The sequence below is a fragment of the Phaseolus vulgaris genome, chromosome 6 (genome assembly GCF_000499845.2).
Source record: "Phaseolus vulgaris cultivar G19833 chromosome 6, P. vulgaris v2.0, whole genome shotgun sequence".
NCBI classification, from domain to species: domain Eukaryota; kingdom Viridiplantae; phylum Streptophyta; class Magnoliopsida; order Fabales; family Fabaceae; genus Phaseolus; species Phaseolus vulgaris.
The window spans coordinates 12,698,528-12,770,616 of record NC_023754.2 but is presented as its reverse complement, the minus strand read 5'-3'; the positions used below and the strand labels follow the sequence as shown (position 1 = coordinate 12,770,616).

Sequence of the window (72,089 nt, the reverse complement as noted above, 5' to 3'; positions counted from 1 at the left end):
AAACTATTCCTACGTTGAATATTAAATAATAATAACTTTGAAAGAGAATAAATTATCTTATGATGAAAGTTAATGATAATGATATACGTTCCTCTTAAAAGTCAATTTTATTAGCCTTATAGTCTTTATTCTTTCAGATTAATTTCACTCACTGGTCCTGCCATGGCTATTCACTATACGGAGCTACACCATTAATAGAAATCCTGCACAAAACTAAATATTTAAATGGCATCTTTAAGGCATACAAGACTCAGTAATTAAGATGATCTCTACTTCAACTATGATTCTAATTCTTAATTTTTGTTCTCGTTATATTATATATTTTTTAAGATTTTAATATTAATTATTCTCTCTTGAAAATAATACCTCATAATGCATAATCATTAGAGAAAAGGGGAGAAAAGAAAAGAATATAATACATTAGGTATATGAATCCTAAATAATTCTAAAAATAAGTTATTTCTTCCTCTAACCACATAGAGATTAAATTAATCCTAAATAATTCTAAATAAGAAGCTATTCCTTCTTCTAACCACATTGATTTTTTCAAAAGCCTGATGCTTAAAATTGATTTTTCTTAGAACCATAAGATTCTTTTATGCGACTTTTTTTTTTTTTTTACAAAGAAAACATTACCTTTATTTTTTTTTTAATTCAAACAACTGTTTAAAAAAATTATAGTAGTAACTAGTATAGTTTTTAAAAGGAAAAAACAGTGTTTTCTTATGAATATGAAATAATATAACATGTAGAAAGCAGTGATTCATTTAAATTTAAACAAATGGGGCTTTGCATATTCGAAATTAATAAAGTTTATTCAACAAATACCATAAAGTTTGCATTAAATTTGGAAGAAGAAAGACAATATCCATCTAAAGACATATTAATAACACATGTGAGAGGCTTAAATGACAGAAACTAACATAAATATGAAATATAAATGTTTTTGAACTGAGTAAATTGACACACCAAACTAAACTTAGACTAAGAAATAATGAATCTCATGGTTTAGGCTTCATTCTTCCTTCATTGGCCATCTTGAAGAGCTGAGCTTGTGCTTGTGCAGCCTTGTTAGAGGAGAGTGAAGCCACAAATCTGTCTCTCACTTGGTTGGTTGTGTAAGGGAACTTGCTGTTCACCATGGAGTTGAGGAAGGAAGCTGTGCCTTCTCTGTAGAGTGCTCCTATACCATCACTTCTTGTGTTGGAAAGTGCTTGTGGCAAGCTCAGACCAGGACTGAACCCTGGAACACTGCTCACACCAAAGGCACTTCCTAGGGTTCCCCACCACCCAAGGATTCCCCATATGATTGCTGGGTGATTCCTCCAGTAGCTGAACATTAAAGGAAAACACCCATCAGGTTTATAACAGGAAACAAAATACATATTATCCACACAAAAATTGATTTTTTTAAGTTTGTACATCTTGAGAAGAAAGAATGAAATGATAAGAGAAAAGAAAAAATGGGTGTACAAAAAAATTCATTTAAAAAGTTTTACAATGTTCTTCTGAAAAATAAGAAGAGAGACAAGGGAGATAAATTGATGGTGTAAAGAGAAGTAGAAACAAGAGTATTATAAAAAATTACTGTAACAAGTTTAAATTAAAAGAACATGTAAAAGCTTATTATAAATTATATATTACATAAAAAAAAATCATTTTAGGTCACTTTTTTCCCTGTACTTCTCCTTGTACCCTTATCTCATAGGTATAAACTGCTAGGTGACATGAAAGGACAAAAAAAACAGAATAAAATCAACAGGTGTAAAAATTATGGAAGTAACTTGATATATTTTATACAACCTAGGTTTTTTTCATGTCACAGCTTTCTCTTCCTTTTTGGTCTAAGGATGTGTATATTATAGTGAAAAAACAAACATTTTCTGAAAAAAGAAATGTTTCATGTAAATGGTGATCTACATTATAAAGCTGTGAAAGTAACTTACTTGCATGTGCCAGTGAAGGGAGATGGGGAAGGAGTGTAAGGTGGTGAGGGGATAGAGGGGGTTCCAGGGTCTACTGGGGTGGTTGGTGGGCTCACAGTGATGGGTGTTGGGGGGGTACCTCCATAGTATCCACCTGAAGGAGGTGTGGATGGGGTTGATGGAGTTGATGGTGTTGGATCATGATGTGGGGGTGATGATCCACAGTTTCCACCGGAGGGTGTTGATGGAGTTGGAGTATAACTTCCTCCACCATGTGAGGGTGGAGAGCTTCCATGGCCATGAGATGGAGGACTCCTGTGTGAGCCTGAAATGAGTGAAGAAGAAGATATCAAGACAATGTACACCAATATCATCTAAACCTTCTATAAACTTCTAACTTGGTCCATTTTAAACTCCATGAATGTAAGAGCAACAAATTATAATTTATGAAAATACATCTTTGCTCATGAAGTTGTTAGAAACATATACTATTTGTGTTTTTTGTATGAATATTGAACTAATATTGTAAGTTAGAGGATTACACAGAGAATCGGAGAAACCTGAGGGGGGAGTTCCAGCATGAGGATCAGGGGTGTAGTAGTTCTTCTGATCTTCAACAGTGATGGACATTACAGGAATGACAAGGCTCTGAGAGAGCAATCCAACAAGCATTGCAAGCATGGTAAGAGAAGCATGGCTTCTTTTCCTCTCCATTGTTGCTTCTAGCTGCTTAGAACACAAGAGAGAGATATAGAATAGAGAGAAGGATTTTGAAGTGGTTTGAAGAAGGGAGAAAGCATGGAATATAAAATGGTTCAAAGAATAGTGAAGTAAATATTAGCAGGTGGGAAGAGTGTGTGGTTAGTTGATGTCTTGCAGGGTGCATTTACTCTTGATATTAATTCTCTTCTTCCAGTAATAAAGCCTCAAGTTCTCTGAAAAACCAATTCAGTTGGACATGTCTAAACATACAAATCCTCTCTCCACAAACCCTTTCTTTTTTATCAAAATCTTAAGGAATTAGGGTGCAAATGTGGTACTAATTGAAGGTCCACATCATTTTCTTTGCCATGCTTGCTCTGAAATGGTTTAGGAAACAGAAACCTTATTTTGCATTGCATCTTGTCCCCTTAATATAATTAGAAAAGTTCTGTTGAATATATAATAATCAATAACACAGTAGCACCTCATTTATTGGACAATGACAGAGACATACATGCCCTAGGTATAAACAATATCAACATATATAATATGTTACCCTCTGAAACAGTTGCAATTGGTTGATTTTAACCACCAATTGATGGTATGTAAGTATGCATATATATGGTTTCTGTATTCATAAATAGACATTGAGAAGGCAATTACATAAACATGGAAGCTTGAGTGCACCTGATAGAAAGCAAATAATCTGATTTACCAATTTTCAATTTCCAACCCACCTTGGTTCCTACAAGGAAGAAAACTTTAATGACAATGGCTTGGAAACAGCTAGCAAGTTCTATATATAGGTTGTCTTTGAGTAGAGTACTATAGGTTACTGTGGCCAATATACATACACTAAACTTCTTCTACCATTGTGTTTGTGTGTGGTTGGAGTCAACAATGCCATAGATTTTCAGTCTTACATTAAATGAGAGTGACCAACATTGTTTTGTCTGAAAGTATGGTAAACAGTTGTAGTATTGAATTTTTGCATTCCAGAACAGCAAAAATTTTAATACATATTTCCTAGGTTTTAAATCTTCTTCTACTACTACTGTTTCCATAAATCAATAAATAAAAATATACTCTTTGATGTTTTAGCATTTATAAAATCATACTCATTTACATTTTCACATTTTAATGAAGTGTTAAAACTTTTATTTCAATTTCGTGTGTTTTAGAATTTATAAAATCATACTGATCTGCATTTCAGATTTTAATTAAGTGTTAAAACTTTTATTTCAATTTCGTATTCACTTATAAAAAAACTATTAAATATAAATTAATTTTAGAGACAAAAAATAATTAATTTTCTATGGACTAATTAGTACTACTTTAGATACCAAAAATATTATTAATATTTAAATTAGTTTCTATTATTTCTAAATTAGTATCAAATTAGTTACTAAAATTTTAACTACCAAATTTAGCATCTAAATATAATTGGTAGCTAATTAGAAACTATTTATCAATAACATAAATAAATTTAAATATCTATAATTTTTTTAATCTCTAAAATAATATTTAATTTAATCAGTATACCAACTATTTTTTTTTCCTTCTCTAAGAATGATTTTCTAGTAGAACCTATTAATAAATGTTAAGATTGCGTTGATATATTGCATCAATCAATTTGTAATGAAAAAGTATAATAAAAATATATTAAGTTTCTATATTAAAATAATTTGTTTTATTGAATAATCAAAAAGTTTACATTTATCAATTGAATAACCATTAGATTTTTTTTTTAATTAGGGTGACTGGTGGTTAGTTTTAGATTGTAGTTTTACATGGCACTCACACAGACACTAATACGGACACTAACACGAAGATACGTATAATCTTTATGTAAGACACGAGGAAACGAATTTATATATTATATAATTATGAATTATATAAATTGACAATAAAGATTTATGTGCACAAGTATTTTTAAGTTTTTCTTTTAGTAGAAAGATATTTTTCATGGTTGGTTTAAAAAGATTTGTTTCTTATTTTTATAATCATACTAAAAATTTATACAATAAACTTGAGTTTTTAAAAAATTAATGAGTTTCTCTTTTTTAAAATTGTGTTAGAATCGTGTTATAATTGTCAAAAATCCAACAAATATTTGTTGAATTAGACATTTCACCAATACATGTTCTACAAGTGTCAGTGTCAGTGTCTGTGTCCGATACGTGTGTCCAAACACACCATTTAAGAATCGTGTTATAATTGTCAAAAATCCAACAAATATTTGTTGAATTAGACATTTCACCAATACATGTTCTACAAGTGTCAGTGTCAGTGTCTGTGTCCGATATGTGTGTCCAAACACACCATTTAAGAGGAATGTACAAGTCTCATGTAGTTAGTTGTTCGCATGAATATTTATTTTAAAAGAAAAATATTTTATTGAATATTTAAAAAAATTATACTTTTTAATTGACGATAAAAAGTAAAATTTTATAATTCTAATTATCTTTATAAAAAAAATAATCATCGTTTTGTTTTATAAATTAAATATTAAAATAAAAAATAAAGTCAAACAGTCGTATTACACCAACTCACGACAAATAGTCAATTAAAAATAATTAAATTTATAAAATATTTAAGGTTTAACTGAAACAATTTTTATTTTTTAATTATGTAGAGACAATTAAACAATAACGATGGAAAATAGTAACTACGTCATCTCGCGAAATCCAAGTATACATAAACTCAATGGAAAAATGTAAGCATTTTAGATACTTAATTAAAAAAAATTATTTGGAACTTAATTAAAAAAATTATATTTATTATAAACTTAAAATTTAATTAAACTTAAAATATATAATTTTAATAACTTTTTTATTGATAAAAATGAAAAAAATAAAGAATCACTCCTACCAATAATAAATTGGAATTCGAAACAACTATCTACTCTAAATATTATTCACATGTCGAAATTTTGAATAATTTGAAGTTCTTTAATTTTTAGTTTGGATTCGAGTGAATATGAAAGGCATTGATTTGCATAAGAATATTATGTTTGTTTCCAATAAATTGTATAGAATGAAAGCAACTAATTGCGGAAGAAGAAGAAAATGGCCACATGCAAAACGGGAAAAGAAAAAATTCTGAAAACACTTATGTAATATAATATAATAATAATAAAAACTAATATAATTATATAATAATATAAATTTATTTATAAAATAATAATCAAATAAAATAAATTAATAATATAAATATAAAAATTATAAAATAATAATAATATACGTAAAATTTAAAATAGTAATATATAAAAAGTAATAAAATTATAAATAGTAGTAGTAATTAAAATAAATTTAAAATAATAATAATAACAAATTATAAAAAAATAAAAACAAATATAAGTTAAAAATCTAATAATAATTAAAATAAATTTATTAAATAATAATATTAAAATTAATTTTTAACTTAATTTTTATTTTATAATTTTTTTAATGTATCTATAATAAAATAATATTAAATATTAAATAAATTTAAGCAATAAAAATATTTAATAATATTATTAATAAAAATAAATACTAGCAATTAATAATAATAAATTATTTATAATATATAAAAATAAGTATACAAAATTTTAATTAACTAAAATTTATAAACAAAATTATTTTATTTTTAAATATTAGGATAAATTTGTAAACTTACATTCTAATATTTTTTTAAAATTCAAAATTCTCTCATGAACATCACATCGTTCACAAACATTAATAAATTTTTCTCATAAATTTACTCTACATATTTTAATCAAAACAACCGAATTTTCTTCACACTTCCCTCTCAAATCACTCTAAATTCACTCTTTCAAATCTTTACATTTTTCTTCCCTAATCCAAACACACCTACTTTATGAATAATAATTTTTTATAACTAACATATATTGTTAGTTTGAACAAAAATAAATCTAAAATTCGCGTTTTGTGAATAAAAAGACACTTAACTAGGAGAAAAAATTTCATTAAATTATTTAAAATCTTCAAATAATCGTACTTAAAAAATATTATTATTAGTTTTGAATTATTAAGTGTTAAATCTTATTTCTCCTTAACTCAAATATAAGAGAGAGAGAGAGAGAGAGAGAAAGAGAATAGGGCATGTTTTGTAGACTTAAATACAAAAAAAGTTGCAATCCTATTTAGTGCTGCTATAACTAAAGGTAATTTAGTAAAGGTGTCTCTTTATTTGTATGAAAATAAGACCAAACTTATAATTATTCTTCACAAGTGTGAAACAGTTAATCTTTGTTTATATAAGTTTAAAGTTTTTTAGTATAATATATAATTTATTAGCTAAAACTACATAGTCATAATAATTGGACATTCAAAAGGATGGATAAGAAAAACATTTTATTATGATATTGAATATCTTAATTTATCCATAAAAACATATATATCAAAAAATTAAATGCAAACAAAATATATATTCCACTAAAAATATTAAATTAAATAAAATTGTAATTTCTAAATTTGTTTTAGACTTCTAGAATTCTTTTTGAAAAATAGGATATATAATTACAAGTAGAACTAATAAAAAAAGTATAACTATAAATTAAATATCAAAATTAAAATATCACATATATGTGGTGGAATTGGATTTAATTAGATTCAATCACACATCACACATAATACCCCAATTCAATATATCGAAAGTAAATTGTGTCGTATTAAAAAGTTAGCCGAATAAACATCATAAATACAAATGTGTTCTTGTGGTTAAAGTGTGATTCTTATTTGGTATGTTACGACTATGTTAGGATTCAGCTGCTTTGGTTTATTAAGAACATATTTATTGTAGAAGTATTGTTTTTAAAGTTTTTCACATATTTAGAGAAAGTAATTATTGTGTGGAAGTATTTTTTTTAATTTTTTTCATAAGGGTAGATGGTAGTTAGAATTTAGAGTATCAATCTAATTGAGATGTTAGGTTTTATTATAATGTCTAACCTAAAATCTTTTATAAAAAAATATTGTTTTTGTGATAAATATAAATGCATATGTACTAAACACTAATATAATATACTACTTGTGAATAAGAAAGAAATATATAATTTATAAAATAAAGAAAATTTAATATTAAATTAACTATAATACAATATTTTTTATTAATATTAAAAATAAATTAAATATTAAAAACGTGTTTTTAAAGCTATATATATATATATGTGTGTATATGTACAAAAGTAGTTAGATTTGGTTAATGGAAGATCGTTTTAATGATAATTTATAAATGTTTATCTAATAAATTATAAATGTTGATAGAAGACTACATGAAAATTATTAAATAACAATTAAATTTAGATAAAAAAAATAATAAGTCATTATATTAACTAAATTAGATACTATTTTAGAGATTAAATAATTATTGGTAACTAAAGTGGTTTCTATTGTTAATAAAAATTTGTAAACTAATTTTTAAATTGGTATCTAAATTAGCTACCAAAGTTTTAGCTACTAATATTTTAAATTATAAATTAGTCTCTAAAAGACTAATAGAGACTAATTTATATTATAAAATATTAAAAGTTAAAACCTTTATAGCTAATGATTAGATATCAATTTAGAAACTATTTTATAATATTTTATTAATAATAGAAACTACTCTAGATATTATTAGTTTTTTTAATTTATAAAAGAATATCTAATTTAGTTAATGTAGTAACTAATTAATTTGATGTTTAAAATTAGTTTTATATAATTTTTTTTAGTGGAAGAAACCTGAGTATTAATTATATAGGAAAAGTAAAAATTTGCTTTAATTGAATAACTATATAAAAATATTGAGTTAATGGTGTTTTTAGTACCTAAATGTTTTTAAATTTTGATTTTACCCTAAAATTATAAGTTTCATCCATAAACCTTTTGAAAATAGCTAAATTTTGCCCCTAAACTTAGCACTTTTTTTCAGAGATCGGATTTTTTATATTACCAAAGCTATAAATACTAAAACCAATGTTTTAAAAGTTAAAGAATAAGTATAAAATTGAATAGGTTTTAAACATCATTAACCCCTTCAATTTCATATGGAAGTTGAATAAAAAAAGGAATTACTTTTTTTATACTAAAATGTATAAAGACTAATAATAGTTTAATATTTTTGGGAAATAATTTAATATTGAATTCCACATAAATGTAAGATGTGGTCTTGCTATATCTAAGATGACTTGTTTAGGAGTATTTAACATACTCTAGTCTATTCAATATTTTAATTGTTTATAAAATATTAAATTAATGTCATATTTTTAGTTAGATTTCATTCAATATTATGATTTTAGGGACTTTTATAGACTGCATTTAACTTAACTTTTTTATAATTTTTCTTTAAATGAAAAACTAGGTCAAATGTAGTTCTGACAGATAATGAAACTATCTTTTCTTAAATGATAAAAGCTCCAAAATAGAAGTGTTAGATAAACTAATAAAAAAATATTAAAAAAAACAAAAACACTAAATCAGATACTTTAATAACTATATAGATTAAGTGTACTTAACATATATTTCATATTACAAAAAACAAATGTTCTTTTACAAGATTAGAGAAGAACACTACAAATTTGAGTATAAAACTTAAGTCACATATAATGTAAGTGCAATACCCCACAAAATAAGTTTTTATACAAAAATATCAATGATTTCTTGATATGATTTGAATGCATTTAAATGAATTTTTAGAAGAAAATGTTACTTATTAATTCTTTAACTAATACTCCTACTACATTTTTAAGACATTAAGTTAGTTACCAAGAACTTGGGTGTGTCTAAATGTTTTGCAGATAGTATTGTACGAAAAGGAAATATTTGGCATATATATAGGTGGAAAAGAGGCCCCCCAAATATTGAAATTAAGAGTAGGAGTTATTCCAAAATAAATAACACTGACAGAAAGTAGGTGAAGTTGAACAAAACTGTAGCAAGAGAATTCAATGTGGGTGGAAACCTTGCATTCACTCAAGCTTTTATTAGAGAAGGAGGGAGATATTGGTTTAGATTCATTTTTTATGGGGAAAAATACAAACTAGTGTATGTAGTAGGGTAATGTGGTTTAATTTTTTTTTATTTCATTTTAAAAATAATAATAGTTCTAATTCACACAATAATGAAGTTCACTTATGCTTTTAGTTTTCACTAAAATATTAATTATTTTATTTGTATTTGGTCTCTGAATAAATTATGTTAATGTTTATATAAAAATAATATTTTTTTTAGATTAGTTTAATAGGATTGTTTCAACAAGTGAGTTTTTATTTAAAGGGCCTTCAATTTGAGTATTTTGGGATGGAGACAGCACAACAATATTTTTTTATTTAAATACATTTTTTTTTAAGTTTTTACTACATTTCTATATAATTTCTGAGAGACAAACTCTTTTAATTTCATAACCAATTGTTTGAAATAGTAGTTATTGAAGTTGTTTTTGTGTAGGAAAAAAGCAGTGGGAAACAGTGAGGCAATGGCTGTTGCATATGTACAGGCAGGACATAACACGTTATGGATGAGAGTGCAGAATCTATTTATGAGAATGTAAAATAGTAGCAGAAATTGTAGGAATAATGTTAGAAGCTACTCTGTTATTGTAACTTTTTTGTTGAACATGTTTCCATGATTGTATTGTGTTTTTCTTTTATCTTTTCTTTCTCTTTTTTTTTCAACAATCAATTACTCAAATAAGAAGTAAGCTAACAAGAATTAATTACACCCCATTTATTTAAAAATCTATTCCCAAAAATATTACAAAGTTCCTTTATCTTTTAAGATAAGGATAAAAAAAACAGATAAATAAGAAAACTAGAGACTAAAATTTAATGAATTTCCCCATCAACAACATCAAATTTGATTGATATTAAGTCTATGTTGTTTTTTATCTCTTGGTTCGTTATGATTTTGGATTGTAAGCTAGATGGTAGGTATGTTTGGGTACTTGTATAAGAATTGGGACATTCTTGAAATGTCTTCTTTTATTTATTTTATTTTTTTGTTGATAAAAGAAATTGATTGATACGTTTTCAATCAAATAAAAGAATGTGCACTATCATAATTCAATGTGAAATCACAAAAGAATTAACTGATAAAGGTTTAGCCTTCCATATGGAGGAAAAACGAAAATAATTACAAAGAAAAAAAATAGAAGACTAAGGAAAACGACATCACTAGGTCAAAACGCCTTGAATGTGGAGTGTAAGAAGATGTTCTTCCTCCTTATGGCTTATATCCGTTTATATATTATTTTCGTTGTATATTTTGGATTCAAATTCTATTTAAGATATTATTTTCAATATTCTTCTTCTCAGATATTTTAGATTTTGTTTATGATATTTTGTAGATTTTATTCTCCAATTCTTTCTCTCAGATTTTGTTTCCAATTATCTTTCAGATATTTTGTTTCCAAATCTACTTTAAAGAAGTGAATTGGACTTTGAGTAATTAGAGTCACACACATCAATGTAGCATACTCTTCTCAAACTTTGCATCAGTGTAGCAGACGCTCTCACAAGATCGTTTGTTGCAATAAGAATTAAATTGTCTACTATATTACATTTTTGAGATTAAACAATAATTGCAGCTAAAGCCCAAGTAAACTCAATTAGGTAAATTCCAATTAAAATAGTGAATTTATCCATAGTTATCGTCCAAGAAGGCTAAGATTAAATGTTCTAAGTATGAATAAAAATGTGTTCATCAACATATGTTCAAGCTTACCTTTATCTACACAGTAGCAAGGAGGACAAAAAACACCTTCAACCTTGTGTAATCAATAGGCTTGCTTGGCCAAACCTGAGTTGGAATTTTAAACTCACTGGTTATAAATAATGAATCATTCTCCAACTAACAAGATGTGTTACAACCTTACCCCTAGTACTTTCTATCCAAACCAAAATGTGACAACATGCTTGTTGTTCTCTTCAACAAGGTTGTGTTCATCCTTTCAACAACATTTTTTTTGCTATGGAGTATAATGAACAATCAAGTGTCTTGCGATGCTTTTATCTGTATAAAAAATTTTAAACAACTTAGACCATAGCTTAAGATCAGTGTTTGTCCTTAGTCATTTGGTCCTCATTCTAATCTAGTTAAGCATTAAGAGTATCTAATACTTAAACTTCTCAAAAACTTCTGATTTTTGGTTGATAAAAAACACCTAAGTAAACCTTGAATAATCATCAATGATTAAGAGAAAATACTTAGCACCTCCCAACTATGAAACTTTTGATGGCCCACAACTATCAATATGAATGTAGTTCAACATGGCCTTTGTCTGGTGCAACTCTATTAGAAAATTCTACATGTGTTACTTCCTAAACACATGTTCATAAAATAGGAAAGCTTCCACCTTCTAGCTGCCTAGTAACCCCTTCTTTGGAACTCAACCACTTCTGATTAGATAATGAGCATTGCTTAAACACCCAATCATTCCTAACTAACAACCTAAACTATTGTTTGGAACAAATGCACTCCTTAGTTGCCTTTTCAGCGTTGTGTTTGCCTATGTTTTAGCAGAATAGGTCATGTTTTCTGGATGTTTGTGGACTGCATCAATGCCTAGGTAAAGGAAAACGGATGCTGACGCTGACGCTAGCGCAAAATTTTCTTAAGGGTGATGTAGGTTGGAGTCATGGTTTGGACGTCTTTGCAAAGGAAGACACTACAAAAAAAGTGTATATTGTGGCGGTTATTTTCGTATAAACTGGTGTTTATGATCGTCACAATATGCGCTTGTGGCGGTTTTCCAAACCGCCATAGAACTGGACATCACAAAGTTTAATGTGGCGGTTTTACACTACCCGCTGCAACACCCGCCACTTTAAACATAGTGTAAGTAGTGGCGGTTGTCATATGTAAGTAGTGTAAGTTATAACTGTCGCAATTTAATTCATTGAAGAAGATTATGGCGCCATAATATAAGTAAGTAGTGGCGTTTTTAACTGACGTAATTTTAATTCTTAATAAATAAATTTAACCACCATTTTTTTATAATCTTTTTTATAATTTGTTTTATACAATTAACCTAAACATAATATATTTTCAAAATAAAATAAAATAATGTATAAAGTTATAATCATCCATTCATTTCATTGAAAATTAAAGCACACATAATATTGTTCTAAAGTTTATACATAATTGAAAATTAAAACACATAAAAAGTTCATACATCCCTAATCAAGTTTAAAATTAAAACACATAATTGTTCAAAAGTTCATACATCCCTAATCAAGTTTAAAATTAAAATACATAATTGTTCAAAAGTTCATACATCCCTAATCAAGTTTAAAATTAAAACACACATCCCTAATCAGTTTTGCTTGCAGCACTTGATCCTATTACTTGATTAGGTGATGGAGCACCACTTCCATTATCTGACGCCTGAAATAAATAATTTTAAGTTAATGAATTTGTATGTTTATAATTATAAAATAAAAGACACCAATAAATATTTAAATATATTAATACCTCATTGGTGGATGCATGAACCAAATTAGCTGTCATTGCAGCAAAATGTTCCAAAACATCTTTTCTTGAAGCAATATATGCAAGCAAAGTGTTCATTTGATTTTTCACAGTTACAAGCTCATTTTCCATTTGAGTTACCTTGTCCTCCACATTTGATGAAGTTGAACTAGAGGAAGCATGGTTCTTACCACTTAGCCTTGTTGTGGATCCTTTGAAAGCAAGGCTGGGACAAGCTCCATATGATAGCCCTCTAACTCGACCCGGATGCTCCTTACCAAATATAACACCAATTGGATCTTTTGGAGATATATCTTAACCACCTTTTGGATTTATCAACATTAGTTCAACAATTTTTTTCCTGGATAAAATTGAAACAAAATCAAATCCTAAAGAATTTCATTTGTGACGTGATCACAATTCAGATGATGCTGAGATTATACAAGGTTGCTGGAAAACTAATCCCACAATTCAGAAATATCTATCAAATGGTTGAACTCTCAACTACAACTACAACATAGATTCCAAACAGCATGAGCATTTGCATGTAATCAGGATGCTTACTCAGGAGGAAGATTTGATGTATGCAGGGTTATGATCAAGATATGTATGCAAGCAATCCAATATATCATCATGATGAATGCATCATCATTAAAGCAATCCAAACACTTACCCCAATTTCCATCGCCTCATCATTCACATATGTGCCATTTTTCCTCGTATGTGTGATCTTCCACATTTCAGCTCGTCCAATATTCTTACCAGTCTTAATTTTCTATATGTTAAATAATAATATAAGTATAATGTGGCGTAAATTATAATTTATTAAAATAGAGAGCACAATATAAGTAAACAAATACCAAACTATTTTTTCTTCTTGACAAAGACATAGCACCACCAGTGTGCGGAATAATTTGTCTCTTCCTTATATCTCTGTTTCTATTACACATGTTCTACAAAGTGCAAAATGAAATCAGTTTTGTGTAAACATAAAGTAAGCATTAACAATAAAAAAAAATAAAGTTTACCATTGTAGAAGGCCTCAAACGATAATCAACAAAAACAACTCATTGTTCCATGTTTAATCCAGGTGGAACATTCTTGATGAGGTCACTTTTGCTCATAAATGGGTCATAAAATTAATTCCAAAGCTTGCATCTGTATTCCCTCCATAGTTTCCCAATTTTAAATATAACATCTCTTTTAGCCAAATCTTCATTTACTTTGAAACAAAATCGACACTTAAAAAAAAAAGTTAGTCCAAATGTATTGAATAAATTAAAGTTATTTCAATGTAAGTTATATTACCTTTAGTGCACTCTCCCACACTGTATCCTTGTAAGTATCTGGCAAAGTTGACCACTTTTCAAAACTAATAGGGAACAATACTTGATTTGTTGCTAGTTGTCCACAAACTCCAGCAAGTAGACCAGATGCTTCTCCGATTGGTTGAAAATTGTCATCATAGTTCACCACCACACGTAATCCGTTAGGTAAGTTATGAGCCTCCCTAACCTTCACCTTTAGTTTTTGACTAACTCCTTCCCCATCTATAAAAATCCAAATACATTATTTCATGTGCAGTGAAACTTATTACATGTAAAGAAAAAAAAAACAAAAGATTTTACCTATAGCATCAACAAACCAATAGTGGTTTGATTGCCTTGATTTTCTTGGCTGCACTCTTTCAAGTTCAGACTCAGAAGTTGGTTGTGCGGGTGCAGATTCAGAAGTTGTTGGAAGTACAGATTCAGATGATTCAAGATTTTTAGATTCAGTCTGTGGTTGTGGAACTTGTGAAGCTTGTGGTTGTGGAACTTGTTAAGCTTGTGATTGTGGAACTTGTGAAGTTTGTGGTTGTGTAGGTTGTGAGGTTTGTTGATGAATAGATTGAGAAGCTTGTGGTAGTGGAGATCCAAATGGGCTTGCGGAAGTAGTTCTTGTCTGGTCCTGTATAGCATAAGGCGTAGCATTATTGTTTACATAGTTGTCATAGATTTGTCTGAACCAGCAACTAACTTAAGCAAGTTCTTGATCCTTTTAGGTTTAGGCATATCTACACATAAAAACGAAGTAATCAACAACATAATTTAAATTTGAAGATATATTAAAAGGTTCATACATGCACATAGTAGATGAATGAACATATTAATAGTGCAGTTGAACTAAGGTTATTATTACTCTGACATTGAGTCCTTTTCATGAAGTTCATCATCATTGTTGTCCTCATTTAGTAATTCATCATCTTCATCCTCCCTAAATAATGCTAATTAGTCAGAGTTGCTGAAAAATTCATTTAAGTCTTGTTGTGGACACGATTCTACTTCACAAACTTCACCATATCCTTCTCCCATATCATACAAGTCTCGTGGTTTCAATGGACAGCAATTGACCATTCCTTATTCATCTCATCATCTATATAATATACTATTTCAGCTTGTGAAGCTTCAATGTATGGATCATGCTCCTCACGATCTCCCGTGTGAATTAACCTTAAAAAATTATTACAAGTGAAACCCCGAGGATCCTTCCTCAACCCCTAGTCCCTTGTGGTGTCAGCTCATTTACATTTGAACAAGGTAACCTGAAAATGACCATAGTAATTAAGCTTAATTATATCTTCTAATTTGCCATAATATGCCAAATCTACTTGTCTAATGTTTTGATTTGCACCACTTGCAACACATGATGTTGAAGAAGTTAAGAACACTCCATAGTTTTGGGTTTTTAAGTCATGTTCTCGACTTTCAGTTCTAAATTTGAAACCATTTACATTAAAGGCAAAAATTCTTCTAGCATGTGTTGTTGGACCTTAAGCTAGATACTTAAGATCATTTGCAACTGTACTCAAAATTTATGGGTTATTAATCTACAAAAATAATGATTGTTGTTAGTATATCTTTGAAATTGAAATTTCTAACTTGTAAAAACATATTGTACCTACCCTTTGAGGAAACCAATTCATGAAATCCTTATTGACAATCTTTTTTAGCTCAGTATTGGAATTCTTCTCCCTCTAGATCTTCTTTGTAAATGTTGTCTAAATTTCCTAAGAAAAAATTTGAAACCAATATATCACTAATAATTCCATAAAGGACAACTTTTCAATATAATTAGATTTATATTGAGTGTTAATACTCACTCAATGTAAGGTTGAACTTGAGGACAATAAAATAATGCATATTGATGTGCTTGCGTTCTCTCAATAGTTGACATCTCAAAAGTTGAAGCAATTGGTGGAAATGCACAACAACTTTGTTCACAGAGCATCTTCTCAATTGAGTTAACAAACAAAATCTAGAATACCACGAAACCCAATAGGGCAGCGAAATTATATGTTTCATTGTACCAGATTCAGAGGGTCACGAGAAAGAGCAACAAGCTATAAACTTGTTCAAGTTTCCCTGATCATCAGATCTCACACTTTCTCACAAAGCAAGCTAGTACAAGCAAAGATTCCCATACAATTAATTAATTACTAAAAACTAAAGAGAAAAACCTTAACTAAATTACCCAGAAGTGGTAAAACAATTTGAAATATTAAACTTTCAGTTTCCAATAATTTGAAAAGTCTGATCCCAATCCTTGACAGTAGCCAAATTGGTAAAGCATAGGTCCCACACTCCAATATCAAGCAACGAAATGAAACGTAATTTCCCACAATATCAAACAACAAAACGAGATGGCGAAAAAAACCTGAACAAGCTACCTTGCTGAAATGCAAATGCCGCAGAACTCCACCCTCCTTCCACTACCTCCAGCTCCTCCACATGAAATAGGGTTGGTTAGATTGAAATGAAAAAAAGTGTAGAAGTGGAAGTCATTTTTGGATAACGAAAAAACCTGAACAAATCCTTCCACAGAGGCGTTGATGGTGGCGATTTCGGATAATGAAAGGTTTAGTGTGTGGCGTCGATGGTGAAGCACAAAGGATTTCGTGAGTACAGCTTTGCGAGTAGGGCATCATGTGGAGGGTTCGTGAGAAGGGCTTCATTAGGGTTTGAGTGTTTAGGCAGAGAGAGGTTTGAGTGTTTAGGTAGAGCTTCATTAGGGTTTGAGTGTTTAGGCAGAGCTTCGTTAGGGTTTAAGTGTTTAGGCAGAGAGAGGGAAGAAACTTTCGTTTCCCAATAGTCAAACCAGATTTTCAAAAATAATTGGGAATAAAGTTTCGGTTACCAAGAATATTTTCAAAAATAATTGGGAATAATGAGGGAAGGAAAACTTGTTTTTATTCTGAAGGATAATTGTGACAGTTGAAAATGACATATTTTGAAAGATAATTGTGGCAGTTAGTCAAATGACGTATTATACTGAAATTTGTGACGGTTATTAATAACCGCCATATTAAAACCGCCACTTTTTACACGATTTTTTGTAGTGAGAGGTTATGCAGATTTGTGGTTAACTAGGAAGGCCAAGTCATTGCTTCATTTTGCTTTTTATAACTAGTTTTTGCAGCATAAGCCAATTTTGTGTGGTTATGTGAAGTAGTGCGTAGTTGGTGTAGATGGTTTTGTTATGTAACAACAGAAAAGGGGTTGTGGTTTATGGTTAGAATTGTTAGGAAGTGAGCTAGGTATATAATGCTTTGAAATAGGTAAGGCGTATAATGGGTTAGTGTTGTTTTGTTTGTTTTGAAAGCTCAGAATGTATGCTTTAGAAGTGTAAGCCTACACATGGTGAGGGCTTCCTGTTACTTGTATACGGGATGGGACACTCCTGAAGTATCTCTTTTTCATTCATTTAATATTTTGCTGATAAAAAAAAAATCCACTCTTAGCAAGTCAACCTAGTATTATTTGCAACAATAACTACTCTTAACTAAAATTTGAGTGTTTTTTAGAACACAACCACTTTTAACTAAATAATGGTTATACAAAGATAAATGATCTATAAGATTATATGGTTTTACTCATTAAGCAAAGAGGTAACATCTTTCAACGGATACAAAGATATACAATCTTCTAGTTTGGTAATGAACACAAACAATGTTCTTACGAAGCTTAGGGCATAAAAAAAGCTTTAAAGCTTTAAGCATTAAGATTGGTAGCATTTGGACAAATCTAGTTCTCTTGTATGTTTTCTTCAACCTGGAAGATTGCTTTATATAGAGCTTTGAAGAAAGTTATAATTTCAAATCATTTATTCTCGTTGAGAAACTTCAACTCAGAACTTAACCTTCAAGGTTAAATATGTCCATGCAAAGACGTACAGATGCATTTCGTGCATCATTAAATATTTATCTCTTTCTTAAGTAACATCCTAAAAATTAACATGACTTATCAAGCCTAAATCATAGAGCTTTCACTCAAATTGGAGTAAAGAAATAAACCATATGCGACAGATAACCTTTTCAAAGTTGACATCACTACAAGAAATTTGATTGTTACTTGTTGATAATTACCTACAAATTTGAATTCGTATGTAAATTAGAAGTTACATACGAATATTATGTACAAATTATTATTCATACATAAAATCGAGTTACAAACGAAATTTTTTGTATGTAACAATAAAGTAGTTTTGTGTCAACTATTCGTTGGTATAATCTGTACGCAATTTTTCCGCTTTGGGGTGAAACTCTTTTTGAAGGATATTATCGGAATAATTGAATTAGTAGGTAAATAAAGTCAAGCATTACATATAAATTTTACATATGAATTCCAATAATTGAATTATTAAAAAATAAATTTCCAAAACGTTAAGTTTAGATTAAAACTTCCAAAGTAGACAAAGGAATGGTTATTTGAAAATGGAAAGGGAGTTGGTGAAGGAGGAAGAGGAGCAGCGAGAGTGGTGTGCACTACAAGAAAAAATAGTTTTAACGAGGTTTTATTTTTACATTATCCAGGTTTAAAATATTTATTGAGTCATTTATCCAAGGTTGCAAAGAATAGTTATTTGAAAATGGAAAGGAAGTCGGCGAAGGAGGAAGAGGAGCAGTAGGAGTGGTGTGCACTACAAGAAAAAATAGTTTTAATGGGGTTTATTTTTACATTATCCAGGGTTAAAATCTCTATTGAGTCATTTATCCATGGTTGTAGTTTCCCCCGCTAAACCATCCCTGGGGAACGTGTTCCCCAGGGTTTTTTTAAATCTCAGGAAAAGTCTTTCAGAACCTTTGTTAAATACCATGGGTTTAAGAACCTTCGTAAAATACCATAGGTTTCAAACCTCTGTTAAATACCATGGGTTTAAGAACCTCCGTTAAATACTGATAGTTGTCATTTTGCTGTCAAATTAAATATGATTATAGCGTAGACCTATCTAACGCTAGAGAGATGATAGTATAACTGTGGTCAGATGACCCCAAGTCATCTCCCAACGAATCCAATAGTTGTCATTAGTAGATCGGTGTTTAGAATCTATCTGCAAGCAATAAAAGTTAGCAATAACAATAAAGATAAAAGGGGGTTGAGGTAGTTGTATAAAAGATATTAAAATAACAACTAAAAAGCGGTTGATCTCCAAGTTCTTCCATCATTGAATTCTTTCTCAATCCTCCAACAGAGCTAAACCAAATTGAATATGTGATAATCTAATTCAATTGAAGCTCATCAGTAAAGCATGTGTCTATTGGTTTAATGAATACCAATTTTGTTCCATGCGCATATACTCCATGGGAATGCTTATCTCCTCTCTCTTAAATCATGCGCCCAAGAAATTAATTAGAACAATGTGAACTAACAAAAAAACAAAGTTTAAGATAAGGAAGACTGTCAATCATGTGTTCAAGTACAACCTCTCACAAAAACTAGTTTTTCATAAGATTAGAATATTAAAACAACTGCTATAAAGAATTAAAAAATGAAACTTTTATTGACCAAACCTCAAAACTCAATGAAAAAATTACAAATCAATAAAAAAGGTTTAGCCTTCCATGTGAAGGCAAAACAAAAGAATTACAAAGAAGAAAAGAAAAGTAGGTCTATAATGTGTTTGCTCCTCTAAAATGCGATCTAAAAAGTTGCTTCTTCCTTCCTCTGAAGTCTCTTTTATAATCTTCTTTTCCTTGCACAAAATCAGATTAAAAATCTGCCTTATGATATTGTTTTACAAATATCAATTAAAAGAAGAATATTAATTAAAACAATGGATTTATTTATTATTATAGTCCAATAATTTTTTATTAAGGCTATTGAGTGTGAATAAATATATGTTCATCAAATACCATAAGTTTAAGAACCTCCGTAAAATACCATGAGTTTTAAAATTTCCGTAAAATGATTTGTCGTTTGAAATAACCTTCAATCTAATTTCCCACCATCTCTAACGATTCTTCTGACTTTTCTCTTCCACCATAGACACACTACTCTCCGACACAGGCTCAATAGTGGTTGACGAAAGTCCTAGCAAGGAATCACAATTCAGCCACACTTATGTCTATTATAGTTAAGGAGAAGAAACACTAAATAAGACACTATCTTCTTCTTACTCAAACATTGATTCTTCCATCACCTTACTACCCCAACTTGGGTCATAACACTACAAGAAAATCATTAAATAGAAACTAATTTTAGAGACAAACAATAATTAGTTGTTATAGTAACCAAATTAGAGACCATTTTGAAGACTAAAAAAAAATTTGGTTTCTAAATTAGTTTATATTATTGTTAAATGATTTCTAAATTGGTATCTAATTAGCTACCAAGGTTTTAACTACCAATTATTTAGATTCTAAATTTGTGGATAATAATGTATGAGTATATTTATGAATTTTGACAATCCATAAATAACAATTACTTACATTATATTTATCTACAAATTTTTCTAATAAATAATAATGATTTTTCTCATAGTGCATCAAATCAAACATGTCAAAATACTTTTTGGTGTAATACAAATTCAATGTACATTCAAGATAACTTTATGTATACATAAATTTTAAGAGACCTTCTTAGTATAATGTACATTCAAGATAACTTTATGTATACATAAATTTTAAGAATCTTCTTGGTATACGTGAAGATAAAAACACTCTTACAACATATAATAAGTAGATAAAATTGATCTGAACTATGACATTAGCTTAAAAGTCACCACTACAAGAAAATCATGAAATAGAAACCAATTTTTAGAGATCAAAATAATTAGTTGCAATAGTAACTAAATTAGAGACCATTTTAGAAACTAAATAAAAAATTGGTTTCTAAATTAGTTTCTATTATTGTTAAATAGTTTCTAAATTGGTATCTAATTAGCAACCAAGGTTTTAGAGACCAAATTTAGAAACTAAATAATTGGTAGTTAAAACTTTGGTTGTTAATTAGATATCAATTTAGAAACTATTTAACAATAATAGAAACTAATTTAGAAACCAATTTTTTATTTAGTTTCTAAAATTGTCTCTAATTTAGTTACTATTACAACTAATTATTTTGTTCTCAAAAAATTGATTTTTATTTCATGATTTTCTTGTAGTACACTTTCTAATTCATACACTTTTATGGGAAAAAAAAAATAAGAAACTGCTTCAAAATTTTAGAAAAAAAAGTAAAGGTTTTATATTTTAGAGAGATAAAATGTTTTAAATAAAATAATAATAAATTTGTTTTATATTGTATATAACCTTTAGAACTTTTAAATTTATAAACCTTTCTCTTTTAAATTTATAAAATCGGTCATATTATATATTTATATCAACTATACGTGTGAGTGTAATCATCATATATTTTAGCACTCATTACATTTGATTGAATTAATTGAGTGTGGTTTGATTATTTATATAATACATTATGTTTATTAAAAATTTATGGATCGATCATGTTATGTGTTTGGTATTTGTACACATCTAGGAGCATTTTTAGATGGAATAAGAGAAAATTTGGTGAGCCGTTTGAAATATGAGAAAGATAGGTAAAGAAGGCAGAAAAATAAAGTAACCCTAGCAAATTAAGTCAATTTTGTTTGGAAAAAAGCATGATAAAAACAAGAAAAGGCATATAATAGGCATGCATGCAAAGGCAAAAACTAATGTTATTACATATCACTCTTTGTTTAGCATTTCTATCTTAAGCAATTACCCATTTTGATGAAGCTTTTGACCTTTTGTCCAACACCAAATTGGAAGGGCCAAAGATGAAAATCATTGGTGCCATGAAATCCAACTTTTGTCGCATCTCTCTCCCCCTTTAAAAAACCATATTATCCACTGAACATTTTCAATTGCAGTTCCCAAAACTGCAATTACGACAACCACATTGGGGTTAAGGCCATAGTCATCACAGCCTGTGTTTGACAGATACGTTGACATACATATGAAGCAACCCTTTTTCCCATGAAAAGGTGATTTAAATACACATTTTTTTACACTCAGCATTCACACAATTCAAAATGGCTTCTTCTTCTTGCTGTGCTTCCGCTTCTCTTCTTGTTTCTGTCTTCTTGGCCATAACGACACTCGCGTTGGGTGGGAATTTCTACGAAGATTTTGACAATCTCTTTGGAGATGTAAGGGTTGACATAAAAGATGAAGGACAAAGCATGACCCTCACCATGGATGAATATTCTGGCTCAGGCATTGTGTCCAAGAATGAGTACTTGTTTGGACGATTCGACATGCAAATCAAGCTCGTACCAGGAAACTCTGCTGGAACTGTCACAGCCTTTTACGTAAGTCTTCCTCCACATTCATTGTTAATATCTTTTCTTTCCACCAAACCCTGCATCAACATAAGATTCTATTTTCAATAAACAACATTTCATTTTGTAGAAAGCATGATTGGTTTATGGCAAAGTTGTTGATATTTGTTTGATGTGCAGCTAAGTTCTCAAGGAGACAACCATGATGAGATAGATATAGAGTTCTTGGGAAATTTGACAGGAGACCCTTATCTGCTCTCAACCAATATATATGCAGATGGTGTTGGAGGTCGTGAGATGCAGTACTATCTTTGGTTCGATCCAACAGAGGACTTCCATACTTATTCCATTGATTGGAACCCTAATCGCATAGTGTAAGTAACAAACGGATCATTATTACTACACTAATCTCTTTTGTTTGTTCAAAATGAATCACAAAAAATGTTTTTGCTGTGATTTCAGAATCTTGGTGGATGACATTCCCATCAGGGTTATGCTGAATAGAGAAAGTATTGGTGTTCCTTTCCCAACAAGCAGACCCATGAGGCTTTACACAACTCTGTGGAATGGAGACTCTTGGGCAACAAGATGGGGAGCAGTGAAGCTGGATCTGTCAAATTCTCCATTCGTTGCAGGCTTCAGACATTTCAATTCCAATGCTTGCATTGCAAATGATCAAGATGGTGCTGCAGGATGCAAAGGTTTCAATGGTGGAAAAAGCACTGGTCTTAGTGAAGAGAAAAAGAATGAAATGCAAAGGGTTCTTTCCAAATGGGTGGTCTATGATTACTGTCAAGATTTAAGACGTTATGCACATGGTCTCCCATATGAATGCCGCAGGGAAAATCTCTTAGATCAAATTGAATAGACCTTGCATCAATCATGCATGTTGCATGCACCTCCACATGATTTCATCAATTCAAATGGACATTATATGAGGAAGGAAAACACATGGATTCATTATAAACACCTTTGGATACAAGTTACATAATTCTTTTAATAGAGAAACTCGAAAAATATTCTCAAAAACAATTCTACCTTGGATCCAAACAAATTCTATGAGGGAAGATGTTCTTGTTATATTGCATGTAAGGTGTATTGGAATTGCATGAAATGTTGTTAAGGGAATGGATTTGAAGCTATTTATATCCCGTTTCATGGAATTATGTATTCACAATGGTTTGTCTCTTTAATGTTTTTATTTTACCTTTTCTTATAAATTTATAGGTTCACAAGGCTTATTAATTAAATTTTGTTTAGACATTGACTGTTTCAATGTTTTTTCTTTCAAATTTCAACCACCCCAAAAAAGAAATAGTATATTTCAGAAAACAAAATTGATACTTTTTATACTCTCTTTTTTCAACAAAGAGTATTATATATCTATAATAAAATATTTGAAATATTTCAACCCATATATACTATAGGAGTTTATGTATTTAATTCTTTAATATATTAGTTATCACCTTGAATAAAAAGTATTTCCTCTTTTGGGAGAATCACACACAAAATATAAAAAAAAAATGTGATCATATAATACTTTCCTTTAATGGTGAGGATAACCATGATAATATACACAATTAGGTTACTCAGTTAAATAACATAGGAGTGAAACTTGGTAATTCTCTCAAGGACACATTGACATATCCAATGATGTAATATATAGGAGGTAATAAAAAAGTGATTGTTCATCAATTTAATTTAAACTTAAAAATTGAATGTAGAAAAAAAAGTAAAATTATATAATTGATGATAACATCCTATATGTATTTTTGAAAACTAAATTTTCTTCTAGATTGTACAATTCGAATCGTAATATGTTATGGATTGGACAATTTGGATGACACTTTCAAATCAGTTTTATCTTTCAAATTGTACAATCCAAAATATATATTACAGTAATGAGTGGTAAAGATTGGTATAAAAAAAATGAAAAATAAGCAAATGAAAAAAAAACTATATAAACATCACAAAACTTACATCAACCACCAATATTCACCACCATCGACCAGTATAAATTTTTTTTATCAGAAAAAAAAAGAAAGTAAAATTAATACAAATATTTTTTTCTAACACAAGATACAAAGGCTGCTCAAATATATAACCATATATACTACTAACATCTAAGAAAACCAAAATGCCACAGCTAAGCATATTTTTATCTGTAGTTTCAACACTACATAAAAAAAACCCCTTCACCCACCTATTCCTTCTGCAGCTTTTGGATATGAACACCGACCACCACAAGTAACTACAATCAACAATTACAAGCATCCAAGATTACTTGAAAATGAAGAACAAGTTACCACGCTCTCTACCAATACAAAAATCCTAACATATACTAAGAAGAGTAGGGTTGGAAATTAAAAAAAAAAATATATATATATATATATATATGGAAATGTAGGGAGAAGGGATGGAGATGCAGGTAGAATTTTCCAAATTAGATACATGCTGAAGTTACACAAAAACAAGCCCAACATGTACCAAAAGATGAAAAGTAGCTTCAAAGTCAATAATCAAAATTGACCTAACCTACAAATCATTAATAAAAAAAACTTATATATAACATTTGATGTGCACACAAAAGAAAACAATTGACATTTGACATACATTATATATCTATTCTTTTACTTTTATCATTTGTTAGTATGATGTATCAATGATAATATATATTCACATTTCCTGTAACAGAATTTAAATTTTTGTATACAGAAGTTATACCAATAGAGGCTAAACCATTTATGCATGACCTTCTATTCCAGCAACAACGACTCTTAACCTAAATTCAAGTAAGACTCTCACAAAACCCTCCAAATTTAGCGATAAGCCTCATCAATCTTCTCCCACTAAAGTTACTAAGAGAGTTAGAAAGAAAACCCACCAAGTTATCATTTATTTAATGATTATATATGAAAGTTAGTACAAGAGGATAACTTTAATTATCTTAAATATGTATACAAAGTTGAACGTAAGAAAGTCTTCTGTTGATGAAAACAAGTCTTACAATAAAGAAAAGTGATAAAAAGTTAATTAAATCAGAATTATTTTAAGTGAAAAATCATGTATATAGAAGCAATGTTTGAAGCACAATGATCTAAAATATATTTTAAAAAAAATCATTTGAGCAAGTATTTATGGATTGATGAAACATCACTTGTTCAATCATTATATATACTTTAAATCGTTACCACAATATGCTTCAAAGGATTAAAGCATACATGAACTCATTTTCATGCTTCACGCCTAAAAGTATACTTCACATGCAAGAACTTTGATTTTGTGCTTATTGCCTCTCACTAACTCATAAAATGATTACATTTAACGAATCCTATTAACGAGTAATGAAACTAAAGTTACTTTGATTAAATTGTGAAATTTCTCAAATTTTAGGTCTGAAAAACCCTTAGTTTTAGAGTACCAAAATAAACCCAAATTTTCGGTAAGATTTAACATTGTTATATAAAAGTTGACAGGAATAATTTTACACCAAAAAGTTAAAGAATCAAATCAGGTAAATATTAAATATAATTAGAGGACCAAACTCCTGTGATTAATTTTTTTTAATTTTAAATTAATAGTTTGCATTAATATTTTAACTAATATAAACAAACATTAATTAACAAAATTCTAAAAAACAATGTAAGGTGATGCATAATTTGTTTTTAAATTACTTATTCTAGTCATTCACAAATGTTATCAAACCAATAGAATAAAAAACAATTATCATTGGGAGGAGAGAATATGTTAAGTGAATTTCTCTTATAAAAAAAATAAAATATTTTATAATGAAATAAGTTGTTGGAGTAGAGAATTATAAAAGAAATTAAAATTTTTAATTAAAATTTAATTATTTAAAAATAAATTATTTAAAACTTCATTTAAGTAATAATTTGATATTATTTCATATTACACTGGTGTAAATAAAGCATGCTACAAGAATATATTAGATTGGTTAATTGATAATTAGAATAAATAAAAACGTGGTGTCATTTTTGTAAATATTTGATATCCAACTGGTGTAATATGTTTCTGAGAGTTAAAAAAAATTAAAAAAAAATAATTTAGCGTTAGACATATTACATCGATTGGTTGATCCAACCGGTGTAATATGTCTCGAGGTAAAAAATAAGTTTTTAAAAAAAGTTTGGCACTAGACATATTAAACGAATTGGTTAGTCCAACCGGTATAATAGGTTTCTCATAGATAAAAAAAAGTTTTAAAATAATTTTATTTTAATTTTAACTTATTATTTGTTTTACAAATTAAAGTATTTGCTTATATAGGTAATCAGTTTTATTATAATGTATATGGATGAAATGTATTATATTTTAAATTTTGTAATTGTTATATGCTGAACACTTTGGTATTGGGTTTGGAGGTGATCAACCCTCAGACATGTGTATTGTATTTTATAATATATTATATTTTAATTTTTTTTAATTATTGTTTTAATTGTTATATGGTGAACGCTTTGGTTTTGGGTTCGAGGGGATCGACCATCAATAATGTGTACCGTGTTTTATAATGTATTATGTTTGAAATATAATGTATTATATTTTAATTTTTTTTAAATTGTTATATGTTGAACGCTTTGGTATTGGGTCTAGGAGTGATAGACCCTCGAGAATGTGTATTGTGTTATATAATACATTGAATAAAAATTGAGAGACAATGATAGATAAGTTCTTCTATTGCGTAGTCATGGATCGAAGTTGGATAAATGTGAGTTGTATCACTAATGTGTATGAAAATGGTGTTGAAGAATTAGGATCGATTGTGAGTCCTAACCGATGTAATATGTGGATTGAATGTGACTCTGAAGCACATATTATACCAATTATGGCATACAACCGGTGTAATATGTTCCTTCTGGGTGCTATATTTTTTAATTATTTTACTCAAATTTTGACACATATTACACTGGTTTTTATAAACGGTGTAATATGTGATTGACATTTTACATCGTTAAAACCTATGTCAATAGAAGTATCGATATAATATGTCTTCTAGAACTAGTGTAATATGCATTATTTGCACTAGTGTTATCTCCTTTTTTTGTATTTTTTTCTTATTTTACTAATTTGAGGTTAAATCAATTTTGATGGAGATATTACTTATTTAAAAGGTTTTCTTAATCAATATTTATAAGATTGTTTTTTTACTAGGCTTGTTAGTATAAAGTCTAACGGATCCTTATTAATCTTGATTAAATGAAGTTAAACAACAAAGTGTAAGCAGAAATATGATTCGTCAGTAAGATGATAATTTGAAAATAAATCATGTGAAACACATAATGTTTTATCTGATAGACGATATAGCATGTGTGAGCCTCATTTGAAAAGCACAGTTTTTATTAAAAAATACACACATTTTCTAAGTTAACGTTGCACCTAACGAAATTCTTTGAGTTTATTTTGTATTGTAGAAAATGTTCTCATCTTCACGTCTATCCAACCGATTTTGCTTGTGTAAACATTGGAAAGACTATCTGTCACATGTGAATATAAGTTTTACTCCATTTTAGATGAAAGTTCTCTCACTAAGGCCTTATAATTTATTTTCACAATCAGAATGTTGTTTAAAGAATATACAAATATTAATGCCACATAAATTTTCATATCAATAGTCTTCCAAGTTAAAGAAAAATAACGAAGTGGTCAAAAGTCATCAAAATATTACAAATTTGTTGCTCAAAGTTTTTTATGCCCTTAATTTTAATTTCATAAGAATAATATATGTTCATATAACAAACTAATAGTGTTCTACCCTATATTCGTTAAAAGATATGTTTCTTTACCTAGTGAACAAAATCCTTATGATTTTTTTATTACTCTCTTTCTTTGTAAAACCTTTAATCAAAAGTAACTATATTTTCTATAGTATTTTAGATTATCTAAGATTATCTAGTGAGTAGTAATTATTGTTTTAAACAATATTCAAGGTTAAGTTATGAGTATTTATATTCCAAATAATAACTAAGAGTATATATGTTTTAAATAATACTTAAATTTTTAATGATAAATAATTATGTTCAAATAATAATTAAGTTGTTTTAATCAAGAGGGATTAAGATACAAATAAATACTCGCTCCCTTGTACATTTAAATTGTATTTCACATGACTAATTAAAGAAAAAAAAATATTCTGATAACATTGATTAATAAAATTTTAACCAATGTTCACTACTACATTTTTCTCAGTATCATTATTCAAAAACTTGATAAAAAAAATACAATAATTATGATTAATATCAACCAAAATTATTATTATCAATATGAACTAAAGATAATATTAATTAAGAAAAACTTATAAACTTTAATAAAAGAATAACATCCACCGAAAACTTCACTTAATATTATTTAATATTAAATCAATTTTGTGTTTAGTGGTAGTAAACTAAATATTCAATTCAAGTAAATCAAATAAAATTTAATAAACCTAAATTAATTTTCAAACATCAAACGAAAATTTTAAAAAAATATATTTTATAATTTTAATTGCTATATTTTTTCATATTATATTGTTTTTATTATTATTATTATTATTATTATTATTACTTCCAATATTTTTATTCAAATTTAGAATAAAGTATTCCATACTTTTTTAGATAACAATTTATGTTCATTAATGCAATATTTAAAATATTTTAAAATATAATTCTAAAAATAATATAATATTGTCATAGTTAAAAATAACCAATGTAAAATAATCTTGTAAAAGAAACATGTTATTACAGATAAAATAAATAATGTAATATAACACAAAATAAAACATTTTTTTCGGTGTCGGTATGTTATTTAATAAAAAGTAAAATAAAAAATTTCCACATCATGTTTAAGAAAATAATGAAGTTGTGTTTTGTAAGTAAATAACAGAATATCAAATTATTTCTTATATAAAAAACAAAAAATAATAATAAATATTGTAAAGACAACTAAAATAATTATAAAAAGTTAAAAATTAGAGCTTACTGAACACCATTTCAAAAAATATTTACAAACGTTACAAGCTACTACAAAATCGTGTTTACTCAACATTAGAAATAAAAGTCAAATAAACTTTTCAATTAAGTAAAAAAAACATAAACACTAATTAAAATCACTAGTGCATAGTCTTGATATATAAAAATGTCATTAATTCTGCAATAAAGAATGATTTTATCAAAACAATAATTTAAATATAAAAGTGTAAAAATGTAACAACAACAATAAGTGATTAAAATTAATCTTTATACTATTTCAATGTATAAAGTTAACAAAAGAAATTCTCTATACTCTACTTTTTTTTTAAATAATCATTATTAATTGAAGAATAGTTCATTTTAAAAAGTGTTAAAGAATATTAAAAAAATATTATTAATATAATTCCTATTATTATTAAAAAAAAAAGAGAATGAAGTTGAGTATGTCACCTTGAAGTGTCACCTAAGTTTTCGAAAACAGAAATAAAACACAGCAACCACGGCGGCACCTCCGGCAGCCACCAGCGGCCACATAAACCCTAATCCTTTCTTCTCTTCTTCATTTCCTCTTTCTCCGTTCCCTATCCTTTCAACAGCCTTCCCTTCCTCCAAATCTTTGATTCTCTGCTTTAGCGTTTCAATCTGTTTCTCTTTCTCGCCAACCTTTTCTCTCATCTCCTCCTCCACGCGAACTCTCTTGCTCTGCTCCTCGCTCTTCCGCACTTCCAGAACGCCGATCCTCCGCTCCAGATCGCGCACCTTCATCTCGCACTCTGCGTTCAGCTGCTTCAAAGTCTTCGTCTCTCTCTCCAGAAACACCAGCGTTCTCTCTTGATCCTCGAGCACGCTGCTCAGCGCCGCCGCCTCTGATCCAGCCTCCTCGGCAGCATTCACCTCTGACTCCAGCTCCTCCGCCTCTCGCCGCAGCGACTCGATCTCCTTCCTCAGGTCCTGGATCTCATCCTTCTTCGACGCATTATCGCGCTCCAGCGCCTCCATCTTCGACACGGCGCCGTTCGCGATATCCATCGCGGTGGTAGAAAGTAAATCGAGGAGATTCAGATCGGTGTGAAGAGTGCTCGTGATTTCTCGGTGGCGAAAGGGAGGAGCGAGGGGAACAGTGGAAAGTAGTGCGAGAGAAACGATGACGAGGTCTCGAGGACGAGCATTTTCCGAGAAATTTTGGGAGGATTTTCGGGGAAAGGGAGAAGAGAATGCAACTTTCGCGCGCTTAGAGTTTCATTCTGTTATGCTTTTCTTTTTCCCTCGTGAAATGTTGGATTTAAACGTCAAAAACCTTATCTAGCTGAAACTTTATTTAATTAACTTTTATAGAAAAATAAAAATAAAAACTCTTTTAAGGTTAAATTAATTTATTATAAGTTAAACATCAATTTTTATAGAAATTTAATGACATTTTATTTAGGAAACATTGGGTGTAAGAAAAATAAGATATTCCAGAAACTAACAAATAAAATTTAGTAAAAAATATTTACATAAATTTCCTCTTAATTATTTGATACATTAAATAATTTAATGAACATAACATGCTATTTTTTATATTGCAAAATTTCATTTTAACTTACAAAGGTTATATGTCACCTCATGAGAACTATTTTTTATAAAATTTTACCAAAATTCATTTATGAGAAACATTGTTTACTATTTTTTTTTAAACTAAATCAAATGTAATAAACATGTCCAATTTAAAATTAAAAGAAAAACTAAATCAAATATATTCTATCAAATGCCTCCTTAAATATTGAATTAATCTCAATTTCACACATTCTCATGACTCCCTTAGTAAATTGTCTTCTATTTTAGTAATTTTGACTTTACTTCTCGTTAAATATTTTACTTTTCCTATGATTTTTCTAAAACCTAAAATCACTATTTTAATTCTCGACTTTATTTTAAATTAAATTGAAAATTTTAAAGATCTTGTAATGACTCACTATCGTAAAACTAGTGTCACCGTTGGAGTACACTATCGTTTATTAAACACAAACAATAATTGACCCATGACAACATAGACCAAAATAAATAATTTAATTTTTTCAAGAGTGAAAAATTAAAGACCAAAAAACAAATCTTGTTCATTTAAGTTGTTTATATTTTTTATTCTCATCAAAGCCAATATTTGTTGAGGTATATGAGATGCTAGTTTTGTGAAATCCAATTAGTCCATTTAGAAGTACAAACACTCCAGATATTTGTTTCAAGGATGTGTCTTCACTGCACACACCAAAACTGAGGTTGTGGGGATTAACTTATAATACAGGTCTAAATTTCTTTATCAAAAGTCTCTAGATAGCATAGTTGTAACCAAAATTCATACCTTTATAGAACAGAGAAAGCTAACACTTTTTTAGGGAAGAACTCCCTCTAAGCTCCCTCACTCCCATTTTATACAAACCATCACCAAGACAACAGCTCTCTTGTCCTAAAAATGTCCTTTTTCTGCAGAGATTTCCTCCCCCCCTGGTCAAATTATTCACAAGAAAAACACCCTTCTTCTAGAACATTCTTGTCATACCATACTGAACAGGACCTACCTTTCTATGAGCAGGGGCACCAGCTGCAGCACTGTTTCCACCATATGTCTTTGGCTGCAACAAGTTTGTATCTATGACTATTTGATCACCTTGCTCTAACTTGTTAACTCCTGCCCTTGTCATAAAAAAGGGATTTGTATCAATATTAATAGCTATCTCAGGTGCCATCTTGGGATTAACTCCAACTTGTTCTTGTGGATGTGTTGCTTGCGAAGGCACACTCTTGCCAGCTTCTGTTGCTGCCCTTTCTTGGTTTCCACTGCTAGATCTCTGATGATAATAGTAAGCTGGGGGAACAGGTTGAGTAGGAAGCACAGAACCTCTGATAAACGACCTAGGATTATAAGAATCCTTGACAATGTCATCGAAGTCGTATGGAACAACTGGCCCCACAACTTTACCAGGTTTTGCTGGAAAAGAAAAAGAGATTATTAGGCCTTGTTTGTTTATTGTTTCAAAAAAGGGTTTTCGATTTTCTATAATATAGTAACAAAAGGTGGCTCCTAGAAGATGATACTGCATTGAAGGATGAGAAAACATTCATCAGTTCTTTCCAAATTTTGGCTTAAAAAAAATACACTTGTTCCGAAAACAAATTTCAAAACTAAACAAATTTTGGATAAGGAATTGATTGCTGAATAATGTGAAATTAATTGCTGAATAATGTGAAATGGTTTCAAAACACAAAAGGTAGAAGGGAATCAAACATTCCCTTAATTATTAATCAATGATTATGCATGTAAACTTAACAGATAACAATGATAACAACCCCATACCTAGTGGAATTCTTTGTGGTCCCTGCATTGACCTTGGCACTAGAATTTTTGCATCTCTGGAATTCCTGTTGCATTCCTCAGCAGTTGGTCGGTTTTTGCTGGCAGCAATGTTTGTTTGATCTTTTGGGTGTATTGTATTTGAATGTACAATGGTTGACCTGTCAATAAGTCAAAAGCAAGAGAATATAATCAAACATATTATGGTCTCCTTAAAATCAACATGAATCATACAAATTATTAATAGTTCCTCCATTCCCTTTTAATTGTCATACTTTTGAACGATTTTTGTTTCTATATATATATATATATATATATATATATATATATGTTGTTTTTAAAGTTCAAGATAATACTAATTAAATTTTTTTTCAATTATATCCATATTATCCACCTAATCTTTAATTAATTTAAATATATGTATTTATTGTGAAGTAGAAATGAAAATGTTAAAATAGCAAACCTTATAATTATTTTATTGGGATCAAGAAAGCTTATTACATATCTTGGTTTCTACATAAAAACCTTAAGAGACAGATAAAAAAGAAAAGATATTAGAATGGGAGAAATGCAGCATGGAGTTGTTGAGGTTGATTTTGGTCTACCAAATTGTCATTGCTGCACATTATGCTAAGATATTGAAAGAGCAGCTAAATACTAAGGTTGGGAAGTTACTTCAACAAGAAGTGCTTGTCAGCTATAAATTACCATACTATAGACCACTCTGACTTCATAAAAAATGTTAGCAGGCCTGAACAAAGGATCAGCAACTCCTAGTTGTTGCCATTTTTGGTACTTTACTTTTAAAAGGAGAGTCAGTCACATCTTTGTAAAAAAACACCATTCTCTTGTCAACAATTGTTACTTTGCTATTGTAACAAAAACCAATAAAATGGATAAAATCTACTTTTGCATGTCTCTATTTGATAGATCATGGCTAAAATCAAATTAGTGATTTATATTATAGGACTTTCAATCTTGTGATTAGCATCTTAACATATGCATAATATAATAAAAAGTAACCACTGCAATTTGAATGTATCAAATGTCACAAGAAATCCAATGAGCAACTGAATTTATGAATCAGAAATATTACCTTGGAAGAGAAACGTGCTTTCTTTCAAGTGGCAAAACATGACCATTAATACCATTTTCCTCCAGATGAGCAAACTGCTTTCTGAATTGATCAACGGCACTGTAAAGAATTGCACCAAAAAAGTAAACTACGATGAAATTGAAATTCGAAATTGACAATTATCAAGATGGCAAAAAAGATAACATGGATAAACAGTTGGAAACCAATTACTAAAACAAAAACCTTGGATAAAGAAAGTTAGTTCTCTCAGTTCCATTCATGTAGTCTTTCAATAGTTGAGGATGATACTCTAGAATCTCATGGAAAATCAGTTCTCGAATTTCATCCTTTGTGACTCTTCGTCTTTCAAATTCAAATTCCATTTTTGTGATAGGCTGGCAAGATGGCTCCTTCTCAACTTTTGCCAGCCCCTTGAAGTAAGGATCAGCCAACGCCTGAACACACAAAAATATTTAAGAAACATTAAGCACGACTGTCAAGATACCACATTATAGATTGTTATTCACTGTTATGATTCATTATATATTTTATTGTCCACATTATAGATACCACATTTCAATACACATACATAAACAGTAGAGCACAATGTAACAAACAAACCTCTTCGGCGGTAGGCCGGTCTTTTGGATCAAAGGCCAACAACTTTTCCAGTAGTCTCAGTGCTAAAGGGTCAGCATTGGAAAACTTTTGAGCAAATGACACAGGCTGTTTTTTCCTCATGCTAGTTAGGTATCTCCTTGCTTTCTCATTGCGGACCTGCATCCATCACAAAAAATGGTTACAAGCTGGCTTTGGTAACTTTTGGTTCAGAACTAAGCTACGCAACTTGAATGGTTCTTCTACAGTTGAAGAAAATATTTACCCGTGATATAGTATCCAGTGAAGGTGTCCCAAGCAGATCTGTCATCAGGTCCAATTGGTGTACTACATTTTTCCCAGGAAAAAGTGGCTTTCCCGTTAGTACTTCAGCAAAGATACAACCTATACTCCATATATCAATTGCTGGTGTATACTGCATCAAAATTTACTAAAAATTTAGACCTACAAAATATGAACCTAGAAATGGTACCACTGTGGTGTATCATTTTGCAACCAAATAAAATAAAAAGTTCAGAATGGACTATTTAACAACAGCCACTATTCACATAAATAGATGTTTTCCCTTAAAGCTATACAAGAAATAGTGTCCCATGTTTACTATGCTTCGTAAGTTTATAATGTGCGAGAAACATATGGATATATCTCTACTTGTAAATGTAAGTAATTTGCTTCCAGTCCACTCACAAGATACACCACATATATGCTAAACCGTATATTGCTACTATCGATAATTATGATTCTTGACAAAAAACAAATACCAATGACGTACAAAAACTACCGGTACAGAGAAACACAATTAGCTTCACACAGAGTAAAAATAATTTATTATCGAACACCAAAATGTTAGTTCAATGTATCACAAATTTCCTTCACAAAGACAATGGTATTGCAGTCAAAACTGAAGTGTTGGTTTGATGGCAGATAAAAAATACCAGAAACATATGTAACTTACAGACTGATAGCAAAAAGAACAGATTGGCCTTCAGTCCTAGGTCATGTGGTTAGCTAATTGATGGAAAAGGAGATAAAAGAATGAATGTTTGATGACGGCATGGTAAGTCGACACTCAGTACATTACTTTGTCTCTCACTTTTTTAATGTCTAGAGAAATCTGGAAAATCCATACCTTTGAGTAAAATGATCCACATAGCTCTGGAGCTCTATACCACCTTGTAGCAACATAATCCTACAGACAAATGCATTAAACAAGGAAAAAGAAAATTCATTCTCTTCCCTCCCAAATAACAACAAAAATGAAAACAAGAAAAGCTTAAATAAATTAAAATATATGAAGGAAGCAAACGATGCAAATGTTCAGAAAAAATACCGTCCAAAATATAGTTGTTGGTGTGTCACTGAAGGCAACTCTAGCTAACCCAAAATCACAGATTTTAAGCTTACAGTTTGCATTTGCCAATATATTCTTTGGCTTCAAATCTCGATGAAAGACATTTGCTGCATTATACAAGTTAAGAATTAGATACCCAATATTGACATCAGTGCTAACATACTTGTTAAGAAATAGACAAATGTTAGACCCTCCCCTTAACGAAGGTCTCACATTTTGACAAATACTTAAGGTATGCAATTTTAAGAGGATTCAAGGGGGAAGTGAAAATAAAAAAGGAAACCAAAGCAACTGATAAAGATAATGTGCACAATTCTAACATCACTATTGGTTGGAATGCTTGAAAAGCATTCAGTTTCAGATACAACTTCTGAAAGTAGAAGGCACACGTTATAGGCATTAGCCACACAATGTGCATTCACATATACAAGTAACTAAAACATAGCAATGTTTACCAGTATGAATGAACTTGAGTGCTCGAAGTAATTGATAAAGAAAAAATTGATAGTGTTCTTTTGTCAAGTCATCATTGGCTTTAATGACTTGATGAAGATCAGACTCCATGAGCTCAAAAACAACATAAATATCTTTAAAGTCCTTCCATGATGGAGGCAGGATAATGTGTTTTATTTCTACAATATCAGGATGTCGAAGAAGTCTGAGCAGCTTTATCTCACGGAGAATTCGAGCAGCATCAGATGTATGCTCGAAGATATCATGAATCTTCTTAATTGCCACTTTTTCTCCACTGAGAGTGTCAATGGCTGAACAGACAACACCATAGCTACCCTTTCCAATGACTTCTTGAATCTTGTACTGGTTGGCATCACCATATTCAGAGAAAAAGTCCATCTCTGTAACTTATGAGCAAAATCCAGAAAGTTAGACTTTGAAAGTCTGAAAACATTCGCAAATCAAACTAAAGCAACAAAGTAAAAGCAAAAACTTCAATATAGATAGAAATTAAAATAAAAAACATGTTTTCCTTCTCACGGATAAATTAACATACAGAATAAAAAGATTGTTTTATATTAGAAAATTCATATCATGGAATTACCATAGTATCAAAAAGTGTTATAATCTCAAAAACAGTTAGATTTTGTCTCCAAGAATATGATCATTTTCACACACATTGGAATAACACAGCCAAACTAACCTATATATATTAAACACAAAAACATGCATTGCTTCGATCTATGTTTTTAAAATTGAACTGGTAATTGCTGGTTCAAGGTATTGTTCAACTGGGATTGAACAAGTATTAATAAAATTATTTTAATAAAAAAATACAGAAACAAATATTAAAAAATATATAATATCATAATTTTATGATGCTAAAAACTAAAATAAAACACAAACTTATATAACATTTAAAATACATGTAAAAGTTTAAATAAACTATGTGTATCACGTTTAAATTGACATTTTAATAATATACATCAAAATTTATTAATAAAATAAGTTTATATGTAGACTAAAAAAGAAAATTACTTATGCCCTTCAATATCAAATACATATTTCTACATTATGTCACCACTTATTGTTCAAAATCAAATACATATTTACATGGAAGCAAATCAAGATTTTCTATTTTCTTTCAATTCAACAGGGATGTACACACTGATTCTGCAAGATCAAGCATCAACACATAAAATCCACATGCGTTCACCGACTCCAAATCTCAAGTGTTTATACACTTTATTAAACATAATTAATTATTCAAAAATAAATGAAACTCATTCCATAAAATCTGTAAAAGAAGGAATGCAGGCACAGAGAAAATAGAATAAACTAGAATCCTAACAAAACAAAAATAAATAGTAGACAAAATCCTATCCGATTAGGTCAAACTTGTAAGCATGTAAACCAGGGAATGCCATTTGGTACTGACACCAACTTGACAAGGCTCAACTCAACAAGTGTGGAAAGAGAAAATCAAAATATTATGGGTCAATAAAAAAGCAATCTAATTCGTTTAAAAAGCAAGTAAATTTCACCAAACCCTCCGAAAAATGTTGAAAAAAAAAGATCTTGCGGTGCCAACCAAATCATGTGTTAGAAACATTCTAGAGAAAGAGAAACCAAATCATGGATGGACTCTAAGGAGACATGCTATATTGAAAAATTCTCAGCATAAACCATTCATTCACCAACACAACCATGGACTCACCACACTAAAAAAATTTCTCTCTCACACAACATTCAGATTAAACAAAAGCACACAAAATCAATCATTTTTCCCCAATCCCAATTACACAATTACAACGCCAATCAGCACAAATACACACCACACAATAAAAACTCCACCTTTTTCCAGTGTTCTCGCTGCATTTTCCCCTGACACCCAAAAATTCTCCAAAACATACCTATAGAGTGAAGATCAAGCCCAAACTGAACAAAATCAGGTCTCAAATTCACCTCCCTCAAAACATAAAATTTCTCACACCCTTTTCCTCACCCACATTTGCCCCACCTACCCCTGCTCATTATCACAAACCCACAACAGTGCCAGCTTATTCTCCCTTCCCCCAAACCCTTCTTCACCAAACATAGAACCCAATTGAGATCCCACATGCACCTTCCCTTTCCAAAACCACCAAACTGCAAATCCAGAAACCACCGTCTATCATACACTCCACCCCACCAGCAAAAGCACTCTCTTTTCCACACAAAAATCCACCTTTCAGTTACCCTCAACCAAAAAACCACAATTTGTTACACCCCACAAAGCCAAACCAGAAGAACAACAACAGAAAGCAGGTGCATAAGATATGCGTACACCGACAAAGAGAGAGAGAGAGAGAGAAAAAAAATGGAAATTTCTTTTAGAACTTTGAGGCTTAAATCTAGTTGATGCCTTTAGTATATCTTATCCGTAACATATATGGAGAGATACGTACCTGAATACACAAAAATACACATACGAGTGTGCTATTGTTAATTGTTATATACAAATTTTACAAAACAGAGGCTGTGTAATGGGGAAAAGGTGGAGGGTAATTTAGTAAATTTGTGTGGCACAGGGAGATTCTCTTACCCTTTTATGGAATTATTGTTACGTCTCCCTTTGCGACCTACAGGTGGCATGTTGGGCAGGTCCAGGACACGTGGCGGGTTTTCAGTGGCTTGTGGTTGTAAGTTGAGTGCCAGGTGGCGGTAATTTTTTGTGTAGTGTGTCATTATTAGGAGTTTAAATTCTCTATTAAATTTTTTTATGTTATTGTTCTCTTCAAAATAAATAATGCATTAAAATTCAGTAAAGAATTTAAATTTGGTTATCTTAATATTGTTTGCTTTTTCTTGAAGTAGTGTGGAAAAATTAGCATGAAAATGTGGTGGTATTCACTTTGAATAAAAAAAAATTATTTGATTTATGTAATATATTCTAACTAATAGTTGAAAATTCTTAGAATATTTAAAATATTTTTTTTCATGAATTTTTCTTCATGAGCATAATTAAATTAATGAATATCCCATTAGTGAACTTTACAATAAATCATGAATATAATACAGAAGTTGACACTACAAATTATCATTGATTTTATACAGATGTTTACAATTATATTAACAAAGATATATATCTTCATTTACTTCTTTTATAAATAAATAAAGGTAAGGTGATGCCTTTCAAATAAAACAAATTAGCATAATTGTTTTATAATTATTATACAAAAGGGTAAAAGGAGAATTTTAAGAATTTAAATTCAAGTCATCTTTGAGATTTTAATCAAACATTTATTCACTTGTGTAATAGTATATATTTCTATAACAACTTGTCTAGTATTTTACAAAGAAAGTATTAAATGAAAAATAAATATATTTAATATGTTGGGAAATTTAACAGTATTTAATGATTTTTTAATTTAATTTTAAGAGAATTAGTAAAAAGATTTTTCAGGAAGTTTATAATTAATATATTACAATAAATTCAAATCGCATACGGATAATTCATAATTATGGTCATAGTCAAACTTGTTAAATTAAAATAAAATAAAGGGAAGCTATTTTATGTTAAAAAGATTATTAAACCACTTTTTGGATAATGGAGTAGAAAATAAGTAAAAAAAATAAAAGAAAGAGAAATAAATTGGAAACAGAAAATGTTTAAATTAGGGTGAAGTGGGAGAGGAAGTAATAGGTGAAGAAAAATCAATACAAAATTTATGAATAATTTAATAAATATGATAGAATAAAAAAATTATAAATTAATATAATTAAAATATTAAAACTCTCTTGTACTAAAAATAAATATAATTAAATATTAAAAATAAATATTTATTATCTATCTTGAGTTAAAAAAATTGTTACATAAATATCAATAAAATATTTATTACGATATAATTACATTTTATGCATAAATTTCGTTTCAATTTTAGTTTTTTAGTTTATTTTTCCTCATACATCATGTGCACTTTGAAGCAAACAAGAGGTAAAACATATTTTGAGAATATGCATTATCCTATCAACAATACTTTAGCAACACATACTACTAGTAAGACTTGACATCCTTCTTTAAATAATTATGTAACAATTGCATTTCAATAATATAATAATATATCAATATAAATTAGTAGGGCGGTGTTATATTTATTAAAAATAGAATTTTGTTATTATATTTAAATTTTTAAGAAAAATAAAATATAAGAGTATTAGTAGAATGGAAATAGGGAAATGAGATATTGTAAGTAAAAAGAGATTGTTCAATAATGAGAAGGTTGGTGAAGTGGTGGTTTTATAACACTTTGTCAATTAACATCTATGGAAGCATTTGATTAAGGTTTGGGGTTCTTGTAAAATAAGAAAAAAAATTAAAAGATAGATAAAGAAAGAAAGATTGTTCAAAATATTTTTGACCAATTTTAATAAAACAATTTTATATCTAGTATTAATAAACTATATTTTAGAATCATTTTGTTTATTATCTTAAAAAGTTCAGATTGCAAGTATATTTCATATGCAACATGTGTAATCACACTTTTAAGAAGACAATACACCAACATTTTTCTTTAACAATTCTCTAGAACAATATCATAAAAGACATAAATATTACATCAAATATAGCAATCATACATGCATATTAAGAGTTTACAAGAATTTAGAAAGATGTCACCTCACATTAATGAATCACGAAGATGTAGAATAATGAGTAATTAAATAAGAAGATCACCACACAACCTCCAACATGTCTTAAAATAAGAGAGGATTTTTCATAGTATTTAAGAGCTTTTTAAAAAGATTATTGAATATTTGAAATATTTCTAGAAACAATGTTTTCAGTTAATCAATTATTTGCACAAGTAGGGTTTTGACATTTGAAAACAATAATTAATTATTCTAAGTGATAATTGATTATTAGTACAAGTATGTAATGAATATTTTTTTAACAACTAGAAGTTTAATTGATTATTCATAAAGATAATAATTAACCATGAAAGCAATGACTTTGAAAATTTGGATAGCATATAATCAATTATTTGAAGGAATAATTAATTATCAACAAATATGGTATTTTAAAACTAAGGTGTGTTATAATCAATTATTATTAATGATAGTCAATTATTCATTTATGATGGTCAATTATTACATGTGATAATTATTTAAATATTTCATTAAAGATTTTTGTAAAATAGTTTTTGAAAATCATTAAACACTTTGAAATTTTGTAGTGATTTATGCTTTTAACTATAGATACTACGTTTGTCATGTGATCACACATATTCATTTATTAAGTTTATAACATACGACACAATTGTCAACTCTTCATCATCAAAATATTCATATGATGAATCTTGGTCAACAAATAGTCGTGGGTAGATCTTGTTGGAGAGGGACCAAGATATCTTTGAAGCAATGTATTCATGAGTGTCGTAGGAAGCATAAGAGAAGTATTGTCAAATGCAAGTGTTTTTGTAGAAAGGTTTGAAGACGACTGAAGTGAAAGACAAAGACTACCTCGTCACGTTTGAAAATACAAGCTCGTCATCGAAGTCGAAGACAAAAGTGAAGTTGTTATAAAAAATGTGATTATGCATAAAGGCTTGAATTACTTATGTTAAGCTACCTATTTTTCTTTTTATTTATAAGACTATTGCATGGACATGATAGCGAGCATAGAACAACATTGAACACCATCAACATTATTCATAGAGTGGCCTTTGGTCATTTGTATTGTTAAATCTTATGAGCCTAATGGCTTTGAGACATGGCAATTATAATTTAAGGTAATGCAACATTTATGTATCACAATATTATATTGCAATATTATTGTTAATGTGAACATTTAGTTGTTGTTAAGGAAAAATTCAACACTCTGTAATTTTGATTAAGTGTTGAAAACCACAAAGTATAAAACATGAATCACTCATCATCTATAACATGAATGTTTTCAACAACAAATCATATAAGATACAAGTGCTTTGTTTGTTAGATGATACAACATGGTGCAGTCTTTCTTACGTATGATAAAGCATCTTATAAATCATATCATACGCTTATAAGAATTAGACAATACATGCAACTAACATTTACAACTTGAATATGTGTGTGATGTGAGTTGATTTTAGGATTGTTCATTTGATTAGTGACACTTTACTTAGATTTAGATTTTAGAACAATTATAGTTGAGAAGCCTAAGGAAAATTCCCACTGGACATTAACTTAACAAGTGTTAAGTAGATGTGAAGGTTCATTTCCATAAGGTCAAAGGAAAAACACAATTAAAGGTGAATATGAATGACAAACTAGGTGCAGAATTTAATCAAAGACAAGGAGTGTAAGAACATGAACCGAATTGAAATTCAAGAACAAGAACAAGACATATTTTAGGAATGGAAAAATATGAGTGAAAGGAAACTTAGAAGTGGTGGAATTGTGAAGGAGCACGCCACTTAGATGGTGAATTGAATCCAAGATAAGTGTAGATGTCGCCACTTGAGAGCTCACAACACTCACAAGATAAGACCAATGGTTTAGAGAGACAATGCTCACAAACTCTAACACAAACTCTAACTTTACTCTTCATTCAACATTTTTTAAGTATTTAAGAAGACTAGCGTGAAGAACTTTAGGTGCTCCAATCCTTGTCCATTCCTCCTACTGATGAGGTCTTCCCTTGATTGTTGAGATGACCCTTCATAGTTGGCATTCTTGGTCATCTTCTTGTGGATTTGGGTCGTATCATGCCCCCTAAGTTGGAGAGAATTCAACCTCAAATTTAGAACTTCTACAAATAACATAGTGAGTTTGTACACATAGAAGATATTTCTATATTTAGGATGTGAAACAAATTTATGTTCATGAAGCTTGGGGAGTTCACATGGGTGAATTCTAGATACATGCCATGTTTCTAGAGAATGTTTAGGGAAGAGATGATGTTCTTGTGAAAATCCTCTTAAAAGGGTAGAACCTTTGGGAGGTTTTTGAGGATCATCCCTAAACTTCTTTAACAAAGATGTCAAGTATGTAGAATTATTTGGGAATGAAAAAGAAAAGGAAGAAAAATACCTTTGAGATGAAGGGATAAGACCCATTTTATCTTGTCCTTCTTTTTCTCTTTCATTGTCACTTTTGGTTTTTATTTTATTGTGGTCTTGAGTTACCGCTTGTAACATTATGGTGCTTTTATTTGGACAATTGGCAGATATGTGCCCAAAACTTAAACATTTAAAACATTTAGTTCTTGAAGTTTTGGTGGGTGACTTAGGGGTAGAGGGAGAAAGAGTGTGTTTAGAAACTTTTTAGTGAGAAGTGGTTACATTTGAAAAATTGGAAGGAGGAGGTTTTGGAAAATTTTCGTTTGTATCCTTCGAAGAAGAGTTGTAAAAGTCATCATTATAAGTATTTTTGAAAGTTGATTTCTTCAAAAGGTGTGATTCTACCTTGATGGCTAGGTGAACCACTTTCTTTAAAGAAGAGTACCCATGTAATTCTACAAGATCTTTAATTTCTCTTCTCAAACCACTTACAAACTTAGCTATCTTGAATTCTTCATTATCATACATATTAATTCTAGTCAAGGTTGTTTCTAAGTCTTGAAAGTATTCATCTACTGTCCTATGTCCTTGATGAAGCCATTGGAGCTTCAACAAGTGTTCCTTCCTATAAGGAGGAGGAACAAACCACGCGTGCATACATGCTTTTAAATCATACCAAGAGACCACGGTTGACCTCTTGTTTAGCTCAATGTCCATTACAGTTTGTTGCCACCATTGGTTGACATAATAAATAAAAAACTAGGGAAGCTAACCTAACCTTTTGGTCCTCGGTGACCTTATACACATTAAAAAGATGTTCAACCTTAGCTTCCTATGCTAAATACGAAGAAGGGTCATTGGACCCACTAAAACTAGGTAACTTTACAAATGGTAAATAAGGCTTTGCCACATGTTGGCACCTATCTTCAAAATTGTGCATCCTCCATTCGGCTTCTTCTTCATGGCCATCATAATTTTGAGAATTTCTTGATTCATGTCTTTGATGATGTCTTCTTCCACAGTGGGGTCTTTCATAGGCCAATTATAGCCTTTGGAGTCTTTCCTCCATTGTCTCATCTCTTCCTCTTTTTGTGCAATGGTGCGCTTAGCCTCCTTCAATTCTCCAATAAGGAAAGCCTTTTGTGGAGAATGGGGCTTAGATGATTCACCACTTGAAAGATGATCCATAACAACAAACAACACAAAACACAAAGAACAAACAATTAGAGAAAACAAGTTAGAAACAAAGGAGAACTTGCAGCAATATGAAGAAAAACACTCAACCACTCAAAGAAAAAAAATTCTTCCCTTAACCAAAGTCTTTCTTGTGGTATGAGCAACTCTCAAGTGAAAAGGGACAAAGCCTCCACACTTGCTCAAAGATAATTCACCACAAAACTTGAGGAAATAAGAAAAGACAAACAAGAGGTTAAACCAAATTTGAAGGAAAAGAATGTGACAAAACTTTGAAAAGATGATAATCAAGAAAATCACAAAAGAAGACTCTAAGAACTCACTAAACTTTTAACTATGAAACTTTGTAAATAGAAAAATGCTAAAGCAAAAGGATAAAAAATTCCACAAAGTTGAAAATTTTTTCCAATCAAGTTGAATCCATAGTTTTGAAAATGATGTTCTATACCAAGTGATAACCAAGATGCCTTTGGACAAAATTTCTTTGTTGTTTTTTATGTAAGATTTTTTTTTAAAAAAATGTCACTGTTTTGGTGCAGTAAAAATGGTACTGTTTTTTCTCTTTTAAAATACCTTGCTGTATTTTTTTTTAGCCTAATGTGACTTATGGCAAAGAATGATCATAGGTTGCATCATGTACATTTTCAAGAACATTCAATTTTCACAAAATTTTTGGTGGATTCAATATAATTGAACACTTGAAATCATATGTTTGGAACTTAACATCAACTTCTACTAAAACAAGTTTCTAATTAATGTGTAAACTTCACAATTAAAAGCAAGTAAGAAGAATCAAAATAAGGACACCTAGAACACTAATGAACATATGACTCAAAGTAAAAAGCAAGATCAATAAAAGACATCACAAGAATATATTCAAAACAAAAAATGATATGAATACTGTTAGAATATATGGCCTTAAACAAGAGGGGTGGTGAATTGTTTATAAGAGATTTTCGAAAACTTTTGAAGGTTTAATGAAACTCAGTGAAGAAATCCAGAAGAGGAATCAAGTTAGCCAAGAACACAAACTGTTTTAAAGTGAAACACAGAAAAATAATCGGTTGTTTCTTCGAATCAATCGGTTGTTTCTTCGAATCAATCGGTTGTTTATACCAGTTAAAACTTACACAACTTAAAAATAGAATTTAAAGGAGATCAGAGAAAGAGAAATGCACACAAGCAGTTTATACCGGTTCACTCTTACAACAATATCTACATCCAGTTCCAAGAAACCATTGGGTAATTCACTAAGCAATCAAACCAGATTACAAAACACCACACACCAAAGTAGTGACCTTTAACCCCTCAAGAAACGCACTACCTTTGGCAAACCACACCAAGAGTATTGATCTTGAACACCTCAAGAACACACAACACTCATTGGCAATACAACAACAAAAATACAAAAGATTGAGAAAAGGATTACACCTGATCAAAGTACAACTGAAAAGAATACAATTGCATTCCTATTCCACTCTCACTTGAAAATCCAAAGCTTGATGTGAATCTTGAAAAACTTGAGATCAAATATGTCAAACTGAATTTCTCAAAACTATTTCTTACACTTTAAAAACATATAACAAACTATTTATATTTTCCAAAGATTGGTCAAAACATTTAATGAAGGAGCGTATTCAGTTAGAAAACATTTAAGGCAGATTCACCATTCAAAACTGAATTTTGTTAGGATTTTCAAAGAAACAATCGGTTGAAAACACGAAAAACCGATTGATTTGGTTTGACAGTTAAGTCAACCAAGTCAAACAACTTTCAACCTTTTTCAAAACTCCTAAGAGCAAACAACCGGTTGATTCGACAAAACAATGGGTTGTTTTTCACTTAGTTGGAAAAACATCTAATTTAAAAAAGGTTTCAATTCACATCAGTTTTAGATTCAACAAAAGAGTGGATCACACTTTATTCTACCCAAATCCCACCCACACACAACAACAACACCAACCTTTCATCAAACACCTTGGATTTGGATTCTTCAAAACTCTTGATAGTAAGAAGAATCAAAATAAGGACACCTAGAACACTAATGAACATATGACTCAAAGTAAAGAGCAAGATCAATAAAAGACATCACAAGAATATATTCAAAATGAAAAATGCTATGAATACAAGAAAGGCTTAAAAAAATCTACAAGAAATTAAGGTGCTAGAAAATTAAAAGCAAGAAAATAATGACAAGAAAGTAAAGGTCTTTGAATTTAAAAACATGAAAGTAAAGGTACTTGAATTTAAAGACAAAAATTAAAGATGCTAGAATGTAAATTTATTGAATGTAAAGTGCCAAATCAACTAAAAAAAATAAACACAATTATAGCTCTTGATACTGTTGAACAAGATGCTTTGATGTCTCCAAATCCAAGAGGAAAGATTGAAGACCTTGTTGTTGGGTGTGTGTGTGTTGTCTAGTTGTTTGGAACTTGTTAATTCACTCCTTAAGATGATCCAGGTTTATTTGAATCTTTAACCTTTTGAAAAGATGAGTTTTCTAAAATGTTGTTAAAATTTCAACAGGTTTTTTTTTTAAACAACAGGTTGTTTTACCTTAGCAGTTTTTGAAAAGGTTTTGAAAAGCTTGACTTTGCAGTCAAGTCAATTCAACCGATTATTTTGACAAAACAATCGATTGTTTTTATGAAAATCTTAACAAAATTTTGTTAAGTGGTTTTAATATGTTTTAAATGATCCTAACTAACTTGGCTCCTTTATTAAATGTTTTTGACCACTTGGTTGGTATATATAAAGGTGGTTTTACGCTCCTAATCTTGGAGTAAGAGAAAGAGTTTATCAAAACAGTTTTTCCAAGATTTGAAATAGCTTTGGATCATTCTTAAGTGTGTGGAATAAGATTGGGTTGTAATTCTGAACTTTAAGCTTTGTAATACCCAGGTGTATTATATTCCCTTCTTCCTTGATTACTGTATTTCTGTAGTTGTGTTGCCAAGGAGTGTTGTGTGTTCTTGAGGTGTTCAAGATCAACATTCTTGGTGTGGTTTGCCAAAGGTAGTGTGTTTCTTGAGGGGTTCAAGGTCACTACTTTGGTGTGTGATGTTTGTAATCTGGTTTTGATTGCATAGTGGATTACCCAGTGGTTTCTGAGGACTTGATGTAGCTCTTGGTGTAAGAGTGAACCAGTATAAATCTGTTTGTGTGATTCTCTCTTTCATTGATCTCACATATATTTGTTTTAAGTTGTTTTTATTAACTGTTGATAAAAACAACCGATTGTTTTTCTGATAACATCTTAAAATAGTTTTGGGTATTTGTTTACTTGATTCTTTTCTTTGTAATCTGGCATTGAATTTCATTATACCTTCAAAGTTTGCAAAAATATCTTATAAACAATTCACCCCCTCTTGTTTAAGGCCACTTATTCTAACAGATACCACATAATGTGAGTTGATTTTAGGATTGTTCATTTGATTAGTGACACTTTACTTAGATTTAGATTTTAGAACAATTATAGGTGAGAAGCCTAAGGAGAATTCTCACTGGACATTAACTTAACAAGGGTTAAGTAGATGTGAATGTTCATTTCCATAAGGCCAAAGGAAAAACACAATTAAAGGTGAATATGAATGACAAACTAGGTGCGGAATTTAATCAAAGACAAGGAGTGTAAGAACATGAACCGAATTGAAATTCAAGAACAAGAACAAGACATATTTTAGGAATGGAAAAAGATGAGTGAAAGGAAACTTAGGAGTGGTGGAATTATGAAGGAGCACGCCACTTGGATGGTGAATTGAATCCAAGATAAGTGTAGATGTCGCCACTTGAGAGCTCACAACACTCACAAGGTAAGACCAATGGTTTAGAGAGACAATGCTCACAAACTCTAACACAATTTGTGCATAGTAACTTTACTCTTCATTCAACATTTTCTAATTATTTAAGAAGACTAGCAGGAAGAACTTTAGGTGTTCCGGTCCTTGTCCATTCCTCCTACTGATGAGGTCTTCCCTTAATTGTTAAGATGATCCTTCATAGTTGGCATCCTTGGTCATCTTCTTATGGATTTGGGTCGTATCAATGTGTGTGTGTGATTATTCTTTGGATGTAGGAAATGTTCATTGCCTTCGTCTACCAAAGAGATATGTTAAAGGTGCAAGTCAAAGTCGACATCAAATGATCTCTAGGAAAAAGAGCTTAAGTTGCTCTATTAACCAACCTCCCAACACTAAGAGAATTTCAACTATGATCCAATTGTCTGCCCTACTATGAATTGGTGTAAAATGTTATTCTACCTAGGGAGATGAGCATTGTCAACTATCAAGGACGTTGTGTAAATAAGGAGTACAAACCAAAGTTGCATGAAATGCAATCAAGCTTAGACTAAAGGACATGCATAAAAGTTGAAGCTACTCAACTGATACAAGTTGCTTCTCAACGGATATCTTCTTCTAGTCCATATAAAACCCTTCATCAAGAAGAAGATCAATAGAGTTAGTTAAGCATACATGATGCCAAAATATTAAGCATTCATCAAAGACGTCAAGAGAGCATAGGTTTCATCATGCAAAATGTCAATAAGATTTAAAATGCCTTTAAAAGCTTTGGAAAGAGATCCCGATGATGAGAGTAAAGAACCTACCATATCCATGGATTTAAAAAAGTCTCAAGAAGGACACTAACAATGTTCATTCAACTACCTTGGAGAGAGAGTTTATCCACTATATATTTCAAAAGACTCAACCCCTATCTAGAGAATAAGATGATTTATACTAGGAGAGATAGCTTAAACCTTGTACTCGTCAAAAGACTCTATTTGCCCTAACAATCAAACACAATGATTTATTGATCATTAAAATCATCAACCTTTCTATGTTAGCTAAGAGTGGTTGTTTGGAAAACAATATTCGTTGAGTTAGGAGTATCTTGGTAAAGAATACTTAAGGGGTTAGTCAAGAATACTCAATTAAACTCAGAGTGTTGGAGTCAAGAATACTCAAGGGGTTAGAAGGGAGTGACTACCATCCCAAAGAATACTCGATTAAATGAGGAGTAGTTGAAGTCAAGAATACTCAAAGGGTTAGCCAAGAGTGGTTGAAGTCAACAATACTCAACAGATTAACCAATAGTGGCTACAAGCTCAAAAAACACTTGATTAAGCAATGTGTGGTTGGAGTTAAGAATACTCAAGGGAATAATTAAGATGGTCAAAAGTCCAAAGAATATTCAAAATGTGCTTCACATCATTAATATGCCTAGTGGAACTCAATCTATTGATCGAGAAATAAATGTTGTTTATTGTGATAAACAAATCAATATAAATTACTACGTGTATCTCTTCCCTAATCTATCTACATTACATGTTATTATTATTTTTACTAACTTTGAAAGGAGAGTTATTGTGAAAACACGTCTTTGGTAATTATTCTTTATTTAATCATTAGAATCAAAGTTTTAACTTTCATATACCATGATCCATCATATGCAAGAAATAATATTTGATCATTTGTTAGAGTAAATAAGAAAATTATCTTAAACTATTGATTCACTATAATTGTAATTATGTCTGATATGAAGCATGAGACGAACAAGTTATAGTGTGACTGTTTTGATAAACTAAACCATTGTTTGAGTAGATTTAATTATATAATATTTGCAAAAAGCTTTCAACTTTGATAAAAACATAATTCAACTATCTTTTCTCTGTTTTCATAGTTGCGTATGTTATTTATTACAGGATTTACAAAAAATTATTAAGACAAAAGTGTTTCATGTGGATGTACAACAAAGAGCTCAAAAAGGTAGGAATTATCCTCATTCAAATATTGAATTTAAAAGTGAAAAAATTAACTAGAGAAATAAAGTTCTTTCTCATAATGTGTCATTGGTTAAAATTTAAAACATATTTATATATATATAATATTAAGTCGGTATCAAAAATGTGTTTGTACTTTGCTGTGGGTATTAGTGTAAGAAATAATTTTTTTATACATAAGCAAAGTTTTTTTCCATAAACACATATGCAATCCACCTTAATTTGAAAAAAAAAAACATTCCAATGTGAAGTGTCTGTTCATATTGACCAATTAGTTATAATGACAAAGTAATGTAAATTGGAAAACCTATAAAATTTTAAATTTGCATATTTTGAATTTTATAATCTAAAAGTAAATTTTATACTATTTTGAGATGTTTGCTTGGAATGTCAAAATTAGTTCAACTTATTTTTTACTATGTATATATTTATCCTCTTTACGATTCATTTAAAAATAATACAAGAATGTTTTTTCATTAAAAGTAGAGATTTTATCTTCTTAAGATTAATTTAACAAATATAATGTACAAAATAAAGTGAGAATATTTGTTTATAAAAGAAAAACAGGATATGCAACATTGACAAGTTAGTTTAGAATTACTAATTTCATATTACGATATCTTAAAAAATCAAGGCTAAGTTAGTAGAAAAACTTTCAAAAGTTAAAATAGTAGTTTTTTGTACAGAAGGTTTGAAGGGTTTACCCATTATTGTTGCATGACATGTGAAGAAAGGTTCTTCACTTCTTGAAACTACAAGCATACATTAAACAAAATAATTAATGTTTCATAGAAAGATCACATATATTCATATGAACTCAACTTCCAATGAGAATTTAATTAATGGTCCAAGACGGATCACAAGTCAATTTATTAATAATATCAATAGATGCTAACTTTAATCTACATTGATGAAGAGTTAAAGAAGAAAATAACTTATTCTTTTCTTATTTTTTTTCAGTTTATTTATTTTAGATGCTAGATTTTTCTTAAGGAATTTCTGAAACCTAGTTATTGGCATTAGAAACACAAAATGACAAATCAAAACTCTAGTACAAATATAACCCTTGAGTAGAGAAGGTTATCATTTTTTTGACAAAACAGCTTACATTACAAAGCTTCTCCCCACAAAAAAATGACCAATAAAAAATATGGTTTTATTGCACAATAAGATGAAATAACTAAGAATAAAATAATCATAAAAAAGTGTGAAAGATCATCTTCATCTCATGAAAGAAAATGGTGGGAAAGTCTCATGAAGGAAAGAGACCTAGACAATAAAAAATTATGGAATTTCACAATACAAAAATTTATCAAAGTTTATTACTCTGCCTTATGATAAAACTGTTATCTATAAGTATGATGCAAAATTCAAATTAAAGCTAAACTTCATGGATAATTTCTTACATGTTGAATTGCTGACATGTTATGATAGAAATTTCATTTGAGCTTAATGCAAATTTTGTAAAATATAAATGGTATTTTTTTATAGGTTATTTTTTCTTGCAATAACCCTGTTTGAACCTTTTAGAAGTTTCCTTGACCAAATCTGGGAATTGTTTGATTTATGATAATCATAACCGTTAAAATAGAAATAGTAAGAACAGCTAATTTTATTTTTACTGTTTCTTATATAAAATTTTAAAATAAAAAGACAATGTGAAAGTAAGGTGATAATTTTTTAATTGAAAACAAAATATAAAAAAATGATTTATCATGTTAATAAGTTTTATAAGCAAAAGTTATATGACATTATTTTCAATAAAATCCACTGGTCAAAATCAGAGTGATTTTGCAGCTATTAGGACAAATCAATGAACAATAATAGTTAACATGTGATAATTAAGGTTGAGCTTTGAAAACTTTGCATAACTTGCAATAGGTAAATGTTAAAATGAAATTGCAACCAACAACAAACCCTACTCCAAAACTATAATGAACAAATTATTAGCAGGGCGTGATTTTCAGTGTAAAGAATGAAAACTTTTCCTAAATGGAAAATTTTATTGGGATTTTTTTATCTCTAATAAATGTAATTCCATTTATTATATTCTAAATTAGACAAAAAATAATTTTTATAACGAGATAAATCATGAAACATGATTTTAATAAAATTTGATATAACTGAAATAATATAGGTAAAGTACGACTTTAATTTAATATAAAAATTAAAATTGTATATAATAAGTAAGATTGTCCAATTTTAAAATAAAAAAATTAACAATTTCAAAAATATTAAATAACATTACATCATTCATGAAAAAATATATTTATTTGGAGAAGCTTTTGAGGTAAGCAAACAAAATATATTACAATCAAACATATGTCTCAAAATGTGCACTATCAACAAATTCATCTATTGTTGAGTAGGATTTTATTGTCAACCCTCCGAATATGAATATAATGGAACATGGACATTGGAACTTTGTAGATTTTTAGTTTGGTTTAGGACATACTTTAACTCTCAATAATTTTTATAGAATTGATTCCTAATTTATAGAACAAAGATATGAATATTAATTTTTTAAAATGATATCAAACTTTATTTCAAGAAAATTTATTGGATCTTTATATCATCTATTATTATCAAATTTATTATTTCAAGAAAATTATTAAAAGTCACATTACTTTTAAATATAGATTATCATAATCCCATTTAACTTAGTGACTGTTTCAATTTTCACTATTTCCTATAAGATCCAAATATCAATATAGATTTATCTCGCTCTTTTATATATATATATATATATATATATATATTTATTTATTTATTTATTTATTTTGTTAAACATGCATCCTCGTATATGTATGGAAGGCAATTACTTCCTGCACCTAATTTCTCTATGAAAAACGAAAATATACTTAAATAAAATTGAGGTATATATAAAAATACATTATGTATTTCATTTTTTTTTAATATGTTCCTGATTGTCTTTTTTTGTAATATTTTTTTTTAATTTTTGATTTTTTTATCTGAAATGAAATTTTGATTTTTTTTTAATTTTTATTTCCGGAACACTATAATCTCTTCCGAATCTATTTTTCTCAAAATATATTATTTTTAATTTTGGAATTTTATTTTCAAGATTTTTGGAAATATAAGATTTTGTAGGATGCAGATTAAAAATAATTGGGTGTAGGAAGAATTTGGCGTATAGTAAATGTGATGCAAAGGTTTTTCTATTAGTAAATAAAAAGTTAAATTTCTTTTCTCACCTCTAGCTTTACATCTTATGTTTATATATGTGTGAAAGAAATCCAAATTATTAATAGGTCATAAATATTTTAGATCACATAATTTATGAAAACCTATTTTGACATAGAGAAATGCATGTATTTCTATTATAAGAAAATTATTAAATAACAATTAAATTTAAAAATTTAAAAATTAATTATTATATTGACTTAAATTAAGTATTATATAAATTATTGATATTTAAAGTAGTTTATATATTTAATAAAAAATTATAAAATAATTTTTAAATTGTTATCTAGTCATTAGTTACTAATTATTTTATATTAGTAGCTAAAACCTTGGTAGTTAATTTAGATAACAATTTATAAACCATTTTACAATTTTTTATTAATAATAAAAACTACTTTAAATACCCATAATCTTTTTAGTTTATAGAATGATTTTTAATTTAATCAATATAATAACTAATTATTTTGGTTTCTAAGATTAATTTTTATTTAATAATTTTCTTTGCATAATTTAAAAATGTATTAAAATGGTATAATGTCCCATACATTTTCACATCTAAAATATATATCATGTATTATATAATTCAGAAATATATTCTAAATTATAAAATTCAAAATATGTTTCCATATTAAATAATTCAGAAATACATTTTGATTGTACAATTTATAATAAATTTTTGATTGTGTATTAGGAAAGTATATTATAAATGGTATAACACTTATTATTCCTGCACTCCTACGTTTTTCTTTTTGCTTCTTCTTCCTGCACCCCTACGTTTTTCTTTCTGCACCCCACAATTTTCTAAATCTTAAAACTGATCTTGACCTTTTATTTAAAAAATGGCACCGTGGTTATCGGGAAATGGGATATGGAAGTGTGCTACGGATTCATCAATCCGAAACTAAATCATTTTTTTTAATAAGAGGGTGTTCTAGAATGCTTTTTTTTTTTAATTATGGATTTCTGAATCCGGAATGCAAATTTTTGTTACAAATTGGTGTATCCAGAATGCCTTTTTTAAATGTGAAATGCATATTTTGAATTACGAATTGGTGGATCTGAAATTTTTTCAGATTTCGTAATCTAGAATGTAAAAAAATAAATACAGTTCAAGTGCATAAGTTTTTAAAAAATAATAGGGAAAGTTTGGTCTTTGCATAACATTGTGCGGGTGCAGGAAGAAAAATGTAGGGATCCAGAAAGAAACTGCCATGGTATAATCTGAATATATTTTTAAATTTGGAAATGTATTATGAATTATGTAAGGCAGTTTCTTCCTACACCCTTACATTTTTCTTCCTACTCCCCACAATGTTATGCAAAGATCAAATTGTCCCTATTATTTTTTTAAAACCCTAAAATGCACTTGAATTGTATTTATTTTTTGTATTCTGGATTATGAAATCCGGAAATTTTTTGGATTGGCACTTCCAGTAAAATTTCGGATCCACCAATTCATAAATCAAAATATGCATTTCACATTCAAAAATCCATCATTCAAAAAAAGCATTCTGGATCCACCAATCCATAACAAAAATATGCATTCCAGAGTCATAAATCCATAATTTAAAAAAAAGCATTATGGATCCACCAATTTGTAACAAAATTAGGCTTCCGAATTCAACAATCTGGAAATCAATAATTTAAGCACAATTTACTTCCGGGACACCCCCTCATCCAAAAAAAAAATATTTAGTTCTGGATTGATGAATCCATAGCACACTCCCAGATTCCAATTTTCGGTAATCGTGGTGCCCTTTTTTAAATAAAAGGTCAAGGTCAGTTTTGGAATTTAGAAAATTGTGGGGGCACAAGAAGAAAAATATAGAGGTGCTGGAAGAAGAAACCATTATGTAAATATATTTTTAGATTACACAATCTATAATAATTGGATTTGAAAGTATATCTTAAGTTTTACAATTTGAAATGTTTTCAAATTTCATGATCTATAAATTTAAAATGGGCGCTTTTTAGACTTTTTAATATCACACGGAGGTGTAGGAAAAAAAATATAAGGATGCAAAAAGGAATTACTAAGAGAATGAAGGCAATTCCAATAATGAGGCCAGCCTGTTAATAAATATTGGGACTTTTTCTTCCTTCACCTTGAAAATCTCACTCCAGACACCCCAAAAATATTAAAATGACCAAGTTGTCCTAATGATGTTAGTAACTATTTCAATAATGTTAATAGTATTATTAAGTTTAATTTATCTATATGAAACTGAAATCCGATATCATAAATAAGGTTTTACGTACGAATTTTACAAATGATAAAAAATACTTTAATTTTTGTTAAAATTAATCATCGATAAAATTGAGGAATTTTTATATTAATAAATGATTATCTAAAAAGTTTACTAAATTTAATTTCTAATCAAATCTAAGCATTACAAAAGATTTTTTTTTTAAATATCACAGCCATTAAATGCCTTTCACAATATAAAGTTGTCTCTTTTCATACATTGTTCTTAAACTTAAAAATTACTAGCATAAAAAATGGTTAATTAACCTCCAAGTTAAAAAAAAAATGTTAATCCTCCAGTTATTGATTTGTATTTAAACTAAGAGACTTAATGAGGCAAATGTTAGTTAAAATAGTGAAATTTAGAAAAGGAAAAAATATTGAAAAAATATTTATTTATTTATAGATATTTAAAACTCCAATTTCTAGTTAATAATTTTTTATTTTTAACTAGAAATTTAAGAACACGCATTGTCAAAATCTAACTATATAAAGTTGAAAATAGAAATAATTACAAGCGCTGTATTAGAAAAACCATTAAAAAGTATTGGTTAATAAATATTAATAATTCAATGATATTTTCAATTATGTTAGGAAAATATTTGTAATATTTCATTTAAAATAATTTTTACTTTTTATTTATATTTACAAGTTACAGCAAGACACTGTAAGAGGGAAAGAAAAAAGGGAAACACTTAATTTCTATACCTTTTGGAACATGTGTTCATTAAAATAGTCAAATTAAAGCTTTAAAAATAATAATATTGAATCCTATCTTATAATTAACACTAACTACATTTTGGTACAAGAAAGTTTTATGTTCAGAAATTATGATTGTTGAAAATTACAACTTTTAAAAATGATAAACGTGTATTTAGAAGTCATACATATTTTTCAAAATATAAGTTTTTTTAATAAAAAATTACGTATTATTTTTATTAGAAACATTTATTGCTTGTTGTTTATCATATTAAATAAATTTATAAGATTATAGTAATATTATGTTGGTATGAGGCACAATTATTGTTTAGCAGATCTAAGAGTTGTGGTTGGTCAATTTTGTTGGTGACCTTACTCTTTCTTAAGATGACATTTTTTGGCCTCAAAATCAGTCTCACCAACAACTCCCTAATAACTACAAACATTTTCATTAATTTAATAGACATTAAAAAAATCAATGAAGATAAATAAAAATAGTAATTAATATGGCTCATGCTTCTTTATTTTTTTTTATCAGACACATTTAAACAATTATTTGTACCTAGTGTTTTTAACTGCTCAGGTAGTAATTTTCTAAAAAATAATAAAAATATCCTTCACAGAATTATGTGTTTTTTTATAATAGTTTTTCATAATTTGTAAGGGTATTTATGGATTGAATTTTCTAAAATCCAGTTTAAATCCAAATCCAATAAAATAGATTGGATGTAAATTTCATATCTATTGATCAAATTTGTTTAGATTTTTTCAATTCAATTGAAATTGGTTTAAATTTAGATTAAATTCATTTTGTCAATTAGATTAAATTTGATGTGTAATTGACCTAATCGATCTTATGTTTGTATCGGTCGAACACAAACCTAACTTGACTTGGTTTAACCTGGCCCGATCCGTCTTGATCTCACTTGAGCCCTGATTGACCTAGAAGAATCTTTAGAAGGAAATTTAGAAAAAGACTTTTTGTTCTTCCAAGAATTGTTGTAGTAACCATCATTGGAGCATTTTTAAAAGTATTTTTCTTAGCAAGTTGGGCTTCCACCTTCATTGCAAGATGAACCAAAGAACCCAATGATGAATACTCTTGAAGCTCAACAATATCTTGAATATCCTTCCTTAGACCACTCACAAACCTAGCTATCAAAGCTTCCTCACTCTCACGTCTATCTACCTTAAGCAAAAGCATTTCTAATTCCTTGAAATAAGCATCCACACTTAGCATGCCTTGTTGAAACCGTTGGAGTTTCAACATGAGGTCTTTCCTAAAGTGTGGTGGCACAAACCTAAGGCGCATTTGATCCTTTAAAGAGTTCCAAGAGTCCACGGGAGGACCCTTGTGATAGATAATGTCCTTTACAACACCATGCCACCATTTCATGGCATAATCACTAAACTCTAAGGTGGCTAGCTTAAACTTGTGTTCATCTTGGACCTCATGGATCTCAAAAATTTGTTCACATTTAGCCTCCCAATCTAGGTACACATTAGGATCATTATCCCCATTGAAACTAGGAATTTTGACCGAAGGAAGCTTAGCCTTTGCGTCTTGGTAGTATCCATCTTCACGGTGATGCCTATCTCCATGAGCATGAGGTCTATATCCATGAAAGTGGGGATGATGTCTCCTTCTTCTATGTTCCTCTTCACGGCCATGATCATTGGAAGAGCCTCTAGATGAAGGTCTATGATGATGACGCTCTCCATGGATAGAATGAGAGGATCTAGCTTGCTTCATTTCAATGCTTTGCAATTTTTCCTCCAACCGTCTAATAGCTTCATCTTGGAGTGTAATGGTTTGCTTGGCATCTTTTAATTCACCAAGAACAGAAGCTTTGCTTGGAGAATGCTGTTTGTAAGACTCACCACTGGAATATGAAGCCATTTGTAAAAGAAAACAGCAAACAACAAAACAACAAACAAAGTTAAGAAAACAAGGTTAGCAAACAGAAGTGGGAACCAAAATGCCGAAGTGAAGTGTCACTTAAATCACTCCAAAGAAAGAATACTCCCTTGACCAAGCTGATCTTGAGGCCTTGAGTAACCTCAAATGAAATATGTCAAAGCAAGAACACACAATCTTCAAAGCCAATCACCACAAAACCAATGAATAATGAAAGACAAGCAAGAAAAGGTATAAGCAATAAAAGGCTATAACAAAAGGAATACTAGATGTATGACAAACTCAAAGAGTAATGAATAAAAGACAAGCAAGAAAATAAGGTACTCAATGAAAAAGAAGGCACACAAAAGATACATAAAGAAAAGCACTAGAGTAGATGAAGAAAACAAAAACAGAGCTACTGGAAAATATTTTTGTGAAAACTGTGCTTGATATTCACCGATTTATCTGGAATGATATAAAGCGAACTGGATTATGAAATTTTAACCACAGAAAGTTCAAGATCTTAGCTCAACAATGGCACTGGAATTACTTAAAAACAGTAAGCCAATTAATTGAGATAAATTTTCTAAAATCGCTGCCAGATTACCGTATTTTTTTTGGCAGAATTGCACACTTTTTGTTTTTGATTTATCATTTTTTTTGTACTTGGAATTTTGAAGTACTTATTTTTTCTACTTGTTTATAACACTTTAAAGAACACAAATCCAGAATTTCAGAAATTTCCAGTGAGTAAATGAATTGCAATAAATCAAAACAGTGAGCACATTTTCAGAAAAACAGAGGAATCCTAACAGGAATGAAAAACAGAATTAAGAACTAGCAAAGACATAATGGAAATGATGTATAAGAACTTGTATAGATCTAAAATACAAGTATGAACTCAATACTAAAACAGAAAATGCACAAAGGATCAAAACACAAGTTCAGAAAAACTGTATTACACCAAATCAAGAAACAAAAAATACAATAAAAGTACTACAAGAAGTGATGACATTCTTGGAAAAACATGACTATGACAAAACTTGTATGGATGTAAAAAGGAAAAAACACAAACACATGATAGGCACAATTAAGAAAACAACAATAAAACTCAAAATAAGCCTAAAAACAGAAAGATAAACAACAAGACTTATAGAGCTCTTGAATTAAAAGTGCAACACAACTCAAAATTAAACAAGAACAAACCTAAACTCTAGATACCACATGATATGATTCCCATAACAAGATATGAATGATTCTTTGACATTTTATGGAATCAACTTGAGTTGGAGAATGAAAAGGCACTTTTAATAGAATTGGATCAATGTTCTATGTTTCAAGAACTCACCAAAACTTGCACCAACACCAAACTCACATGGAAGATTCATCTATTGCCAATTGAACCGATTGAAAAAGGCACAAATGTAAATGAACCGAAAAGAAAGCTTCAAAAACTGAATTGAACCGAACAAATCAAGCTGGAAAAGAAATGAACCGAACATAAAGTGAAAAGTAAACAAAGCACCAAATAGGAAGAAGCTAAGACATGTTTAATAGTTCGTAAAGCATGGAAAATGAAATGGAAGATGAAGAAGAGAAGAACTTATGAAGATGGAGAGCTTGGTTAATGGTCACGCCACTTGAAGTGTGTAGGCTCCAAGATAAGTGAGCAAATGCCGCCACTTGAGAGAACCAAGGCACTCAAGATAAGACAAGGTGTAGGAGAAGACAAAGTTTTTACAATTCTCTCTCAATTTGAGTAGAGTTTCTCTATAGCCAAATTCCAATTTGAATTGTGAAGGACCTAAGCCCTCCTTTTATAGGAGCAAGGGCCGGTCATATACAAGCTTATTCTAGAAGCTACCTAAACTACTCCTACAAACACGCCCCCTACTAAGCTCACTCCTCAAGCTCACGCTCCTACTAAGCTCACACCCCCCAAGATTCTATATTTTCCTAAACTAAGGCCTAAAGATGCTTTTACAAAAGAGGTGTCTAATGTTTCCCTCTAAGCACCTTTTATTACACAAGAAACTATAAAAAGAGAAAACAACCTCCCACTATTTCCTAATGCCTTGAACTTGATCCTTGTAAGCCTATGAGGTGGGTTAATGACTCCTTGGGCGTCTAACAATTGAGCCTCTACCTCTTCTTGTCCTTGATTATTGGCCTCCATTTCGTCTTGATCTTGATCTCCATCAATCTTGGCCCGACTTAACCTCGATCAAATTCAACTCGACTTGGTTCCAACATAACTTTGCCCAACTTGACTTGGCTTGAACTGACCCAATCCATCTTGGTCTCACCTAAGCCCGCGTAGACCTAAACCTGACCTGACTTGGCTCGACCTACACTAAGCTCGACTAGACTCGACCTTACCTAAGCCTTGTCCAACTCGATTGAACATGGCCCAACGAAATGTAAGCTCAATGTCACAAGCCAATATGGGCCCATCTCGAATTGGATATACCTAACCTTGTTTGTCTATAATTGGGACCAACTGAAGCAACATGTTTCATATTGTTGTACATGCTTTGGGCTAGACTTGAGCCTGAGCTTCAACTTGAGTTAGGCCCAGACCGACTTGACTCGATCTAAGGCCTAGTTGGACTTTAACTCGAGCTGACTCTAACGCAACTCAACTTGGATCCAGGTTTATAATCAGTTCAACTTAGGTGCGAGCTACATTTGAGCCCGAGCCGACTCTGGCTCAACTCATCCTAGGCCTAGGCAGACTTAAGTTGGCTTGCATCCGGGTCGAATTGACTTGACTTGGGCCAAAGTCGAATCTACTCGACTTGAACTTGGGTCAAATCGATTCGACCTACTCCTGGGTTGACTCGAGTTGATCTCGACTCGACCTTGGTCTCTAGTCGACTTAGCTCGATTTAGGCAGCTTGGCTTGACTCGACTCACTTAGGCACAAAGCGATTTGACTTAACCTAGGCTCAGACTCACTTAGCTCAACCTATGCTCAGGATGACTCGGCTCGACCTGGACCCACACTAACAGAGCTTGACTTTGGACTGGGATGACTCAACTTGACTTATGTCCATGACCACTTAGCTTGACTTAGGCTGGGGTCCACTCAATTCAACCTAGGCTAGGTCGACTCAGCTAGACATGTGTTGGGATGAGCTGACTCTACTTAACCTAGGCTGAGCCAACTCAATTTGACCTAGGTCTAGGTCGATTCGACTCGAATTAGGCCAAGGTCCACTCAACTTTATCTAGGCCCAGGCTAACTCTGCTCGACTTAGGCCCAACTAACTTGAATCGATATGGCTTGGGCTAACTCAACTTATCTGAAGCCTGGACCGACTTGACTTAACATGGGTCCAAGCTAAATTTGAGTTCGAGTTGACTTTGACTAGGCTCGATCTAGACCGACTTAACTCGACCTGGGTCTGGATGGACATAACTCAATGTGTATCCAAGTCGAATCAACTTGACTTGGGGGCTTGGTTAACTCGACTTGACTTGGGTCCAGGATGAATCGACTCGACCTTCTCCTATGCCGCCTTAACTCGATTTGTGCTCGAGCCTACTCGACTCGACCTGAGCCCGACCCGGTGCTACCTTACTTGGATTTGACTCATCCTACCATTTCATATTTTGAAATGAATGAGACACACATTGATTTTGAATTTTTAAAATCCAAAAACTTATTCCATCTATATCAATCCAAATCTAGTTAAATAGATTGAATTTTAAATCCAAAAATATGAATTTGGATTTGAGATAAATTCATTTAAATAAATTTTAAATAATATGGATTTGGATAATTATGGATTGAATTTTTTATCCACACTGAATGATTTGGTTTGTATTAGGGGTTGTAGATTGGTTTAGACTAAACCTTAAAGAAAATAAAATGTGAATTAATAATTTTTTATTGGTTTTGATTGATTCAATGTTTTAGAAAAATCATAATCTAAAATCAATGCAAGTAAGAAATGGTTGGTTCACATTACTTATATAACTATATACTATTGTGTTTAAGAAGAAAAGAACAAAATACATAATTTTATTTTAAAACTTCCCCATATAATTTTAGTCGTAACTATTATAATTTTATTGCTCAAATGTCTACACCTACTTTAAGCATGTATTTCAATAATTTTTTTCATCACTCTTCTGACAATTTAGTTGTTCAAATATTCTTTTAGACACTTAAGTGAGAAAAACGACGACTTAATTTTTTCTTCCAAGAATATAATGATCTAGCAAGAATTCTACACTCTAAGAAACAAAAATCCTAAAATTGAAAATGAATCTATTGCTTCTACTAGAGTATCTGCAAATAAACTTTCTAATAGATTCTTAAAAAGGGAACCTTTGAGACAAACTAGCAGAAAAGGACCAAAACAAGTATGGGTTTCAAAAGGTAGAAATTTTCTTGCAAATGTTTTAAATCCGAACAAGAAGACTTCCATTCTAGAAAAAGGAAAATGTATACTCACAATTAATCACGACAAGAAAGCATATGTTCCTAAGATGGAGCAAAGAAAAGATCAAGCAAGATGCCTATCAACACAAATGTGAAAGAACACTGGAGATGTTTCGACAAAGATAAAACGTTTAATGAGAAATTTTTATATAGACGATATGTTTTCACAATGTCTATGAGATAAGTATCTATAACCTATATGTCTCAATAATATTTATTAGATAGTTTAAGATTATGATTACTATTATATTGATCTTGTATAGAAGGTTCAAAATTGGGTGCACCAAACGATCTTATCTAATATGCATTAAATGCTTGTGTTTAGATAATCATATATGTGTATCTTAAACGTATTTGGAAAAATCGCATGCTTAAACGTATTTTGGCACGCTTCACAAATGTGATCCCTCTCAAACTCGAGCTTAGGTAGCCCAATCACAAGATCCCTTGAAATTATCTTGTGCAAGTGATTCATGTGAATATGAGCAATTCTTCTATGCCAAAGCCAAGATTCATCTTGCTTGGATAAAATACATCGAATTGAACATGGTGAAGAGATATCTAGAAGATACACATTATTTACTCTCTTACCTACCAACATTACCTCTTTTGTGTTGGGTAGACAGATTTCACATGTGTTTGACTTGAACATCACTTGATATCACTTGTCACATAGTTGGCTAATGCTCAACAGATTGTGCTTTAGACCTTCTACATAGAGCACATCATGGATGACCAAGATGTCTTTGTCTCCTATGGATCCTCTCCCAAGAATCCTTCCTTTATTGTTGTCCCCATAGGTGACATGCCCTTCTTGCTTAAAGGAGATGCTCAGGAACTTTGATTTGTCCCCTGTCATGTGCTTGGAGCATCCACTGTCCAAATACCATTGTTGCTTGCTCTCTTCCAAGATTTCCTACAAAGAAGATTTTCAAGTACAAAGATTTGGCCCCCTTATGAATGTGGGTCCATTTTGTTTATATTCATTAATTGAATCTTTATTGCACTTAGGAATCCACTTCATAAAGCCTCTAGGAACAACAGATTTTCTGATTTTACAGAACCTCACAGAATGACCTCTTTTCATGCAATAGAAGCATGTAACAATCAGTTGTTTCGATGGTCCAATCTGTTGTTTTTCTGGCATTTTCGAAAATGATTTTGAAAATCTATCTTGTTTGTTTTGTGGGTTAAAACCCAATCCAGCTTTTCCAAAAACACAGTTTTGAGATGCCAAGACACTTTCAAAGTTGGATTGACCTTTAGAAAGCTTATCCACAGTTTTAACAAGATAGTGAACCTTATTTTCAAGATTTTCGCAATTTTCACAAACAAGAGTATTACACTTGCAAGAGGAGTTTCTGTAAATGATTTCAAGGTTTTCAAAATCTGTTTTTGAATTTTCTAATTCCTCTTCTAGTGATTTTACTCTGTTTTCAAGCCAACTATTCTTTTCTTTTAACCGATTGTTCAAGAGGGCCAATCGATTGGCTTCTTCATGCGTTTCTTGAAAAGCTTGAAGTAATTGACCATAATTTTCAGAGTTTGAGGAGTTAGATGAATTTACACTACTTGAGTCATCCTCCTTTCTGGCCATGAAGCAGATGTTGAGGCTTTTCTTGTTTTGCCTTCTTTTCCTTCTTGCTCAACTCTTTGACCTTGCCTCCTTTGGTTCATTGTTTCCATGAGCAGCCTTGAGTGTGTCTCACATCTCTTTAGCAGTTTTGCATTTTAATATCCTAAAAAACTCATTAGTATCTAGTGCAAAAGCTATTATGTTTTGAGCAGTACAATCAAGCTTGGCCATTTTACATTCATCATTGGTCCAATGAGACAAAGGTTTTGCAATGAAAGAACCATTCTTTTTAAACTTTGGAATGTAAGGACCATTCTCAATTGAATCCCAAATTCCTTGACCAATAGATTCCAAAAAGATTTTCATTCTGGCTTCCCAATACTTGTAATTCAATCCACAGAATAAAGGTGGTTTGTAGATTGAAGCACCTTCCTCAAAAGATTGTTTTCCAGCCATAGAAATTTTTTTTTGGATCAACTTGAATAACTTTCAAGAACCAAGCTCTTGATGCCAATTGTTAGAATATATGACTTTAAACTAGAGGAGGGGGGGGGGTGGATGGTTTAAAGAGGGATTTCGAAAACTTTTAAGCCTTGAATGAAATTACTTCGAGAATATATTGATTAAGAAATCAGTTTTTCAAAACAAAAAGCTAAAAGCACATCACCAACAAAACAATCGGTTGTTTATACCAGTTTACAAATATCAAAACTGAATTTAAAGAGTTAAGGGATAGAGAAAAAGCACACAGAGATTTATACTAGTTCACTCTAATCCCAGAGCTACATCCAATCTTCTCAGAAACCACTGAGGAATACCACTAAGCAATCAAACCTAGATCACTTACAACACAACCAAGAAAGTGACCTTGATCCCCTCAAGACACACACTTCTCTTGGCCAACACACCAACACTAAGAATGCTGATCTTGATCCCCTCAAGAACACCCAACACTTCTCAGCAAACACACAAAGATTCTTGTTCAACAGATACAAGGATTACACTTGTTACATAAGCAAATCTGAAATCAATACAAGCATAAATCCTATGTCACACACTTTGATCAACATCTATCTCTAAGCAATCTCAACTCTTTGAAAAACTCAAAAACTTGTGTTAATTGTTCTTTTTCAAATCTGTTTTTCTGAAGATATTCAAAGATGATATTTGTTACCAAATCTTAACAAACTATTCATTGCATTTAAAGATTGGTCAAAGCATTAAAGACTGGAGCGTAATCAGTTAAAATCATTTAAAGCTCAGTCAAAACAAAAACCATTTTTCTGTTATGGTACCAAAACAAACAATCGGTTGTTTCCTCGAATCAATCGGTTGTTTTGGTTTTAACAGCTCAACCATTTGAAAAACAGTTTTCAATCTTTTCTAAAAACACCTAAGTATAAAACAATCGGTTGTTTCGACAAAACAACAGGTTGTTTTTCACTTAGCTTGAAAAAGACTTTTTCTTTTAAAAAGATTGAGAATGCCTATGCTTTGGATTCAATCAAGAGTGGATTACAAAACTCAATCTACCCCAGATCCTATCTAAGACAACTCAGCAATAGCAAGCACAGCCTAGCCTTCAACATCCTTCAAAGGGTTTTGGATTCTTCAAAGCTTTAACACCACTTGGTTCAACAATCTCCCTCTATTTGATGAAGACAAATCCTTGATGCTTGTGTATGACTTGATTGAATCCGAAGCAGTACCTACAAAAATAGCATATCTACCATCCAATGCTTCTTACAACAACATGTTAGTTTTTCACACATTTAAAACATAAAACTTGATAAACAATCGGTTGTTTACTCGAAACAATCAGTTGTTTTTATCAGTAGCAGCAAAAAACAATTTTATATCAGAGATTTTAAAAGAATTAAACAGTTTGAAATAAGGATACACAAGACCAATTAATTCTCCCCCTATTTGTCTTCACAAATAGACTTTAACAGTAACAAAACAGATTTAGGAGAGATTATTAAGATCAAGGATACCTAATTCATTTCTTAGGAAGAAAAACCTCTCTTTTGGTAGTGGTTTCGTGAAGATGTCAGCTAATTGCAGTTTGGTCTCCACAAACTTCACTTCACAGTTCCCATTGTTTACATGATCCCTGATGAAATGATGTCTTATCTCAATATGTTTGGTCCTTGAGTGTTGAATCTGATTTTTGGTAAGATTAATGGCACTTGCGTTATCACACATCAAAGGGACTTTGTTGATCTTTAATCCAAAGTCTGCAAGTTGTTGTTTGAGCCATAGAATCTGTGCACAGCAGCTTCTAGCAGCTATATGCTCAGCCTCAGCAGTAGAGAGAGCAACACATGCTTGCTTTTTGCTATGCCATGAGATTAGGCTTGAGCCAAGAAGGTGGCAAGTGCCACTTGTGCTCTTCCTATCTAGCTTGCAACCTGCAAAGTAAGAATCTGAATAACCAATTAAGTGAATTGGAGAGTGAGAAGGATACCATAACCCAACAGTTGATGTTCCTTTTAGATATTTCAGAATTCTTTTGCAGCTTTGAAGTGTGATTCTTTAGGATTTGCTTGATATCTGGCACAAAGACACACCGCAAACATGATGTCCGACCTACTTGCTGTTAGATATAGCAAAGAGCCAATCAATCCTCTGTATTTGGTTTGATTTACACTCTTTCCAACAGAATCAACATCCATGTAGTAGCTTGATGGCATTGGAGTGCTTGCTTCTTTGCAACTCTCCATTTCAAATTTCTTGAGAATCTCTTTGCAATACTTTGATTGACATAGAAAAATCCCATCCTTTGTTTGCTTAACCTGCAATCCAAGAAAGAAAGACAATTCTCCCATCTTAGACATTTCAAACTCACCTTTCATTGCAGCCACAAATTCTTCACACAAACTATCTTGTGTAGCACCAAAGATGATGTCATCAACATAGATTTGTACAAGAATTATTTCTAAATTTGTCTTTTTGATGAAGAGAGTCTTGTCTACCATTCCCCTTTCATAACCATGAGATAGCAAAAAGTTGCTAAGTCTTTCATACCGCTGCCTTGGAGCTTGCTTCAGTCCATACAAAGCTTTCTTCAACTTGAAGACATGGTTGTGATGCTTATGATCTTCAAAACCCGGTGGTTGATATACATACACTTCCTCATTGATTTAGCCATTCAAGAAGGCACTCTTGACATCCATTTGGAAGAGTTTGAAACCACTCATACAAGCAAAAGCCAGCAGCAGCCTCACAGCCTCCAACCTTGCAATAGGGGCAAAGGTTTCACCATAACCTATGCCCTCCTCTTGATTGTAGCCATTGGCAACTAGCCTTGCTTTGTTCCTTGTGATCACACCATCTTCATCTAACTTGTTTCTGAATACCCACTTCGAACCTATAACGTTCATCTCATCTGTTCTAGGGACAAGAAACCATACCTCATTCCTTGCAAATTGATTCAATTCTTCATGCATAGCTTCAACCCACTTCTCATCCTTGAGAGCTTAATCAATTGACTTTGGTTCAATTTGTGAGACGAAAGCTGTGTGCCTGCAGAAGTTTGAGATGGAGCTACGTGTGGAGATATGTTAAGTATTATCATTTGGGTCAGAAACTTAGAAGTACTTTTCAGTCAAATTTAAGATGCTAGATCATGGTAAACCAAGCATTAGAAACAAAACGATAATACCAATCATCAATCAAGAACATAATATTATGTTTAGATATCACCTTAATACATAAGAGTTTGAATAGATTACTCCCAATCCCAAAGGGTAGAATTACCCACACATGATGACTGTTACAAGTAGGGAGAGCATGAAAAGAAGATTCAGGATGTTCCTAATTGACGACTGCCTCCTCTAGGGTTTTCTAACACCTTCTATCCTCCTAATTGGGTTACAATTCACTCAATGGTGTTTTCCTCTCAATCTTGTACACTAGGGTTGTGCCTCAAGCCCCCTATTTAACCTAATTGGCTTGGGTTAATTAAATTCTCGCCTAGGCATTATTGGGCTCGCCTGGGCGAGTAAAACGCCGAAAAGCCCACCATTCTTGCATTATCTCGCTCAAGTGAGATTGAGCTCGCTTAGGCGAGTAAAACGTTAAACAACCCAATGTTTCTGGCGCTATCTCGCTCAAGTGAGATTGAGCTGGCTTGAACGAGATCCACTAATGGCATCTTGGTTTTTTGCGAGTTTGGGTAGCTATGGTGAGTGTTGATGCATTCCAACTTTCTCTTTTTAGCTTTGTATATTTTCCTTTTGCCCAATTATGTCCATTCTTCCCTAGAAACCTGGAATTAACACCATTTTGGGAATAAATAGTTTTTATTCAAATTAAAAATCATAAAATATGTAAAAAGATATGATTTCATAAATTAAGGGTTATTTTATACTTATTTTAGCAATTAATACTCACAAGTACCTATGTTTTAATATGAAATATTACTGAAATTTGGCACTTATCAACTCGCCCCAACTTAGAATCTGGTTTGCCCTCAAGCAAAGTAAATGAATATATTTGAATTTAAATATCAAAATAGATTAATTCACTAAACAACAGATTAAATTAGAAACTTATGATACTTCCAAATTCAAATATAGAAAAATATAGATACAATCAACTTCCAAGATCAAATAAAAACAATAAAATGACAACTCATAAAGGAATTTCTTCTCATATGCTCACAGGTAAGTATTTTTCTCCATTTTCACTGAATCATAACAAATCACTGTTGCTTTCATCTTCCTATCACAAACATATTAGAAACATGAATGTTGAGGTATTTTTCCAGGGTTATAATGAGGTTGAGCCTCCAAAAAGCATTGGGTTTTTAGATAACAAAATGCACATTTTAAAGAAGAAGAACATACCTACAATCCAATTATAGCACATATGTGTTATCTAATCACTATTTTCTTTTGACTTCACACTTTTCCTCATTTTTCTTTCTACCTTTTCATGATTTTCAACATGAACTTTTTTTTTCTCTTTCTCTCTCTTTTTTTTTCTTTTTCTTTTTTCTTTTTTTCATCAATAGGAATAGATTTTTCCTATTTTCAACCTTTTAAGCTTTCAACCATTAGAACCAACCATTCCCTTTCTTATGTATATTGCATTTATGTTCTCATTCCTTAAACATGCCAAAGGGTAGGAAAATATATCATCAAACGTTTAGGGTGCAATAATAACAAAAATTATTGGCTCAAAAGGGTATAAAAATGAATTCTAATAAGATAAATGTTGACTATTTGACCCTGGGTTCCTAATTAACACAAATTCCTCAATCATCTTCATGCTCTTTTATGATGTAACAAAAAATAAAAATTAAGCAACCACAACTGTCAATTCATCAGTAAAACTCTCAAAACTGTTTAAGTTTCACACACTCACTTGGTTTAATTGGTCTCATTCCTTTTTGTTTTTTCATCCTCTGTTCTAATCAATCATCATGTTAAATTTTCATGTATCACAATTTCAACTACATTTGTATAGGGATTCAGTCATATTTATTTCCTAACTTGTGATGTGATTCCACTAGCACAATTAGAATGATTCTTGACATTCTTAGGAATCATCTTGAGTTGGTTATGAGATAGGCACTTTATCATAGAAATGGATCAAGGTTCTATGAACAAGAACTCACTAAAACTAGTGCCAAAACACAAACTCATATGGAAGTTCCAATTATAGTCAAATTGAACCGAACAAAAAGGAACAAAAGCTAAGCAAACTGAAATAGAATGCTGGAAATTAAAATGTACCGAACCAAAAGCTGGAAAATGAAGAAGAAAGATGAAGAACACCAAAGAACAACAAAAGAACCGAAGCAACACAATTAAAATCTGAAACTGGCGAACCAAAAACAACAAGGAAACAAGCTAAGATAAGGAAATAACAAAAGAAGAAAGGAAGGAGAAGAGAGTGCTCATGAAGATGGATGTATGGTTGGATGATCACGCCACTAGAAGGATGGTTGCTCCTAGATGAGTGTGCTGCCGCCACTTGAGGACACCATGGATCCTTCAAGATAAGACTAGAGAAGAAGGCTCAAAAGCTCTCCAATGATCACTCAAAATTTGAGTATAGTTTCTTTACTCTCAATTCCAATCTGAATTGTACAAGCTAAGCACCTTTATTTATAGCCTAGAGGTGCTGAAAAATAGGTGGGAAAATTCAAATAAACTCATTTGAAATTCCCACCAAAAACAAGTCACATGGGAGGTGTGACCTTTTTCTACTATGACACCTCCTAAAAACTACACCTACACCACTCTCCTAAGTCACATGGACAATGTGACTTTATTTTACATTTTCACACTCCTTTATTTAAAAACCACACCTCCTAAAACTATACAAGAGTATTTCAAAGCTTGGCCTTGCCCCTCATGGGATGGACTTGGGCTCTTTGGGCTTTGGCCTTCTTGGGCTTGGGCTTGGGCTTTGGGCTTGAGCCTCATCTTTATTTTATGTCTTCTTTTAATTTTGAGAAGACTAGAAGGAAGAACTTCAAATGTGAGGGTGGATGTCCTCTTCCTCCATTAATAAAAGCCTCCTTTATTTGATTCTCATCAACTTGTGTCTAATTCATCTCACTATTTAATATTTAAACACAAATTCCTTTTTTCCACAATTCAAAATTAATAATGCAGTTATTTTTTTTTATTTAAGAAAAAAAAACCTAGAAAACTAATTAAAGTAAAACTGAAAATAAATCAATAATGGAATTCAAGACATAAAATAAACAAATAACAACAAATTGAATAAAAAATACAAAATAAGCAACGAGACAATCTAAGCAAATAAGCAAATAAACAGCAAATAAAGCAAAAATAAATAAAAAAACTTAAAATAAATAGCTAGAAAAAAGAAACCATATTTTTGCTTAGTCCTCTTCCCTTCCTAAGAAATCATCCAGCTCTGTGTTAAAGTCATCATCCACAAGGAAAATTTTGATATATATATATATATATATATATATAGAGAGAGAGAGAGAGAGAGAGAGAGAGAGAGAGAGATCTTGTCGGAGTCTCATTATCTCTCTATGATTTGCACTTTCCTACATCTGTATGTGTTCCCATGTGGGTCTCTGTTCTAACTGCATTTGTTCCAATATCCTATCTTCCCTGAATGTTGCAGATGATTCTGGGTGATGGATGGGTGAATGATATATAGGAACATCACCAGCTTGTGGAGCCTGTTCTTTTGCAGCAGTACAATTATTAATAATAAACTTCAAATCAATTGGAGGTGTAATTTTTACATATGGGTTGACCTCTACACCATGGGTTGCACATAGAGCAATAATAAGAGTAGGAAAACCTGAAGAACCCTTTGTTTTATGATTATTGTGGCCAATTTTAAGTCTAACAAATTTATAAATTTCATGGCAGATAATTTTGGCAACATCAATAGAATAATTATCTTTTAAGAGGCAATAAAGAAGATGACACCTGGGAATATTCAAATCAGACACATGGCCAATAGGTACAATACTGGTAAGCATGAAGACCATCCAAACCTGAGATAAGGTCTTCATGTGCTTCCTTAGTATTCTTCATGGTTTTCCAGCTGAGTTTAGTTGATAAGTGTGATT

The 72,089-nt window shown here is 30.5% G+C and overlaps 4 protein-coding genes across 9 annotated transcripts; 1 reads left to right on the top strand and 3 right to left on the bottom strand.

The window, feature by feature from the left end:
* Positions 1–794: 794 nt before the first annotated feature.
* On the bottom strand, positions 795–3,446 carry LOC137831137 (protodermal factor 1-like). 2 transcript variants are annotated; one of them, XM_068638689.1, is made up of 3 exons: positions 2,486–3,446; positions 1,947–2,250; positions 795–1,332 (listed from the first exon to the last, which is right to left on the bottom strand). In XM_068638689.1, exons 1-3 carry the CDS (start codon positions 2,637–2,639, stop codon positions 1,002–1,004), a joined length of 789 nt encoding a protein of 262 aa, XP_068494790.1. In that variant the 5' UTR covers positions 2,640–3,446; the 3' UTR covers positions 795–1,001. The 2 variants fall into 2 exon arrangements, with proteins under 2 accessions (XP_068494790.1, XP_068494789.1); XM_068638688.1 differs by having other exon boundaries at positions 2,468–2,835.
* An 18,694-nt stretch (positions 3,447–22,140) lies between these two features.
* LOC137833043 (xyloglucan endotransglucosylase protein 1-like) lies at positions 22,141–23,820 on the top strand. Its single transcript, XM_068641432.1, has 3 exons — positions 22,141–22,687; positions 22,838–23,031; positions 23,120–23,820. Exons 1-3 carry the CDS (start codon positions 22,409–22,411, stop codon positions 23,523–23,525), a joined length of 879 nt encoding a protein of 292 aa, XP_068497533.1. The 5' UTR covers positions 22,141–22,408; the 3' UTR covers positions 23,526–23,820.
* Positions 23,821–29,961: 6,141 nt separating this feature from the next.
* LOC137833042 (peroxisomal and mitochondrial division factor 2-like) lies at positions 29,962–30,912 on the bottom strand. The gene has a single exon (XM_068641431.1). It carries the CDS (start codon positions 30,649–30,651, stop codon positions 30,082–30,084), a length of 570 nt encoding a protein of 189 aa, XP_068497532.1. The 5' UTR covers positions 30,652–30,912; the 3' UTR covers positions 29,962–30,081.
* A 922-nt stretch (positions 30,913–31,834) lies between these two features.
* LOC137831136 (mitogen-activated protein kinase 20-like) lies at positions 31,835–38,912 on the bottom strand. Of its 5 annotated transcripts, none has more exons than XM_068638687.1 (10): positions 38,361–38,912; positions 36,450–36,854; positions 35,974–36,101; positions 35,773–35,832; positions 34,909–35,058; positions 34,647–34,802; positions 34,269–34,480; positions 34,047–34,145; positions 32,954–33,111; positions 31,835–32,587 (listed from the first exon to the last, which is right to left on the bottom strand). In XM_068638687.1, exons 2-10 carry the CDS (start codon positions 36,844–36,846, stop codon positions 32,139–32,141), a joined length of 1,809 nt encoding a protein of 602 aa, XP_068494788.1. In that variant the 5' UTR covers positions 36,847–36,854; positions 38,361–38,912; the 3' UTR covers positions 31,835–32,138. The 5 variants fall into 5 exon arrangements, with proteins under 5 accessions (XP_068494788.1, XP_068494786.1, XP_068494785.1 ...); XM_068638685.1 differs by having other exon boundaries at positions 36,450–36,848; positions 38,361–38,904; XM_068638684.1 differs by having other exon boundaries at positions 36,450–36,848; positions 38,302–38,900.
* Positions 38,913–72,089: the final 33,177 nt, after the last annotated feature.

What these genes read in the sequence shown, in the direction of transcription:
- LOC137833042 (XM_068641431.1), bottom strand. Translation starts at nt 30,651, where the DNA reads ATGGATATCGCGAACGGCGCCGTGTCGAAGATGGAGGCGCTGGAGCGC.
- LOC137831137 (XM_068638688.1), bottom strand. Translation starts at nt 2,639, where the DNA reads ATGGAGAGGAAAAGAAGCCATGCTTCTCTTACCATGCTTGCAATGCTT. An exon ending in AGGTTTCTCCGATTCTCTGT is followed by an intron (nt 2,251 to 2,467) that starts GTAATCCTCTAA and finishes CACTCATTTCAG; the next exon opens with GCTCACACAGGAGTCCTCCA. An exon ending in CCCTTCACTGGCACATGCAA is followed by an intron (nt 1,333 to 1,946) that starts GTAAGTTACTTT and finishes TTTAATGTTCAG; the next exon opens with CTACTGGAGGAATCACCCAG.
- LOC137831136 (XM_068638683.1), bottom strand. Translation starts at nt 38,358, where the DNA reads ATGTTTTGGAGAATTTTTGGGTGTCAGGGGAAAATGCAGCGAGAACAC. An exon ending in CAACAACTATATTTTGGACG is followed by an intron (nt 35,833 to 35,973) that starts GTATTTTTTCTG and finishes ATTTGTCTGTAG; the next exon opens with GATTATGTTGCTACAAGGTG. An exon ending in GTGGATCATTTTACTCAAAG is followed by an intron (nt 35,059 to 35,772) that starts GTATGGATTTTC and finishes ATTTTGATGCAG; the next exon opens with TATACACCAGCAATTGATAT.
- LOC137833043 (XM_068641432.1), top strand. Translation starts at nt 22,409, where the DNA reads ATGGCTTCTTCTTCTTGCTGTGCTTCCGCTTCTCTTCTTGTTTCTGTC. An exon ending in GAACTGTCACAGCCTTTTAC is followed by an intron (nt 22,688 to 22,837) that starts GTAAGTCTTCCT and finishes TTTGATGTGCAG; the next exon opens with CTAAGTTCTCAAGGAGACAA. An exon ending in TGGAACCCTAATCGCATAGT is followed by an intron (nt 23,032 to 23,119) that starts GTAAGTAACAAA and finishes CTGTGATTTCAG; the next exon opens with AATCTTGGTGGATGACATTC.